This window comes from Elaeis guineensis, chromosome 10, assembly GCF_000442705.2.
Source record: "Elaeis guineensis isolate ETL-2024a chromosome 10, EG11, whole genome shotgun sequence".
NCBI classification, from domain to species: domain Eukaryota; kingdom Viridiplantae; phylum Streptophyta; class Magnoliopsida; order Arecales; family Arecaceae; genus Elaeis; species Elaeis guineensis.
The window spans coordinates 23730562-23791509 of NC_026002.2; the positions used below are offsets into that span (position 1 = coordinate 23730562).

A 60948-nucleotide genomic window follows, 5' to 3' on the forward strand; every position below is an offset into this window, starting at 1 on the left:
TTTATATATAACAAAAATTTGGTTAGTGAAGACTTCTACTTATTATAATTTGTTACATTATTATATATTATATTTTAAAAATAATCATAAAAAAGGGAGAAAAAAATGCACCACATGTATCATATGGGATTAGTATTAATGATGTTGGCATCAATAATTGGAGTTTTTGTACTGAAGCTTCACTACTCATTGCTTAATATGGATAGAAATTTAGCTATTAGGGTCTTTTATTTATCATAATATATTGCTATATCATATTTTAAGAATGATTAGAAAAATCAGAAAAAAAATATATATCCTCGTGCACTTTGCAAGTTATGTATCAGCATAACATGATGCTAAAGAGCATCATTCCACCTTGGCACTTTTCTTTTTTCTCTTTTTTATGTTTTCTGAATTGCCGTTCTTCAAAGAGCAAGTTCCCATGCCTCATTATTCTTACCATTTATCAAAGTCCAAAATATGTCACTTTTGACATAATAATGTCATGAAATTGGAATGGTGATTCTAATAATGGTGCTAGGGGCTTGTAATTCATTGTATAAATTGCCAACAGAATTTAAGTCTGGTAGCCCATGGTACCATTCTACACTGCACTTGTGGTGGAGAAATGTTTGGGTCGAACCCAGACGGTGGGTTTTCTTTCATAAATTTTTTTAAACTATTTGATGCTATCATTGTTCATTGAATAAAAATCTTTTCATTTTTAAAATAAAATATCTATCCAACTATATCAAACATATACTTTGTTATTTAATGAATGATGATTTAAACAAATAATGATCTTCCTTTCATTATGGACTATTAGCTTTCAATTATCACAATGGTTACCATCATTTTATTTCCAAACATCTCCATTTAGGAGTCGAAATTGAAAACAACAATTAATTTTCAACATAACGATTAAGAATAATAAGGTGTCTATTACTTCGAGCAATAATGCACCTGTCTCAACCTTACATGGTTCATATAGATTTCTAAACCATATCAGAAGTTTAGAAAAAAAATGAATCCAAAGCCCAAAAGATCATTAAGATTAGTCAAAAAATAACGCATTTCATTCTTACAATAATGCTAAAAATTATTAGCCATGGGGACCATCAACAGTGGATATTTGTTGCCTTTTAAGGTATTTTTGGTCTGAAATGAGGTCATAGCACTAGACTTTTGGTGCGGAATATCAAGCTATCAATCCAGTTTACAATGTGCCACTTCAGTTTGGCATTACATAGTGATGGACCGGTAATAGTTTTGCCCAAATTTATAGCTTGATGTGCTTGACATTTGGATAAAGAAGCACAGAAGTAGGGGTTGGATGATGGAAGGAGATCTCGTGGGCCACCCGGCTTGTACGACATGCTGACCCACGTGTATCTTATGCTCTTCTGAGGTGCCCATGTCAAAGCTCCATATCTAATGATGCAAGTTTAAGATTTGACATCCAAATTTTAAAATCATTGATGACCATCATTACCACTATAAATTATTGGGTTATTGATAGTTTGGTCGACTGTGACATTAAATTTGCAATGGAAGAATTCAATCCTAAAGCTTATTGAGTTTCGTATGAGTATGATCTAAGTTTAAAGTCAAGAGTAACAAAAAAAGAATCCCAAAGCAGGATGTGGTGTTTTCTCATCCACAAATACCTAGCAAGGTCTATGCTCGACAAGATGACATATTATCAAGCCTTGACCAACGTGATAACACCAAATTGGATAGTTAATGTGACTATGGTGTATGCTTCATAAGATGACACATTATCAGCCTTGACCAATGTAATAACACCAAATTGGATAGTTAATGCGACTACGGTGTCGGCAAGCACAATCACAAGAAAATCCTTTGGCGAAATTGATTTCTCACCAACAACATTGGTGCAATGTTAAAAGAAAATTATATATACCAACTATATGTGTGTGTATGTGGGCCCTAGCCTAAAAAGATAACATATTGTCGAGCTTTTGACCAATGTAATAACACCATACTTGATGGTCAATGTGATTGCAGAGTCGATAAGCACAATCACAAGAAAATCCTTGACGAAATTGGTTTCTTATTAATAACATAATGCAATGCCATGCTAAAAGTCTCTCTCTCTCTTTCTCTCTCTCTATATATATAGGTATGTACGTTGGAACGTATGTAGTTATATATGTATGTATGTATGTATAAGCTGGACTTAGCTATACATATGGACAGTCTAAATAACACTAAACTATATATATATAAATAGTAGATCACATCAACAGCTCAATATAGAGCTGATTGAATATGAGTAGAGATCTGCTCGAACATTAATATGTGTTATTATGATTACGAAAGTTAGCCGAGTAGAGTGAATAACCGCAAAAAGAGTACTTTTTGATATAGAAAGATGTGTGTCCATACGGTGCATGTCTCTTACATATGCAATGTAGTGTTTTTTGAGTTCTACATGTATCTCATATGATAGTAATTTGTGTGCACATGATACATAATTCCTTAAGGAGGGAATGCAATGAGATGGTCCTATGCCCCCTATACTAAAATGTAGGGCCTAACTAAAGATGCAGACTACGGTATACCATTGGCCCATTTTCATCCCTAGTAGACCTATTCGCAAGCTAGATGTCTCAGCCAGCTCAACCTTGAAGTTGAAGCCTTTGGGGAGAGGAGGTGGAGGTGGAGGCGAATGGAGTGTGGGGGAGGGGAGGGGCTTAATAAGCCGAGGCGATCTTGAAAAATAGACCTTGCGGATTAAAGCCACCCTGAGCCTCTTTTTTCTTATGTTGTTTATATCTGATATATTTATATGCTTAATTGACAACCATTATTGATATTTTAATTTAAGAGATAATTTATATGTTGTAGATTATCGATAATATTATTTTATTTATGTTCAGTATTTTTAAAGTGGATGTTTAAGTTTTTTTAAAAAAATTAAAAATTAATGAAAAAATTCAAGGCCAGGCCCAAAATCCAAAGCCCGATTAAGTAGACTGCAGTCTTGGAAGCCGAACCAATCTGGACTTGTTCTAAGTAAATGATGTTGATCTTTGGGCAAATCCTTGTAACACCCCGGCCCATTTGGACCCTGGATCAAGCCCAAAAACCCAAAGCCCATACAAAAAAAAAAAAAAAATAGAACGGGAGTCTTCTTCTCCGATGAATCCCGGACGGAGAAGAGTTCTGAGATCCTTAAAACTCTAGGATCCTCTATAAATAAGACTCCCCTCTCCCTCACGAGCCTCCACCGGCGACCGTTGAGCCCGATTCCTCCCCTTTTCTCCGTGGAAGCCGCAGCAGCCTCTTCTCATGTTCATCGAAAATCGAAGGTCGAAGAGGCCACCGAAGCTCAGGTAAGGCTCCAAATTTTCTTCCTCTCCCTCTTTCCTTTCTCTCCATGGCTTTAGACCCTCACCGACCATCGGGATCGTCGAAAAATCCATGAACAAGGTGAACCCCTGTTTTGCTCTGTTTCGGCCGGACCCTTTCCTCTCTTTTTCGGCCACCGGTGCCGTCGGTTGCGGCGTCTCATCCCTAGGATAGGATCCTCATCCCTTTATCTCTCTTCGCTGAAGGTATTGGCCGCCGGTGATCGGCCAATGACCGGAAAACAAAAGAAAAAGTGGCAGTCCTCTGTTTTTCCGATCTTTTTTTGATTTCTCGCCGGTCGAACCTTGCCGCCGGCCATCCCTTGCTCCACCGTCGCCTCCACCTACTGCCGGACCTCCGACGAAGCCGTCGCCCTCGCCAGAGCCAAGCTGGAGCCCCTTGTCCGTCCTCTGTTTCGGCCCAAGGGAGGCCGTGGGAAGAAAAGAAAAAAAAAAAAAAGAAGAAGAAAGAAGGAAAAGAAAAAGAAAAGAAAAAGAGAAAAAGAAAAATAAAAAGAGAAAGAGAAAAATAAAAATAGAAAAAAAAAGAGAGAAAAATTTTCTCTCTCTCGTCTCCCTCCTTTCTCTTCCTCTTTCCTCTCTCCTCTCTCTATCTTCTCTCTATATTTTCTCTCTCTAAATTCTCTCTCTAGATCTTTCTCTCTTTATAGATTTTATCTCTCTAGTATTTTTCTCTCTCTGATTTCATCACGGATCCTAGGATAAAATTGATATGAAAATATGATGACCTGAGATTGCTTCGAAATTCATGCAGTAGATTAGATTTCGATCCGATCTTTATTCGAAATTGATAACATCAATCATGGTTAATCCATATTGAGTCATCCTGATATGATCTTTGATGATCTCGATCATGATTGCCTCGTTTGAAGGATACAAAAATTTTCTCTCTCCACTTTCTCTCTCTAAAATTTTTTCTCTTCCTGAATTTTCTCTCTCTAGAAGTCTTATGGATCAGTGGAGGATCCAGATACTTAGACAAATCTTAATTTTGGTTAATCCTGAGAGAGGTCCTAGATTTGTGTTATTATGATTGATTATCGGATAATTTTCTCCATATATGATTTTTATATTTGATTAGGGTTATGAAGAGGTGATTGTCTGCATATGATATCGAATGGAATATTTTGTTAAAGAAATTCATAAATCAAAGAAGAACATTGATTTCTGTGCTTGGATCAATCACCGGTAAAGGTAAGAATTTCTGTACATGATCATCATTATATATGTTATTTTATCGTTGGTTTTATCTTATTGATTTTGTATCGTCAAATTTGAGATCGATGAATTTGTTATATCTGAGACACTATTATTTATTTATGTGATTTTGAGCATGAGTATGTTATATCAATACATATGTATCAGTGATTGATGGTATGATTATATGGATATGACATATTTATTACACTGCAAAATTTGAATTGATTAATGAAGTCAAATATTATAATTTCATGAAAATGAAAAGAAAGAGAAATATGGTTTGGACTGGCCTTGTCATGTGGAATAGCCTGCCAGGAGTTTATGCCTGAGACAGCCCCCACAGGTTTATATGTGGAAGAATCTGATCCGAGAAAGATCATGAATGATTTGATCCGAGAAAGATCATAGCCATTTTGATCCGAGAAAGATCATGAATATTTCAATCCGAGGAAGATCACAGAAATTGATCCGAATAAAAGATCGTCGCATGATCCTGGTAGTCCAAAACCAAAGCCAAAAAGAAAAGGATTAAAGACGATGTGATAATAGAAGAAAATAGAAAGATAAGATATGAAACAATCGTTAAATAAAATTGTTTCACTTATTAATACATGATAATGCATCTCTTTTGATAAAACAGATAATCTATAAATGTTTACAGTATTCTGGACAGTGAACATCGACTTTTATGTGTTATTGCTTATCTTTATTTTTAGATTATATTATTATATTGGTGTGATATGGAAATTCTTACTGGACTGTAAAGCTCACATCCCTTTATCTTTCTTTTCTTCTCAGAGTTACAAAATGTTCATGGTTGGCTATGGTATGGATTTGTGAGTAAACGGATGCATAGATAGAGTACCGTTGATACCTGATCAGAGGATTGAAGGAATGTTAATTGTAATTATGCAAGTTTTATGAATTATTATTGAAATTAAATATTATGGTTGATAAGGTTGTAATGATTTAATTTGACCTTGTATATTCTTTAGGGTTTGCTCTAAGGAGTGTGCGGCCATCACATATCCGATCTGGATGTTGGGTTTGGGGTGTGACAATCCTAGCCCGAGCAGGCTGAACAGTATCAAGGTGTGATAAAGGCAAGTAAAAGTTGGGTGTCCTTATGCAAGATTCTACACCCTACATCGAGCTGAACTAAAGCCTAAAGCTAGCTTGCATCAATGCGACTGCAAGCTTGGACTTCACATTATCCAAAACCATGAAAGCTAATTTGATATGATTGGACACAGAATTATTGGGAAGAGAATATTATTGACATCTCAATCTGGACAATTTTGATTTGCCTGTTGTGTCGTGAGGTATGATCCACTCAAGGAATACTAAACGCCACGTTTGGTTTCCAAGAATGAAAAATAATCGGAATAAAATAGGAATAGAGAATGTTGAAAATCTGTATCATGATTCCCATTCCACTATTTGGACGTGAAACAAAGGAATGCATAGGAAAAAATCCAATCTAATTTCAATTTAATTAGTTATACGTTAGAATGTAATAAGCCTTACATTAATTAAGAAATTAGTTAATTTTATAACAATGATCAATAATTCTTTTGGTACGCATTCTAAAACCTTTTGCATTTTCCTCGAGTATTATGACATAATATATATAGTTTTTCCTATTTTTCTATTTTTATATTTTCCACTGGATGACTTTATTTTATTTTTATTTTTATTTATTCATATTTTTTAGTTTAGATTTAATATTTTAGTCTCTAAAATTTTATCTTATTTATTTCTATTTCTATTATGATTTTATCTCCATTTTTATTCACATTTTAATTATGAATAAACATATTTTATTTTATTTTTTATTTTAGTTATTTATTTTAATTAACTTTTAGTTTTTGTCTAATACATTCTAATATTTTCTATTTAATATTATTTAATAATTTATTTTAAATGGATATTATTGCTTCTTTAACATGCATTGCATAATCGTATTTGCTAGTATATAAAATATATCGAAAATCTATAAGTAACAATTCATATAATATTAGAACACATGTTACTTCATATTTTTACTATTTTCTAAATTATATTATTCATTCTTATTTTATATGATAATCATTGATAATTAACTCATATAAATATACTTTTTGTTGCTCTTTTACCTTATAGATGTTATTAATAACTTCCTCAGCAAACATACTATTTGTTCTCACTCTCATGGGAATGACCATTTATCCCATGTCACGGTGGCACCATCATTCCTTAAAATGAAGGAATCATGATTCTATTGGAGTTTTTGCTATAGAATGGGTTGGAAGGCAGAATCTCCCATTTCATTTGTGTTCATTCTAGTGAACCAAATGTTGCACAAGAGTAGTGCTTCTCACCATTGACGACCCTGGTCATGATCGAGAATGTGGGTTGTTCACACGAGATCAGATCCAACCAAAGCCCCTAAATAAACCATTTTTCCCAATTACATATTAAGCTCTATTATTGATCTCAATGTGCTACTTATGAACATAACGTGCATCTATTTTATGTTGCACATTGATAAATAGATTGGATGGATTGCTTGCAAATTCTATATCTCATATCATTGATAACTTACAATCATGATTTTGATATTAAAAGAGAATTCTTAAAATTGCAATATTTGTGATATATCTAATGGAAAGGCTAATTGGGCCTAATGCGTTTGAGTGAGCTGTCACTAAAAAATTATGCCTAAATTGTTGACCGATGATTGCCTAGAGCACGGAAAGAAAGTGAGGCCTTTGAATAGAGAAATTATTTTCTATACCACAGACCACATGACCATGTATGCCACCAATCATAATTATTCTTATTCATATAGCAAAGCATCAAAATGTGTACTTGATGAATAGAGCCTATAGGATGAACAGCTTTAATTGGCGGCATGCGTGGCGATGTGGTGCACGCAAGGTTGGGAATAAATTCTCATGGAGTGGGATCCATAATTTTCCTCATCCCTTTGATAGTCAATCGAGGAGGTTTCTCTTTTTTCCTGTTTTTTCCGATTTGGGTTTATGTTGTGCTGTGAATTAGACTACGGTATGTGTGATGCACGTGGATCGAAAAATGGGGAGAAATGTCCTCTCTAGTCACCATGGGGGAAATTTTTTGTGCACCATGGATGGTGTAAAAAATTCAATGTGGAGCACACCATCTTGCTCAATTGGTCTATATAGTCATCATTTTTCAATGCGCATTTAATACCTGCAGCTTTATTTTTTCATTTAAAAATTTGAATGATGAAAATATTTTTATTTTTTAGAAAACTTATGACATCTTATGTCCATATTATGACTTCATGCATCCAGAAAGTCATAATTTTTATCCACAGAATGTCATAATATGCACAAGATGTCATAATTTTTTTCAAAGAACAGGAGAATTTTCATCATTCAAATTTTTTTTAAAAAAAAATAAAGCTACAGGCATTAAATGCACATTAGAAAGTATTTGGACAAAAATGCTCCTTCTATATTATGATATCTTGGACTATATTATGACATCCTGAACCATATTATAACATCCTACATATACGAAGTCATAATTTGACGTAAGATGTTATAATATATACAGGATGTCATAATTTTTTAAGCCATATTATGACATCCTGCGTATAGGAAGTCATAATATGTCATAGGATATCATAATTTTTTTCAAAAGACAGAAATAGTTTCGTCATATAATATTTTTAAACAAAAAAATGGAACTACAAGCATTAAATGCGTATTGAAAAGCGGTGGTTACATGAATCAATCATATAAATTCGTATGCTCCATGAATTTTCTACACCACCAGTGGTGCACAAAGAATTTCTCCTCACCACGGAGAAGGAATTCACCGCCATCACTCTCTGATGTCAAATTTGGTCATCCATTGCACCCAAATTAAGCCCCAACCCACGTTCTTGGACTTAGACTTCTTCTTATGCCAGGGTCAAGTTGATCGACTAAGCATTGTCTTTGGCTTGATCTAGGAGTAGACTTGGGATTTGTCATCCAAAGATGATTTCCCTATTGATCAAATATTTTGTGGTCTTGCAATCGTAGTCTTGTTCCGATGGAATCCAAGTTTTTTCTTTATTTTTTTTCTTGTTTTTGTTTTTTTGCTTATTTATTTTTTAAGGTGGGTGTTTTTAATTGCATGCATGTAGATAACCGTATTGCCAAGATCGATCACAATAACTGCAGGGTGATAAGATAAGGATTAGATTATATATACCTAGTAATGTCAAAACCGAAGGATGGCCAAATCCTTGTCCCTAATCAGAAGCTTGATGGGGAGTAGCTTTATCATTTTGCGAGCATGGCATGATTTGCTATATCTTATGATGGGTCTTAGGATCTAATTTTATAAATTAAAAATAGTTGCTAGACCATAGAAAGTCTGGTATCAAATATTTTTATTATTTAACATATATAAAGCATATACTGCATAATTCAAATAATTGCAAAAACAAAACATTTTAAGACATTTAATCTCCAAAATTTACAACTGCACATATATGATATTTTTAGGTGAGCCTCTCATCTGACTGTCCTCAAGGTTCGCTCCTTAGCCAACTATACGAGTAAGGACAGCCAAATTAGAAAATTAGATTAGTTGAATGCCACCCTCCAATGATTTTACCAACTTATAGAATAATAATCGAGAAGAATATAACGGACCAAAATTACTTGCATAAAAAGATAAGGGCCTATCTAGATGATGTGATCTCAAATGAAAGTTGTAATAAAGGAAGTTAAAAATAAAATACATAATTCTAAACTGAAGTAAGGCAATTTACATGTACAAGTACATCAGTTGTAGGATAATCTGGAGATAGAGTAAGTTATCCCACTACCCACCTATCCCCCAAACTTTCTAGGTGTTATTTTTATTGGCTTTATTTAACGGGCGCCGGGCAGGCGCTTGTTAAGATTACATTTAATGATCAATTTAGAGAGTAATAATTTTCACTATCTCAGTTTACATAATATTTATTACCGATTCTTTTTTTTCCAAATATCAAAATTGCTCATAAAAATTCAGCCAAAATAGTTCAGCCATTTGTGCATGAGTCCCTTTGGATTTGGGAATGGGATTTCTGTGGTATTCAAAAAGTATTGTAGGACGCACACGATAATATTTATCTAAGCTGTTCAAATATTTTTAAAATTTATATATTTTTATTTTTTTAATATTTTAATACACGCGTATAAGCATACATGATGATGTTTATCTAATCTATTCAAATATTTTTAAGATTTATTTATTTTTATTTTTTTAATATTTTAATGCACGTGTGTAAACGTATAAGTTTTAATTATACACAAATGGTTGAACTATTTTTATTGGATTCTCATGGGCAATTTTGTCATTCAAAAAAAAAAAATAGTAATAAATACTAAGTTATGTAAATCGAGATAGCGGTGGCTATTACTCTCTAAATTTATCATTAAATATAATCTTAACAAGCACCATGGTGGCGCTGGTTAAACGGACCGATTTTTATTTTAATCAAAATTACTCATCTCATTAACCTGCACTCACTTCATGGCTTACAAGGGTGAAATAAGTTAAACCTTGTAATAAATGGGAGAGTTATTTCTTCTCTTTTACCTTTTTTTTTTTTTTTACCAATATTTTTTCACCTTTTTATTAATTCCATGACCATAATTTTTCTTTAACCTAGGAATAAGAAAATCTTGAAGGTTTCTGACCCAAACCTAGATATGAAGATCGAATATGGCTTCACGGATTAGGAGATAATTGGATGAGGCTTGTCGTGAAGCCACTTTCGGTGAACGTGGAGGAATGAGGACTCATCAGCCTATGAATGAACTTTTTAAATTAATGAAGTTATTCATCCTCTCGTGCTACCATACGCTATTATGCCATGTGATCTATTTATTTTATAATCTCTTGGAACTATATATCTATGTCTGATTAAATTACTGATGGTCTAAGCTATAGTTCTTCCATAGAGGTGCATGTTGGGGCTAGTAGCACAAGTTCACCTAAATGTAACATGAGATTTGCTTGGCAATTTTGTTGTTAATTAGATTAGTGGATGTGATTAGTTCAATTTTTTTTATAGACTAGTATATAATCTTATATGGTGCATAGAATGCGATTTTTTTCGTTGATGGTGAAATTGAGAATCATGATTTTGATGTCCTGCACGTCCACTATCCTTAGCACCTTTCTCCATTGCTCTGCTAACTGACAGTGGAAGCTTATGTTGCCAACACGTGGCCCATCGAAGAAGATGATGGTGACCAACGGTGCATTTTGAAACATCATTGTGATTTTTTTAAAAATTTTTATGATGCCAAAAGGATAAAAAGATACGGGCTTAGCAACTTTATTTGTAATTTTTATTTTTTCCTGTATAGATAGATGCCCGTTGGGTGACATGCTTATTGAGGTTAGGTGGGTTGGCAAAAGGCACTCCACGTCTCCTCTAAATGGTTCCGCCGGTACAACTATCTAACCCATCTCGTTCTCCGTTCTGGATCTTGAAAGGGTAATCCTGCCTTCGCGCTCTTCTCACCGCACACTATCACAGAAGAAGGGAAGAAGAAGAAGCGTTCTAGAGAAGATAGAAAAAAAAGGACCTCCAAAAATTCTAGAGCCATGGCGGGGCTCCTCCCTCCTTGATCGGCCACGGATCTCTTTGGCGATCCCATTGAGTCTCAGCTGCTCTGATTCAAGGTCGCCTCCTTTCTCTACTCGGATTTCGAGCCAGAGTCCTACATCGCCGACCTCCGCTCCTTCATCTCCCTAGAGAGCCTTGCCATCGAGCTCCGCACCCACCTCGCTGCCCTCAAGGCCAAGCTTGTCGACCTCATCAACTGCGACTATGCCAACTTCATCAGCCTCAGTACCCACCTCGTCGATGTCGGCTCCACCGCATATGCATCCGACAGAGGATCGTTTTCACGAATCTCTTTGGCGATCCCATTGAGTCTCAGCTGCTCTATTTCAAGGCCGCTCGCTTCTTCCGCCCGGACTTCGAGCTAGAGTACTACATCACCGACCCCTGCTCTTTCGTACCCCTAGAGAGCCTCACTATCGAACTCCGTGCCCACCTTGCCATCCTCAAGGCCGAGCTCGTCGACCTCATCAACCGTGACTATGCTAACTTCGTCAGCCTCAGTACCCACCTCGTCAACATCAACTCATCCGATAGAGGATCGCACTCCAGATTTTTTTACTATTTTTCTATAAATCGCGTGGGATTGGGACGACGTGAAAGGGAGCAGAGCAAATGGATGATCGAGGGCAGACACTTGAGGAAGCTCTGTAACGGAGCTACATGTCAAACCTGTATCTCGTAATGGAGCCACATGTCAAATGAAGGCTTCTCTGTTGAGAAGCGAAAAGAAAAGAAAAGGAAAAAATAGATTGGACGTAGAATTGAACTCGATGAAATCATAACCTGACCACAATTGATGCCTATTTTTGCTGTACTAAATAGGAAAAATTTAAATCAATTTTTATATAAAAAGTGTTATTAAAAGAAACACAGAAATAAAGAAAGAACATGTATGAACTAATGATTGATTTGGCCTTTTTGAACCTTGTCCAATTGCTTCCTAAAAGGTTTGAATCATAGCCCCTCAATTGATTTTGCATCTATGTCCTACTTGTAAAACAGTGTTTAAAGGGATCTTGTAATAGTAAATTTTATAACAGATGATCCACATTATCCTCTACTCTTATTGTAAAGGCATTATGCCCAAACAGGAAAAACAATAAATTTTTCGATATAATTTGATTTAGCAGAAATTAATCTAAAAGTTGCAGCCTAGTTGATAAAATTGATTACCTTTTGGATACATCAGAAATGCACAACATAGTCATACTCTATTTTGACCTAACCAATTTTGCTATTTCTCTTGTCCCAATATCCTTTCTACCATCTATTTGCATTCTATCTATTCTACACATACTTTTTCTTTAAGATCTTTTATTTGTTTTTGTCACGGGTCGTGCCACCTCTGCCATAATTTTCGAGACACATCATTGATTACAAAAACATCATTACGACGACGAGCACCATCGAGTTCATCGAAGATGCCACAACAAAGTAATTACATTAGCTTGACAATAACCGGATCTCTGGATCGGACCACAATTGATCTCCAGGTCAACACCCAAGCGCCAATGGAAATGAATTCCACAAGCTTCACAGGCTTTCGGATTGGAATATCACCAATGATTAAGAATAAAATTTACAGACCGTGCTGACACGAAACGAAAGTGGATGGAGCTTTGATTACATGCCAACCTCACCTATTTACCACAAGGGCAATCTGTTGAAATCTTTTGATAAGCTCCCAAAATATGGCCACGTGGACATAACAGACATCCACGACTAATAATTTTCAGGCTCAAGCGTAACAATACAGATTAGGGGACAATAAATTCCAATACCTCCCTAAATAAAAGATAAGAGGAGAATCTTCGAGAGGAAGACACGGGTATGCTTACCTAAACCAAGCCATATTCTCTCTCTTTTTTGTGTTCAAAACTCTGACTGATTTAAGTATTGGAGGATCTTCCGTTAGAGACCCCCACCATCTCCTTCGATACGAGCGGACTTCCCCTTTTGGAGGTCCGTCCATGGATCCTAGCACGGCAGGTCATGCCTCTGTCATCGGCCACATCAACATCCTGAAACCTTGATGCAACTATTTTTTTAATCATCTAAAATCAAGAATTTGTATTTCTTTTTTGATTTTTGCATGTATGCTCTTAAAAATAAAAAGAAAACCCTACACATATAAGCCTTTTACAAAGATCTAATTTTATATTTTGGAAGACTGGTACCTTTCTTCTCAAGGAAGTTAGTTTTCCAGCAATCATATCCAATATTTACTTTGTTTATCCTTCAAACTTTTGGTCTGTGAGCTGACTCATTCTTCTAAACAGCTTTTGTTGAATTCCAGCTAAACTTGATACATGAACAATAGCACTATTGGTGCCAAGGAGTTTAACGAAACTACAATATTTAGGAAGCACAAGTACTGCACTAGGTAGAACCTTCGAGGTAGAACCATCGAAGGAGTGCATCAAAAAGAAAAGGCATAAAAAGACATACCAAACTTGTGCTAATTTTTAGTGTACGTGCACTTGAATAGGAAAAACAAAATTTTAGTATAACCATCTCTTTCTAGATTAATGTTATAGAAATATTTTCTTTTATATATTTATAATTCATATCTCCTTTTTGTTTATATTATGTCATAAGATCTTGTAGTTTACGTATCGCAAAATTTTATTTTGTTTTTTTTTTATATTTGATTTACTTAATCTTTTATCATATTTTGCTCGTGAGCTACTTATACTTTTAAACAATTTTAATTGAATTTTAACAAGACTTAAGACCTCAATGTTGTCACCAAGTAAAACTCAGTAACTGCCAAATCAAAGATCACAAGATATTCACTATCAAGCTTGGACTAGATATGGAAAAGATACGAGAAGAAATATCATAAATATTTCATGATATCTCGCATGGAGTAGACGTGGGCTGTTTAGAAATTTTTTGGAATGATGAGGATAGGGGTATGCAAATATATGAATATTATAGTAAATAAATTTAAAAATTAAAAAAAATCTCAAAAAGTATATCATTTTTTTTAAAAAAATCTTGAGGTCTTAGGATAATTACGTAATCCCCCACCCAATATTTCAAAAATATACGCATAACTTTTTAATCAAATATAAAAATTTTAAATTTTAAAAATAAAAAATATCAAAATAATAAAAATATTTTAAAATTTAAATAGATTAGATAATGATGATGTTAGTAAAATTATTAGTTTATTTAATAAAAAAATATTTATAAAAGATTTTATATATATATATAGGGTAAGAGTTAAGTAGTAAGATGTATATTTTTATAATATTGAATAGGAATCTGTAATTAATTTAAATTTTAAAAATGGCCATTGTAGTTTACTTTAAAAATATTATATTTTGAATTTTAAATTAGATTAGAAGAAGTGCTTGGTTCAACGATCCTCTCCCCGGGGGGCCGGAGTTTTTCATGCGAACTGGAAGCGGACAACACGGCTCTCTCTCTTCCCCTCTCTTAAAATTCGCCCGCGCCGATCCGTTTCTTGTCCCATTTCCTTCCGAATTCCCCGATCCCTTTGCTCGTTCCGCTTTTGCCCTTCCTCGGGTTTCTCCACGAATCCACCTTCCCATCGTTTCCTCCTTGGGTTCCGCGATCCATATTTCACCTTCCTTTCTTGTTTACTTGATTTTTTGTATTTTTCTCAGTTCCCCTCTCCTCGATCCTTCGAATCCCTTTCGAGTTAAATCGGGATTTTAGGGGTTTTTTTTTTTCAAAAGGTTCGATTTTTGGCTGGTTTTTATTGGGATTTCTATTGATTCGGTTCGTTGAGTGGATGAAAGATTGGGATGGCGACGGCTCTGAACAAGATCGAGAGGGCGCATCAGATGTATCGAGAAGGGCAGCACGAGGAGGCGCTAGGGCTCTACACTGAGGCCCTGGCTCTGGCCAAGACCAAGGCCCAGAAGATCGCGCTCCACAGCAACCGGGCCGCCTGCTATCTGAAATTGCACGACTTCAAGAAGGTTTTCCAATCATTCTTATTCCCTTTAAAATTTTAAGTAATGGGGATCTTTGTTTACCAATTTGTTTTATTTTCTATTTCTGTTTTCATTTGGGTAAAATTTGTGATCTTGAGGTTTTTGGCAATCCTATGTGGTGCGGAGGTTGTCAGCTGATTAAAATAATATAATATATGCAATAAAAATTCAAACTTTAATCATTTCTGTATTGTCTTGTGATTATATTGTTTATGGAATTAATAAACTCTTTTTTGAACCTTGTTTGAAGGATGTGATAAATAAATATGATGTGGGTGGTGGGTATTCATTGCTTGGAAACTTCCAGAAGTGATCTTTGGATAGAGATGAACAATTGGCGATTTAAAAACATGAACGTGTTCAAAAGATATATATTCAAACTGTCTTTTAGATTAGCGATGCTAACCATCTATTTCTAATCCATGTTGCTTTGCTTGCATATTATACAAAGAAATCATGATGTGGTATTATTAATTATTATACAGAGATATTAATAGTTGAATAAATTGTGCCTTTTGAATCAGTTGATAGTTGCACCAATTACTGTGTTTCCCTGATGTCCTTCAACTGTCGAGGACAGCAGATTCAATGCATGGGTAATTTAAAATCCAGACCATGTAATAAACAAGAAAGTGCACAGTTTTGAACTTTTTGTATGTAAGTTTTGGTTTCATTTATTGAGTTCAGTTATATGTAAATAGACAAATCGTTGAGAGGAGCAGGACCAAATTGTTTGGTCAGCATGGTTTGTGCTGCTCTCAAACACTTCAAGTGGTTCTATATGGACTGGAAAAACCAGCTGGTTTAATTTTCCTTCTGAAAGGTTAGCATGCTTAAACAGTGGCAATATGAAAAATCGTATATGTTAGTGAAAAGAGCTTGAACACGCTGAGTGTATGTGTGCAAGGTAATTGCATCAAAGATGAGAATACTGAGGTGTATGTTAGTTTTAAACCTGGAAAGTATATAATTAGAAATTGGCATTTAAGATGAAGTCTTCAGGAATACACCTTGTCAGAGGTATACTGTTGTGAACTTGATTTAGTGAAATATATATGAGATTGTGTACTGAAATTGGTGCTGCAATACACAAAAAATTCTTTCAAAGTATTCCATTCACCCTTCTTTGTTTCTAACCAGACACCTTAGATGTGACCAAGAAAGATCCATAAGTTGTCACCACTAAAAGGTTTGAAACTTAGTTTACCATGCATGTTTACAATGCATAGAAATTATGCAATTTCTCTTCCCATTTAATTTCTGTGGATATAAACAGGCAGCGTGTTCTTGAAACTATATTGCTTTACAGTTCTATGTTTCTTTAGATACATAACATATTCTTTTTTTTTTTTTCCTTTCTTTTTTTTTTTGGGGGGGGGGTGTGTGTTGGGGTAGATGAGCCCTTTAGTTGTAATTTGTTCTCCATATGTAACTAAATCCAACTCCTACATTCATAGCCATTCAGCATTGTGTATAGATACTAATCAGCTGAAGCACCTCATGTTAGTAGATATGAGTTGGTTCACATGATCAGGTTCTTGCTTTAAATTCTAGATGTTCAAATGCTCTTTTGTATATTCAATTGGGCCAGGCTGTTGTTACACAATTTTGTAGTTCATTTGCATGTAATTTTGACGTACACAATAAAAGAATACTATTGTATTGCAATAACGTGTTGTTATGTGAAATTGCGGTATATTTTTGGTTGTCCAGTCTGTTCATGTATAAAGAATGAATGCAGTGTTGGGGTAGACCTTGCTCTAATTGGATAAATAGCAGTCTGACTGGACATCTGAAATGACAATATATTTCCTCTAAAGCAGAGTTAAATTTATTAGTTTTATTGTATTATATTGGTAATGAAAATTAAGGCTACCCTTAAGGATTGTTGCACCCAAATTTTTGGAGTGGAGGAGCATTGCATTTATGCAGCATTCGTGTCATTCAGTTGGAGTTTGAGACATATCTTGAACAATTTAACATGCAGAAACTTGATTATGTGTTTAAACAACTTGCAATATTGCATTTCTGTTATCATGATGTTTTCTGCTTCTCTGTTAATGGTTGCCTGGTTTCTGCTGAATTTTACTCAAAATGACTGCAAATCTTAGGCAGCAGAAGAATGTACGTCAGTCCTCGAGCTAGATCACCAGCACACGGGGGCATTGATGTTACGTGCACAAACATTGGTTACTCTTAAGGACTACCAATCAGCACTGTTTGATGTCAACCGTCTGATGGAGCTAAATCCATCATCAGATGTGTACCAGAACCTGCAATCTCGACTAAGAACACAATTGGTAAGTTTCTTTCCTTCTTACTATTCTTGTATGTATATTTTGCTTATTTTGTGCATGCAATGACGCTAAAGAACATATCAGCTTTTATTTGGATGACAAAATAGATAATTTTATTGGTAGTTAGGAATTTAACGTGTCTGTAGTAAAAAGAGCCTTATTCCAACATAATTTATACTGAAAGTTGAACGAAAAATATCAAAGGTCACAAGGAAAGAGAATAAATGTCATACATTTTTGTGTTTGTATATCTGTAATTTGGTTTTTGGTTGCATTTCAGGTGTTACATATTCCATTAGTTTACAAGCAGCGTATGCTAGATTCTCCAAAAGGTCTTGCATCAGATCGCTGTGATTTTTGTAATAGATTAACAATATAACATCAAGTACAATGAGTATCTGCTTACTTGCCTGGGAATTGAATTTGGGAAATATTAGAAGAAAGGGAATAAATAAATTTAAACTGGATTTTTATGTGGAAGCTAATGATCTAAGTATTGTTTATAACTGTGTCACTGCATCATGTAAAATTATCCAATTAAACTAATTTGTCTGGCTATCTGTTGAAGAAAAAGGTGTTGCTTTGTGATTATGATCTTTACTCATGATGGTACTTACTCTCTGCAGGATATATTATCTAAGTTGCAACACATCTTCAGTTTCATTATCTCCATAGGCACTGACTCCTGCAGGAGTAGTACTTGTCTCATTAGAAACACAGAACTGATACTGTTTTCTAGTTGTGCATTCTTAAAAATAAATTGCTTCATCTAATTTTATGTTATCTTTTCATATGAAGGAAAGGACTGTTTTTTGCCTTATGAGAGTCTGCCCATGAGGCTGTAAATGGATTGGAATGTCCTAAGATCGGACGAAACCCTGACTCAGTAAGACCTGATTGGACCCAACCTATATGATGAGTTGGTTCAAAATTTAGAACCATTTGTTATCCTATGGGCTTTGTCTTTTTTTTTTTGATCCAACTCCAACCTAACCATAAAAAGAATGATATATGGACCAATATTGATTAGGTGGCCCCATACCCTGATCACACCCGATCTAACCATTTGTTTATTTGTATAAATGTAAATGTTTAGTCGTTTGTTTAATTAGGTGGTCATTGTTCCTAAAATGAGTGATCTTGAGCTAAGATAGCGATAACGTAAAATGGTCTGATAGATTTCCCTGTGATAGTCATAGCCTAGTTTTGATGCATATATTATATCTTGGGTATGTCATGCCCGCTTGAGAATTATATAGAATCTAACTGATTTTTCTTGGTATTTGGATGACACTTCACCCCTTAATACACCACTGAGGCTGGACCATTTGACTGAAGCCCAAAATTATATGGTTTGGTTGGATCTAGATGTTGGAACCATTTCTAAACGATGTTGGATATGAATTTATCTACCAGTCAACCTTAACTTTGTACATTTTTGTGATCTCAGCATGTAATTAAGTGTATATTGCAAATGGTAGACAGATTATTATGTTAATCAAACTAAAATTAACTTTCTGTGTGATACTTGAGGGAGGAGGAAAAGTTAGAATTATATCTATAATCACAAATGTGATTTATGAAGAATCCCTGTGTGTGAAATCAAGTTCATTACCAATGTCAATTTTAATATGCTATCCCATTCTTGTGTTCATTAGGCTTTTGAAAGTTTCCTGGTAAGTATGTGTTATCACTTCACCCTTCGCCTTTGACTGAAAAAGAGAAATGTAGGAAGTGGTAGTTGATTAATAAGCAAGACCTTGTTTGATCTTTTTTTTTAAAAAAAAAAATCTGATTACTTTTATTATTGTTGCTGAAGTCACTAGCCCCGATACCTGAATCTGAGGAAGAGGCACTGTACCTCGAAGAAGATGAAGAATCCCCTCCGAAACGGGATGCAAAAATTGAGCCCCAAAGCAGTAATCCTGAAGTAACTGTAACCCAAACTCCGAACCTTGCGGTTTCGGCTAATCTGCCTTCCAAACCCAAGGGTTGGGAAGCAATCCCAAAACCAAAAGGGCATTCAGGTCTGGACTACTCTCGATGGGACAGGGTGGAAGATGATTCAAGTGAAGAGGAAGATGATGCAGAAGAGCAGCAACCACAGTATCGATTTCGTGTTAGAACTGTTGGCATGCGGACTGTGAAGTGAATAAGCTCTTGGGTAAAGTTTAAAGGTAAATATATGGATATTTGACAAAAGGATTGCCTGAACGTAATCATCCATGGCCCATCTATCTGGTTTGACTACTCATACAAGGAGTCATCCATATGTCCAGAAGTGACTGATAGAGGCTGATGAAGATTTTTGCCAGCTCTAGTCAGTTACAGTTTACATGTCCATGGTTAACTGGCAGCTTGATGGATTGGTCCAGGATGAGCTATACATACCGAATGCATATCACTGCCTTATCATTGTAGAAATATGGGTATGTTGGCTAACTTTCTATGTGAGATTACAAGCTTTGTGACTTAATCCAGCTTCCCAGCTTTTCTAATCTGAACTAACTTTTATCTGTTGAATGCAGGACCCTTTAATTCAATAAGGAGCATTCTGCTTGAAAAACATATTTCTATCAACAATAAACCATAATTCTGCAAGCTGTTCTAGTGCATTAATAGCATGGGAGAGAGCACATTTGTTTCTGGGGATAAAGGAATCTTGTTCACAGGTGTAATATTTTAATTATTTTAGAGATGTCGAGATTGATGTAATTTGAAGAGTAGATTTATGTGTTTAGCCTTCTATTACCCGTCCCTTAACTGACACTAGAGAGTGCTACTTTTTCTGTAATTAATTCAAATATGAAGTTCTGATAATGCTTTCAGCCATGCTTTTCTTCTCTCTCTGTCTTGTTAGAAAGGATGAGTTAGTAACTTCTGTGTAGACACATCCACCGGAGTCCGCGGACATGATATTCCAAAATTGAGCCACAGAAGAGATGGACTCCCATATGACACCTCTTGAGTGGTTGGCAACATGGCACTGCTTTTCTTTTGACTAGCCTTCAAGATGGATTCTCTCGTGCTTTCAGATAGACAATACTCATTTCCGAAATGGTATGTTCTAAAGCTAGGACAATTAGAGGGGGTATTTCTGTGTAAGTTGGGCATCTGATTTCTATTATTGCTTTTAAAATATGCACCCAGTTCTCTCAGGCCTAGAGAGCACTGATAATGAGTTGCTGCAACGAGAATACTGTTCAGTTTCATCCCGAAGTTATGATTATTGTATGATGACGATAAAACCGTTAGAGATGTTCTATTAAAAAATTTGAGTAGGTCGCTGATTTTGCTTTCACTTGATGTTTCTTTTTTACTCTTAATAATTAGCTTTGTTATATACAAGGCATTGATTTCATCAGATAACCAGGATCTAAATTGCAAAACTATGGTAGACTGAAAAGAATTCTTCCTTCAGAACTGATTTGATAGAGTGGGTTCGCTATTGCTGGAAAGGTTCTCATGGAAGAAAGTTTTGCATGTTCCATAAGTGCATGCGCACAGTTAATTCCTTCGCTTTCATTAAAAAACAGTACAAAAATAATAATTAAGAAATAGCATGGAAATAGATAAACTCATTAAAAATGGTTAGAAGGATGATAATAGCAGCTATACTTTGTCGTGAAAGGTTTTTTTTTGGTATCCAAACTCCAAGGATCATCCCTGGTTGTTGGTGAGCCACTGGCGTTTACGGTTCGCTATTGAAAGACCTTCAAAATCCACTAGAGTTACTCTAGAATCCCACTAGCATATAGAGTGCAGCATAAATAGAGGAATACTCAAGAGCATCAATGGAAATTATTTTTTATTGATTTATGGTTTGAACACATAAAAAGATGATGCAGGCTACAGATGTCCGATACTATGGTTTGGCAATCTTGACTATAGTTACATCAGGTTCTGAAGAGTCCAATGACATCATCAAAGTTAAAAGCCCCAAACCTTGGCTAGAAGCTTAACGTTGGAACAGATCTGGCAATATGGTGTTCACGGCAGGTGAGGGTTGCATCTTTCGCGCAAAAGAATGATGTATCTTTTTTTCACAGCACAAACCGTTGGATCATGTCTCGTACAACTTTCAAAGCTGGAAGGAGAAGGTTGGAGGGCTTCGAAAGCAGTGCAAAATGTCATCCAATAGTTAATGTTGCAAAAAAAAAGATCAATCATTCTTTTACGGAAAAGATTTTCTACACCGCAGGCGATGTATACAGAATTTTGCTGTTCGCAATCATAATCAAGAAAGCCTGTTCGCTATTCCAATAGCGCTATACCCACCATCACAAACCAATCGAGCCCAGATCACACCATTAGAAAACAAGTTCTAAACAACTTTCCGCACTCCATAATAATGGTAGAGTTCTTGTATCGAGTTACTTTTGCTCAAGATCTCACGAGTGGTTGGTCATTTTTCTAATATTAATTGTTAAGTCGTCTTGAAAATAAACCACTAAGAGTTGCAAGAACCGGACTAGACACGTAGGTCAGACAATTCAAGGGTGAAGCCTTGCAAACTCTTATGGGTCAAATCAGATCATTGGATCCGAGGTTCCATATATCAGTACCGGACAGCATACCAGTGCCGGTCCGATACGATGTGATTTCGATATTAATACCATACCAACATATGGTACGTCAAAGCATATCGATTCGGTATCAGTACATAATTTTTTTTCGATTTTTTTTTTTTGAAGATTAAAGTTAATAATTGATAAATACAATCACAAAATAATATTATATTGCATATTATTGACGTATTTGGATTCAATTTGGAGTTAAATAGCGGTACAAAGACTCTTGATCCGAAATTTAAAATATATATTTATTTATATTATATTTTAATTATGTCATCTCAAAATTAAAGAAAAAATATATAAAATATGCATTAAAATGTATCTAAATATTTAAGTACAAAGCACAATAACTGATATACGAACTTCAAGATGTACTCTGCATTTAATTTCTTGTCGAGTGTCTATGATACTCGTAGATGTCTGGATCATTAATATAGTCTGGAGAGATATTGATCCAACCTTCTAGCCAAGCTGCACTGTACTATCGAAATTCATCCCATAAGACATCCTCTCTGAATTGTAAGATATCTCAGACCTCTCACTAAAACTCTGGCTCTGAAAAGTATCCTCGAGATGATGGTACGGCTGTGGAGAAGCCCATCCAAATATGCCAATAGCAAAATCTGATCCGTAAGATACTCCAAACTATATAAGGTAGTAACCACTAGAAGACGATGCCTCGGATGCACCATATGCATATGGATCATAAGGTGGCTGCGGATAATAGGATCCATAATGCAAGGATGATGCAGATACATCTATGGATCCTACTCCACGTGCAAGATCATCTGCAGCTACATCATGTGCTGGACGACCTCTAGAAGCCCATCATCTATATGAAATCGGCTCCCCATTATCTCTACCGATTTGTCCACCATGATCCCTATCCTGTGTGACATATGTAAACTGAGACTCACCGGTGAATCGAATATTATCCTGTGGCTGTGTCTCATAAACAGTGGTCTCCTATCCTCCAGTTTTTTTCTGATCATCAGATCCAAAGATCTATCACATATAATTAAATCATACCAAAATTATAAGATTTTGACATGATTTTCTCTTATTTTTATTTTACCTCATTTTTATTCTATTTCTAACAATAAAAATAAAAAAAATATTTACTAACAAAATAACAGATTATCTTACTTCCGACCAAAGATCAGCCTCTTCTCAAATCACTCTTCCAATTTTATGAAATTTTACCTTCTTTTTCTAATTTTTTGGAGGTCTCAACGAAACCGTTGAGATCAAGGTTGCCCACGGCCATGGGTGTTCTCTGAGAACTCTCGGAGAACACCGAAGGTAATAAGTACCAGGCCCTCCCCTCCCTCTCCCCATATGAAGTGGGCCATGCCCATTTCTCTCCCTCCTCTCCGCCCCCCACCATGTGAAAAGGCCCCCATCTTCCCCCCCTCCCCCACGTGAAATGGTCTTCCGGGCAGTACGGTTCGGTTCATCCCGAACCGGCGACGAATCAAGCTATACCATCCGATTCCGGGCGGTATGGGTCCGAACCGCATCGAACCAGACGGTTCGGGGTCGTTTTCCGAAAAATAGATCCGAATCGGACCGGTAAGGGACCGGTCCAGCTCGGTACGTTCCGTACCGGATGGTTCGATCTGATACGGCAAACCCTGATTGGATCCATCTATAGAAAAAAAAATTATTGATTAGATCAAGTCCACTGTAAGCTGATGAACTATACCAAAGCACCATGCACAAAAATAGATAAAAAATATATACATATGCCTTTGCAGTGGGTCTGATCTAACTAAAAATTTCGTGAATTGTCTTCACCGAATGTCAGCTGGATCTATTGGATTGGATTAGGTATGTATCCTAAGACGTGATATTATTGTTACCCGACCTGACCCATTGCCACCTCCAAATGGTAGTTCCTCTTGCTGAAAGAGGGGGAAAAAACTCTTAGCCTCAAGCTCTCCCTGTTTATTATTATCCTTTTCTATTTATAGCAAGAGACATGCGCGGGACCAATCTGGTTCTATTTATTCCAACCCGAGCTGCAAAGGTTGGCGTGTGATGGTAAGAACAAATTGGCTCAAATGGATTTATGGGTTTTCAAAACAATGGCACATACCATGCTGGCGGGAAACCAACGCACCACACTACGTTTAAAACCTTGCTTTGCTTTAGCATGCAGTCCTTGATGAGCAGACAAAACTTGTCAAGATGATTGCAGCATCATTAGCATTTTACCTCATTACCATTATGTGGTTTATGTATTTTGTTATCGCATTGTTGGTGTTTGGTCTATGTATCGTAATGAATTATGTAAACATGTTGCTTTGGTCATGTACTTCACACAAATTATACATGAAGGCATAGATTGTTCATGGAAATATACTAGCTTGCTATTTCCAAAATCTTTCTAATTCTCGCAATATGCTACGAATATTTAAAAAAAATGATTGTGAAGGGGTCTACTCTTTTCGACCTACTTATAAATGTGTCATATATTAGGTGATGGTCTTTCAACTAGATTAGATTTTCGCCCATTTATATTTTTAATGCTCAATAAAAATTGCCATAATTTAATTATTCTCAAATTATATTACAATGGCCTTGCATGCCATACTTGTATTGGGTATATTTTTGATGGCAGTACATGTAACATACTTCTAGGACACGTGTTTGCATGCCATACATGCATTGGATACATTTTTGATAGCAGTAGATATAAGGTACTTCTAGGACATTTGTTAGATGCTTATTTCAAGTATTCTGTTTTTCAAAATCTAGAAAGAGCAGGATACTTCCAAATTCTTAAGGTACGTCCCTGATATCTTTAGCTGTGAGAAGCGGCGTTTCTTTACTTCTATTTTTCTAGTGAATGTTGGCCATTCAACGATGGATGATTTGGTTTTGAAGTTTATGATGTTTATATGATTTCATGAAATATATATTATGGTTTATTTATTTGAATATTGACTCAATGATGGAGTTTGCAGATGTTAATGTAAAGATGGACTACATTATTTTAATAAAATTATATATATATATATAGAGAGAGAGAGAGAGAGCGAGGGGGGGTTAGAATCAAGTCGATCGAATTTAGACTCAGATACAATCATATTAAAACTTTATAACAGAAGTCCTATATTAATGATCCAAATCATTAAATATGATCTACTATATTAATGATCCAAGTCGTTAAATATAATCTACTATCTCAAAATTGCTTGCACAAAAAAAATCATATAATTTGGAAACCTCTGACATATGCATCAAGTAATCAAAAATTGAACAGCCTAAATAAAATTGAATTAGATATACTTTTTGATCATTTGAGACATAGGCTAGGGATCTTCAAATCATATGATTTTTGATGTGCAAGTAGTTTTGAGATAGTAGATTACATCCAATGACTTGGATCATCGATGTAGGACCTTCATTATCCAATTTCAATCTAATCAAATCTGAGCCCAATTTCGATCGACCTTATCCAAATCTGCACCACACACACACACACACACACACACACACACACACACACACACACACACATATATATATATATATATATATATATATATATATATATATATATATATATATATATATATATATATATATATATATATATACATACTCTAATAATGATTTAAAATTGTTTGTATATCCTTGTAAATTTACTACTTGCATGTATATGTTTACAAGCACCGTAGCAAATTTACTATCTATGTATACTCTTATAAATTATTTCATTTTGCATGTCTATCATTATTGAGTTAAAGCCATACATGCAAAAGGTAATTTATAAACAGGTACATGCAAATATAAATAATTTATAAGGATACACATTCAAGCGATAAATTTGTGGGGATATTCACATAATTTTATACATTCATAAAGATATGCTTACAAAAAAAGTCATGAATAGAAGTGTATATGTAAATAATAAACATGCAAAGATATTCACACAATTTTAGATATTTATAAAGGTATATGTATAGAAAATCCTTTTAATACTATATGTATATAGACATATTAAATCTTAGCAGTATCATACCCGTATCATGTCATACTTATATTTCTTATTTGTATCCATAAATCATAGGTCTCACTAGGCCCTTCATGCACCTAACCATGTACTCCCGGAGGCCTAACAGGCCCCTCCCTTTCTATTTCTTAGTCTTTGATATAGAAAATCAGCATTCTGCCTGTGTTTTGATGTTGTTTTGATTCTCCCAGGCCGTAACATGGAATTTGAATATTCCTATACATAAATCTGTTAAAAGCTAATTGACCATGGATGCATCCGAGACTTCCCTACTGACTCGAACAATCTGAAAGCCTCTACAAATTCAAACCGGCTAAAAAAATAAAAAAAAAATAGAAAAATAAAACATTCTTGACTCGTTAACATAGAATCTGTTTGGCATTACTTTTAATTCTTTTTCTGAAACATAAAATCCATAAAAACAAGATAAAATATATATTTGATATTATTATCTTATTTTTTTATTTTTTAAATTATTTTACTATTTCTAAAAAATATAAAAAAAATTTAAAATTTTTAAAATAAAAAGCTCATGCTTTTGCCACCACATTCAACATCACCTCCACCATCACTCCATTATCACCTCCATCATTGTTGTCTTTACCACCATCACCACCATAGTTATCACCATCATCATAATTATTCTTATCGCCACCACCACCACCTTCACCGTACCATCACTACCGCCACCACCATCAAATTATCAATGACTCATCATCACCGCTACAATCTCTCATCATCTCATTATCATGCTTATATTTTAAAAATAATTGATTGTGTAAAATATATTTATATTTTTAAAAACTTAGAGATCAAATAGACATATTCTTTTTTAATTTCTAAAAATAAGAAAAATTAAAATAATGCGAAAGGACATTTTAGTTTTCTGTCTTTTTCCGTCCTTTAATCAAGCTAGGAGATAGAGAACCATTACTATAACTTAGATAAAAGCTCACTTTCACCAGTTTACTCTCTACAGGGGGATAAGAAAATGACACAATAAGGTGAATCTGTGGAGGGGGAAAGTTCCAGCAACACGCTATTTGCATCAGAGTGATATTGCGTTATTGTACTCCCAACACCATTTAAGGTAGTTCATTGACCTGCAACGTTTAAACGAGCAGCATCTCCTGAAGCTCTCTGTATGGAAGATTCCATTGTCAGATGGCCTGAGACAAGCCTATCAACAAAGCAGATGAAATACGGAAGAACTTAAACCTTTTAAATCAAATAGCAAAGAAACCTTCTCCAGTATTTCTTTTCAAGTTTCAGTACAAATACAAATGCATTCATTCAGTAAAGTGATGATAGCTTTGACATAAGACAGAGAAAATAATAAAAGCAAAGATGATACAAGTTAACAAAGCAACTCATATACCCTAATACCTGTCACCTTGCTAAAAGCAAACTTATCCCCCCTTGACAGTAATCAACACCCCCTAAAACAACGGAATACACACGCCCAAAAATAAAAAAGGAAACAAAAAAGCACATTCACTGACTAGATGACATAATTCTGCCTTCTAATTATGCTAGTAATCATTCAATCTCTTCACACAACACACCTTCATATTCCAGCACCAATCCAGTTGAAGATTATCCATTGTTTGCTCGGTTCAAGCGCATGACGAAGTGTGGTATAACTCAAGCTGGCAAAGAGAGCATATTCAGTGTAACATAAGGAGAATGTGTGATTGCTTCAAACAGTAAGATGAGTATGTATATACCTTTAATGGCCATCTTAGTCCATGATCAGTGCAAATGCATGTTTTACGTGTGATATTGTCATGCTAAAGTGGCCCTTTTGCCCTTTGCATCCCTTGACTGGAGGACAAAAAACAAGTCAATAGCAGCAGCAACAACAACAATTAAATGGTAACTCGAAAAAGTATGCTTGTATAAGCTGATGTGCTCTAGAACTGTTGAACTTGGCGGATGCAACCATATGAATGCTACATCTGTAGCACCATAGGATCAATATTATGCAAGTAAATGTGTGGGTTTCCTCATTTCGATGTTAAGGGCTTGATTGTGCATCTGAAATCATACACTTGTGCAAGCATCAATGCAACAATGAGTATTTAGAAAAAGTTAGATGAACTAGTCTGCAATTATTGGGAACTCTTAATTCATTCTCAAACTTTCTGGACTCACAAATAATGTGGTTTTTTTTCGAATATTTCACAAAATATTTGGAGACTTCTCTTAACCTATTGAGTTAAATTAGATGCTACTAAAATATCTCCCCTTAATCTACCTTTTCTAAGTTTACTTTGGAATCTCTAGCATATTAACTGACCCCAAATATTTGAGACAATGCTCAGTGGTTATGGTAATCAAGGATTCAAATCCTAGTGAGATGTCTGGTGGGACATTGAGACAGGGCACCATCCCAAGTGTCGGGACAAAGACCGTCTCATCATCGTCCCAACATCTTATTAGGCATGTACCAAGACATTTCCTATCCCAAGCATCAAGGCAGGAAAGGTGCACATCCCATTCCACAGTAACACCGGGACATCTCCAACCCACTGGCTTTGAATCATCAAAGGTAATTTCTGGGAGATACTTTATTATGTCAACAATGAACTTCTGATATTGGGAAAATAATCCCAAATTTGTCTACAGTGGAGAGAGATTTAACAGGCAGTATGGAGCTAAAAAATGTTTCTATAGCTGTTTATTTGAGCAAGCATGTTATGTAGATGGAGATTAGAAGAGGGACCTGTGCAGAAACAGACTTCTTTGACTCCAAGAATTGACTGTAAATACCATAAAGCCGGCGCTTCTCAGCTTCTGAAACTGAAGGTCGGGCCTTTGAAGCCACAGATTTCAAAAGTTCATCAGTGATAACAGGCATTCTTCCTGGTTCACCCCTATCTCCACTATCTAGAAGCTCATGAACCGACACAAGCTGTGCATCTGACAGAAGGGCTTGGAGGTCAGCACCACTAAATCCTTCAGTCATACAAGCTATAGTTTCCAGGTTAACATTGCTTGCCAAAGGAAGCTAAGCCAACAAATAAATGGATAAAACGTCAGTATTTCCCAAGAGGAAAATAACAGAGAAAATTCATTTCTTTTAAAAAAAAGGGTGGAGCGAAAGAAAAACAAGAATTAGTATATGATTTCCATCACTTAGATAGGCAATGAAATTCTGTGACCACCTGCCAACACAAATTTTTCGATGGAATTACAATTCAATTTACAGTAATTTTTTCAAGATTTAATATGCCAAGGCTCGTCTATGAAATGCCAAATAGGTACTAATAAACTAATAAAGTGCTTAAAACCCAAGAGAGAATTAGTCCAGTGGAAACTATCCCTATGTAGCGGAATATAGGAGGATCGATGACAAAGAGAGGGTGTGGCAGGCAGAGTGACAATTTGACTACATACAAAACATTAAATCATGAATTGAATATTTAACAATTGACTGGCAGTGATAGGATGACAAGCCATCCAAAACAGAGATCCTCACAATTGATTGTCACCTACAGTACACATGCTTAGAAACAAAAAGTTATGTTCTCTTGGAGGATGATAACCTACGGATCAAGTGAGTGGAAACAAAGAGTTTAACAGCTTGTCATGAATGTTTTGATGTGATTTGAGCATCAAAATCGAATCAATTAAAAATATATACATATTTCAAGACGTTTCAATCATGATCTATGGTGTGGATCTCCAATTTGAATGGCCCATCATTGATTTTTAAAATATAGTGTCTCGTGTTATGAGAGAGAGAGAGAGGGGAAGAAGATAGAGAGTGAGTGGCCAGCACCACATCTTCTATTATCTTGTCAGAGCCTGATTGTACAAGTATTTCCTCGCATCCAATAGATATGTCAATCTGTTAGGGCCACTGAGCCACCGGTTCCACACCAATCCAAATCTTAGAGCCATTTTAAATTTTAATCAAGGGTTGAAATAATGATTGTACCATGGTAGGATACATCCCAAAAAGAGATGTATCAAGGGCACATTAAGAAGACCCATATCACGCATTAGACATATTATTGATACCATGATTAGATACATTGGCATAATGTACCCTACCAAGAAGTAATTGTTATGCCCCTATACTGCAGTATTTCAAACCTTGATTTCAATTGCAGTAACCAGTTCTACTATCTCAGGATCGTGTTCAATTTTTTCCTGAAGCAACATAGCAGAGTGTCCTTCAAAAACATCAGAAACCCGGTCAATATCTTATTAACACAAGTCTTACATCTCTCAGGTGTTATGATTTCGTCTATCCACTGATACAAGCACCTGGGAGATCAATTAAATGCTGTGGTTGGACAAGAATATCCCAAGCATCAAATACCAATTAAAGTAACTTGGCCACATTTTCAAGGGAAAGTATGGGTTGAATGCTTCAAGTATGTTGGAAATGATTCCAGCAAAGACAACCTGAAAGTCATGATAACCAACATGCCCCCATGTATTAGGATTCTATTAGTCAAAGCCAATGCTAAGGAACAAATGTTGCAAAAAAAATATGTTCTTACATATGTTTAAGTGGAGAGTTATGCTGTTTAGATCAGATCTGATCTAGAGAGACAAAATAAATAGAAAAAAAATGAGCAACCAAGGAATATGCAGATACAAGATTGCACAATTGACAGTATTATGAGGGAGGTTGTGGGTATTCTTTTCTGTATTCTTCAAGAATCTGTGAAAGGTCTGAATCCAGTTCTGATATATAGCAGAGCAAACGGGAAGTGAGGTAGTTCTCTTGTAAAAGTAAGCATAACCGAAAAAGAGAGAGAGATGGAAGAGAAGAAAAGAACAACCTGGGTCATGGTGCAAGGACGTTAGAGAAGAAAGGTTAAAGAAAAAAAATGAGTCAAGGAAGAGGCCTGAAGAAAGAGAAGTGCTAGATGGCGCAGAGGAATAATTAGGAGAACATTATTCAAAATCAGATTTTCTTTTCTGCTTTCATCTCTCCAAATATGGCCTGGCTAAGCTACAAATAGGAGACTTCTCTCCTGAACTTCTGCCCAGAAAACCTACAAAATCACCTAACTAGCAACCAATACAGAAGGTCCCAGATGTCATTCCTAAAGAACTAAATATGCTTGGGAACCGAAATCCATAGACCAGGCACGTATCATTTGACTGGGACATGGGCAGTTTGGGAACCTCCACATAAATTCAGTTACACATACTCTGTAGCAAAACATGTGACTAAATGAATAGAACAAAAAATGACACCAAGGATAATAACTGTATCTTGCATGGTCATAAAAAATTTTAGTCTGGAAAGCCAAAAGCATATGTATTTATCATTGAAATTGGCAAAACTGAATACTGGATTTTAGCATAAAGCACGGGGAACAGAAAAACACGAACCTTTTTTGAAAGAACTGAAAGAATATCTAGCCTCTCATGCCATGTTGGAAAATCACAAAAAAGAAGACGATCTAGCCTTCCAGGTCGCAGGAGTGCAGCATCAAGTAGATCTGGCCGACTGGATTGTTATAATTAAAAAAAAAAAAAACATAAATTTCAAATTTAAGCATGAAGAACACAACTAGCATTAGAGTGGAAGAAATGAGAAGTAACCAAATGATCCTATTAAACAAATCCAAATCAATATTATCCAAGAAACCAAAAACATATATGCAATCAGATACTCTCACTAATCTATATCATGCCTACTACCAGGAAAATTTACAGAAGTGGTTTCCATGCATACGACCACAATCAGAATATATCGTCATCTTTCTTTATGAGTTTATGTAATGAATTGCACCAAAACCACTTGCTCATAAAATAAGCCTCAAGAATCTAAGTATCTAACGGGCATCAGTATAAATCCCTGGAAATTATAAAGCCAACTGTACAAACCATCAGCAGAATATTGTTTAACACTGGCATGAGCAATAAACGGACTTTTATCTACTTAATGTGGCATTTAGTGCCAAATAATGAAGGTTAACTATTTTTTATAACTTCCGCTGTATTATTGTAAGACAATGCTAAGAAGGACTCAGCAACAGAAATGCTAAGGACAAGACAAGAAGCATAAACACGTACAGTGTAGCAGAAGCTTGCAATGCGACATGTAATCTCAAGTTAATCACTAATAATAAGTTAAGGTCAACTTGCTAAGGCAGTCCAAGAACTATTTACACATAATGCAACAGAAACTACATCAAAGTCATTAATCTTATGTTTATAACCTGAGGAATACAACTCAAATTATGTCTTATTTTGATGTTCCCAGTATTGAAGAACTAGGCAACGAGACTACTATAAATTACTATGATGAGCAATAATATTGTTATGGTACTGTCGCATGAAATATTCACAGCATTGCAGCAGTGACAGACCACAAATTGTTGTGTTCTTTTTGGTATCTTGTGTTACAATTGATTACTAGGATTTATCTAGTTAAACATCAAGATATGATGTTTTTAGGGTTCTATAGGTCAGTTAGAAGCTCCAACCAACTCTCTGAAACTAATTGGTTATATGATGATATAGATTGAAAGAAGAACCGAGTTTGAATATATTTTCTTTCTTTATTTCTTTTTTGTTTTCACTGACTACTTTCTCTTTATTGTTCTTCCAATTTTTTTCATTTTCACTAACTACTCTCTCTTTATTGTTCTCCAATTTTCTTTCTTCATTCTTATTCTCTATTGTTTAATTTCTACAGTTGATATGTAAACTTATATTTAGTTATAGGGCACAGATCCTCGACAGTGAGGAAAAAAGTGCCACAGAGGGTGGTGCATTCACTGATGCATGCCACCTCACCTATTTCTGATCGGATGGCTTTTCAAACTGTGAAACCTGATGACAAGCGATTGTGAAAGAAAACAGAACCTCACCTATTTCTGATCAGACAGCTTTTAAAACCACAGAACCTGATGACAAGTGATGGTAAAAGAAAACGGAATGGTTTCCATTCTTTCGGAATTTTTTTAGGAAAAACTCCTCACCTCGTCACTTTCCACATCGTTCTATTCCCTCTTCCTATCCCATTCCCAAATCCATTTATCTTGGAGAAACCATTGATGGAGGGGAAGGTAAGAGAGGGAGAGAGCTCAGACCTTCTTTCTTAGATCGTCTATGGTAAGGGAACTCAGACTCCACGAGGTAGAGGCAATGGGAAGAAGGGTGTTATGATGAGGACGGAGGGGAGGGGGAAAGCCAGAGAGAGAGAGAGAGAGAGAGAGAGAATTCAAAACTTCTTTCTCAAATCAGGAGAGGCGATGGACTCGAAGGGGGAGCGATGACGGGGAGAGGCGATGGACTCGAAGGGGGAGAAGTGATGGGGAGAAGGGCATTATGATGGAGAGAAAGCCGTTATGAAGCTGAGAGGGGTTTTATGAGAGCCATCTGATCAGACATAGGTGAGGTGGCATGCATCAACAAATGCATCACCCTCTATGGTGCTTTTTTCTGCACTGCAGAGGATCCACGCCCTTAATTATTTTTGGAATGGTAATTGACTAAGGAATTATCCGATCATAGGATACATGTTAAGTTGAAGGAAAAATTTTATAGGACAACCATATGGCTAGCTATACTCTATGGTGCATAATATTGGGCAGTTAGAAAATCACATGTGCACAACATCAATTTGGCCGAAATAAGAACGTTGAAATGCATGAATGGTGATACAAGAAAAGATAGAATAAGAAATGAAGTCTTTCATAAAAAAGTGAGACAGCACTAACTGAGGATAAATTGAGAGAAGAATGACTTGAATGGTTGGGAAATATACAATGCAGGCTGAAAGATGCACTAGAATGAAGGAATAGTTTGATACATATAGAAGGAAAGAGAGGTAGAGATAGACCGAAAATCATATAGGATGAAGTACCAAGGAATCAATAGCTCAACATCTCTCAGAAAGCATGGCCCTAAACTAAGTGGAATTGAGAAAAATGATTCATGTAGCTGCCCCCAACTAGCTTGGGATTAAGCTTAGTTGAGTTGAGTTGGAATGGTACTCAACAATATTTTGCATTACTTTGAGCCCGTAAGACATTTAGAGTCTCACCATCATTAAGCTTACAGCCCCTTTATCCTCGTTTCCACTCTTTGTTTTCACCACATTTTCTCAAAATCTGTGCTTGATCACACATATTTGCACACATAACATAATTTTCAAATCACAAATTCTATAGAAAACCTTCCATAAGCCTTTTCACTATCCATAGAACCCTACTGCTTCATTCCTATTACCAGTTACCAACCCCAAATACTTCAGGAAAGAAACTTGTTTTCTCCCTAGACTTGTCATCGATTCCAATCTCTCCAAATTTCTGCTACTGGATGGTAAGCTTCACAAAAGCCTAAATAACTTCACACAAACACATCCCTAACCCCTAAGATTCATCATGCACAAGAAGGTGATAATTAGGGGGGAATAATTAGGATGACTTGAATTAACCATTATTATTTAAAAATTTCCTTCTATGCATATGGAACACTAAAAGGCTTATCCTTCTCCTGCAGAATACACAAACGTATGGATATCTAGTGCTTGTTTAAGTAAAATATTCTGATGTCATCCCGTGAACCATCTTCCAACACATTACTCACAGGTATATGTCAAAGAACCCAAAATAGCTCTATTTTCTTAAGGCTGAATATATCTGGTCAGCTTCAAGCCACTTCACTAAACAAATTAAGCCCTTAACCCAAAAACCAAATCACCAAGTGTAAGCTTCATGTTTCAATACTCCTGCTGGGCTGGGACTGTATTGACCAAATATAAATACTTAACCTTATATGTAGGGGATTAACACTGTATGAAGAAGAGAGAAGCTGTAGTTACTAAAACAAAAGAGAATGCAAATTGAACAGTGGATGATGGACTACTACACTGCAAACCTTATACCAGTCACAAACAATTCTTTTATGACAGAGGTGTCAAGTAAAGTCTTTAGGTTCATAATGAGGTGACGCATAAACCTTAAAAGCATAAGGTGCAGTCTCATGTTCTTTATTAAAATATTTACAAATCTAAGAATTATCATACCAAAGAAGCAGGGTAAAGAACAGAAGTGTTGTGTTAGACTTGGTTGGAGGCTTTGATAAAGATAGGACATTGCAACAATACATGACCAATTGTGCATTCAACAGTCAGTGTATAATAGCATGTCCACCATACTTACATCTAGACATTTAAGTCAACATGCAACAATGTCACAAGACAATAAAAATGATCCATCCCCACCTTCCAACTGGCTAAGAAGATAATCAAACCCAGACATATGTCTCACCTTGTATGGTCTAAGCTAGGCCTGTCGATGGGTCAGCTAATGACCTGACCTGACCCACGACCCGAGCCAGCAACTACTGAACCAAAGTGCAATTCCTGCCCAACTACCAGTACAGTGCGAGACCTAGTGAGCCATGGTCCAAGTTGGGTAAGCTTCTGATACAAGCCAACCCAATCAAGTACACCTGACATAGGCCTTGGACACACAAATTTGTTTTCCTCTCCTCCCCAACCTCCATCTGTAATCCATGGCAATATTATCTAACGACCTCCAATGTTCTCATCTCTGTGTTACTGCATCCCACTCCAACAACCTCCACCATCACAGCCCTGCCACCAATTTCCATTGCCAGTGACCACCACCTCCCTCCCTCTGGCTGCCACTCCTTGTTCTTCTTCAGTCAGCAAGAGAAGGTATTCCACCACATTGCTCCACCTTAATACTACTGCAATGTCTTTTATATCTATTACTTAAATGCATTGCAATTTGGATAGGTTAGGAGTTGGATGCAATGAACTGAGTGGACAAAGGATATGGTCAAGTGATTCTCTCCCTCTTTATTTTCTTCTTAAAATTTGCCGGCGGTGTTGATGGATTTCATGATTTTTTTTGGTCTTCTGCTCTCATACAAGCTGTTAGTCAAACAGGTGGTTTTGGTACCACAACATGGATTGGATTTTTTTTCCTTTCTTTTATAAAAGTTTTGGGCATAAGGCAATGAGTTCTGTTAGTATCAGGGCCAGTGATAGTCCAGAAAAAAGCTTTTTTATTGTCAAAAAATTAAATTGTTTCCATTTCTGATGTGAATCAATACTCCCAAGGTTTTTCTGTTGCATCAGATATCTGAAGAGAACTGTTGGTCTATGAAGAGACTTTTGCAGATTGAACTTGATTTGATATAGGTTCATTGATTTTCTTGGTTTTTCCAGTAAGATGTGATCATGTGATATGAGTACAAACCTGTTGACCCTACATTATTTAGACTATGGTTCTTAGTGGGTGGTTGATATCGGTGTCTTGCTTCAATGAGATGCAGGAAAAGGTTTTTAGAATGCTCATTCAACATATAACTTGTTCATTATGGTTAGAGTTTCAGCATAGCTTGATTCTTTTTTCTTAAATGCTTTTAATATATCCAGTGACTGAGAAAAGGGCAGTTTGTAGAAAACATGCATGCAATTAGTGGATCAAAGAGTGGAGATTTTTATATAGGCAATTGCTTTTGAAGCTGTTGTCAGTTTACTGATATGAGGGATTGCAGAATCTCTAATAGCATCTTGCATGAGAACTTGTGTTTGTTGCTTTGATGAGTTCACCTTGTGTTTGTTGCTTTTGTGATGAGAGGAAATGGTATATCATCCAGTATGTTAATTGGTAGAGCATGTAACTATAGTTTTGTAACTATAATTGGTAGATTATGAAACTATGTCAATATACTATAGCCAAGTCCATGATTTCATGTGTACTTATTACATGCACATGCAAGATGCCTTCTATTCTTAGTGAATCATATTAGTTTATCTTTTCTCAGTGTCTTGCTTCATTGACTGTCTAAGCCTACTCAGACATCAGATGGTATCCTAGATATGAGGAAGAAAGTACACTTCCAAAGAGAAGAATATTAAGATCTAAAGTGTGGGAAAAATTTAAGAAAATTAGCATGCTTGATGGAACAATAAATGCTAAATATATCTTGGGCAAAAAGCATTTGGCATGAGGAGGTAGGGCTCGAATTAGTCATCTGAAAGGTCACACGGAAAATCATTGTTTAAAGAGGAAGGACAACAGAAAGGGCAGCAAGTAGGCATGAGTAGAGGGACACCTTAAGTTCAAAATTTTAAGTTTGATTGAGAAAGAAGTAGAAAAGTTTTGGCTAGAATGTTTATTAAACATAATTATTCTTTAAACATGGTAGAACATGAATTTTTGAGATTTATTGCAATGGCCTTCAGCCTAATTTTAAACTTGTGTCAGAAACACCTTGAGATCCAATACCATGGAGGTATATGAAAAGAAGATGATTCTTCACAATTAATTAGAACAGCTTGAATCTAGAATAATACTAACTACAGACATGGACATCAGATCATCAAAATATAGCATATTTATCTCTGTAGCCCATTTTATTAATGATGACAGAAAATTGAAGAAAAAAGATTTTGGTTTTTGGAAATATTTCATATCCTCATGATGCAGTTGGTACTAGAATGGAATATAGATAAGAAATTGCTTGTCATAGTGGGAGACAACGTATCAAAAATGATGCTATGCTAAGGAAATCTGGAAATTGGTTGATTGCTATATCCTTGTTACCTTTGCATGGGGAGTTATTCCATGTACACTGCAGTGCACATATTCTTAACCTGATTGTGCAGGATGGCCCAAAACAGATAGGAGGCTGTGATAAGATCAAAGATAGTGTGGGATTTCTAAAAAAGATCTCTTGGAAAGTAAATATTTGAACTTGCTGTCAGTCAGTTAAAGTTGAAGGGTAAAACAAAAGTGCCTATGGATGTACAAACTTGGTGGGACTCCACCCTTTTGATGCTCGAGACTGCTTTATCATTAAAGGACAATGTTTTTAAAATCAGACCAGACAGTGAACCGGCAACCTATCCAGTTCCCAAGTTGACTGGATGGACTGGTCCAACTGCTGATGTCAGCAAGACACCATTATATGTCATAATTATATTTTTATTTTTCAAAAAAAGAAAATAAAATAATTTCAGGGGAAAAAAAGAAAAATTACCAAAAGTAATGAAAAAATAGCAAAGATAAAAAATAAAAATTTTATCTCTCCTGGAGTTTAAGAAAAAGGAACTAGACCCTTTTATATCTACTATAAGAAAAAAAAGGTGGAAAAAAAAAGGAAAAGATAACAAAAGATAACTTATATCTACTACTTAGTACTCATGGAGTTGAGTATTCAAAGTTAGGCTCCAGAGTGAAGCCTTTAGAACCTTTTTCTTTCATAATAATTACATTGGTTGTGGGACCCATGCTCATATGCATGCGTACAATCAAAGCCAAAAGCTTCCATTTTTTCTTATAGAAGAAAGCGTTAAGAGAACAAGTCCTATGGGACAAATTGTCTTTGAAATCCCATTTTACATCTCATGATCAGAGTCCAAACTCCTAACCAAGGTTGTAAATTCCGTGGGACGGAGCTATCCCGATTTTTCTATGGAATAGGATGCACCGCCATCCTAACCCATCCCAACACTTGGGACAGAGGATGTCCCAAGGCGTCCCGACATATGGGATGGTACCCCATCCCAACACATGGGATGGGGCCGTGGGACGTCCCGCTAAAACCTAAATCCTTGCTTCAAATAGCCTCTTCGGCTTCAAATTGATCATTAGACATTTGTAGAGAGGCTTTTACACATACATATGCTGATAATAACTTCATGTGCATTTTATAATTTCATGTGCCTTTCATGTATTAATATATAATGGAAAAGGCATTCATATGTTGAAGCCACAGCTCAACATATAAGATCTCTTTCCTCTTGCTTTAGCATTTACGCATGTCTTTTTTTGCAAATATTTGCCAAGACATCTGCTTGCTAAAACAAAGGCTATTTATTATAAGTGAAAGAGATGAGAAATAGGTGTCCCCAAGAAATAAGAAAAAATAGATGTATGTGCCGAATCATCTCGGTTATTGATTGGTTCCAACTGGAAGTGGTGAAGAAACTTAGTAATAAAAATTACTAAACTTTGTTTTTTGTTGTTTGAGTCCTACTGGAAGAGGAGTCCAGAGCCAAGGTTTGTTGTTTTGGTATCAAACCCCATACTAATACTATCCTATTACAATGTCAGTACGCAGTATGCTACAGTGAAATTCGATGTACCAAGTCTTGGTACAATACAATATACCAATTCAATGTTAGTATGGTATGGTACCAACTAGTATGGCAAACCTTGTCCAGGCTATATAAAACCAAGCCTCCTCTCCACGTTCTATTTCTCTGAGGCATCTTCTTCACCTTAGTTCTTTCATACACAAACTTCTCCATTATCTTGCCTTTGGTGACAGGCTCACAGATCAATTCCTTTCTCCGGCTCATGGAGAGCATGGGGCTGGACGCAGCCTCCAGGGGCTCCAACTTCATCTTCTCTCTATTGTAAACCCACGCAGGCCTCAGCCTTACTGCTGTTAGATGCAAAGGTGAGACACTAGATCAAATTCTCTCCTTTGCATTTGAAAAAAGCCAAATCCATTAGAACCAATCCAGACCGGTGATCTGACCTGTTCATCTGGTTCTCCCAGGTTTGACTGAGTTTTGGCCATTTTTAAAATGCCCCTTAAACCAGAATGGATAGGTGAACTGCCCGGTCCAGTCCAGTTTTAAAAACATTGTTGAAGGAAGCATTTTCCCATTTGGCTGAAATTCATAAAATTATAAATATAACTCATCCAAAGGGGAGTGGGATGTGGCAATTGTTATATGTAATTGCTTAAAAATTATTTTATCAAGCAACTCACCACTTTTCTGGAACTAGTTTTTCTAGATCAGATGTGTTTGTTCCAGATATTTGTAACATTCATATTCATTTGAATGAGTGGGAAGAAAGAGAATATTCATCTTCAAGTATGGTTGCCTCCTTGAGATTGAATCTCCAAAAAGCAAAAGCATTTTAGTTGAATTATTTTCTACCAAGAATACAAATAGTTGAGTTTGTTTCTTACCTTAGCTGTTAATGGTATTTGTCAAATTTACTAGATGCTGAGGAATCTTCAACAGAGATACTGTGAAGCACTTCCTTAGTGTCCCTCATTCTTGAATAGGTACATTCGCAGTTCTTTTTAAATGATTAATTCTGAAATTTGACTAAGGCATAAAAGTTTTGCAAGTTTGCTTTTCCTATGCTAAGGATGTTAACTTGTTGGAGAGAGTTATATGGATATGTCATGTGGATAGAGTTACAAATTTGACTGATTTTGATATGAAGCTGTGAGTGAACTAGTGCATTTTGTTGCCTTATGACTTTGTCTGTGTGTCTGTTGGACTAGAGTGTTTTTGGCCTTTCGGCATTGTGGATTCCTATTGGCTTTTACTAGTTGGTTTTTCTATTGACTGCTAGTTTTTGGATATTAAGAATGTTTGTGGTTTCATAACTTGTTGATTGGCTGCCATTCCATTCCATATCGGATTTGAAAATCTGAAAAGTAGTGAATGCAAATCTCTATTCTGCTCAATGATGGATCACCATTGAGCTTGTTCTATCTATTCTTAATTCAACATCTCTCATCTCAAATTCTTTTGGCTACCTGTTCTTAATTTTATTTGTTGTGCATTACTGACTGAATGTTTTTTTTGAGCTTTTATATAAGGAGAAGGGAAAATAGAGCCAACTTGAGACTGACCAAGAGAAGATAGGGAAGGAGACATCAGCCCGCGCAGGGGAAGAAGAGTCATTATCCATTAAGATAGATGCAGATATTTTACTTCCTGCATGTTTCCTCATCCCTTTACATTTGCTGAAGTTTTAATTATGGACCACTAAAATTGTTCAGTTGTGCTTTTCATTGGGATTTTCCTTGATATTTGCTGAATTAGTGTCTGCTTCTAAAATTTCTTATCAGGTTCTTATGGAGTTAAGATATGGTTCCTTTTCGTTCCATGATTGAGAGTGCTTTCAGATATTATCTTTTATAATTTCTAGAAACGCTAGCTATCTGGAGCTTAAAATTTTTATTTAATTACTCATGTTTGTAGGAAATGAAAAGAGAAAGACACTCGAGCTGGAAAAATGACAAATATTTACTTATTTATAGGAATATCAAAGAATCCCACCGTCAAACATGCCTTCTTCAGGATATGGCATGAAAATAATAGAAAGCTCCCTTTGTAAAGAAGATCAGTTTGTATTATCCACAGACTGGAAAATACAGCTATTGTAATTCCAAAACCATTATGCTTGGTTTCAACTATTTGTGTTTATTGCATCTAGAGACACAGAAATGAGAAGTTACAGTCCCATAGCTGCCAAAGGCCGGAGCCCTTTAATGACGAGATCATTCTTAAGGACTCACTTTCTTAGAATTTAAATTAAAAAAAAAAACCTTTTTGATGCATTTCAAGACATGCAAATCCATCAAATTCCTCAAACTCAGTCCTCCACAACAAAAGATGCATTAAATAGATCACGGGCAGAGTTTGTGTTTTGGAAATATGACTCAGCAGACGACACAAAGTATCATCATGCAAATTCAGAGCCTCAACTAAGATATATTATAAATAAAAGCTTCAGAAAAGATTTTGAACTGGGTATGTGCCAAACAGATTGCTTAAAGAAGTTAAAATAAAATCATCATGCATGTCCATGAACCCAAATTAAGATGCATAGATGTAAGCTTTGTTTCTGACTTCTGGCATGCTTTTCAGCAAACTCAATTAGAAGTAAACAGTAGAATGATGCAAGGTTTTTCACTTCATAGGTTATATAATGCAGTTGTACTTCCTGAAATCTCAGCAAAATTTTCATTATGATTCTTTAAAAGATTAACTTCATGGAGTATATAACTATATGCTTGGCATAACAATTATAAAGAAGACTGACCTAGTTGCAGCAAATACAAACACCCCGGTCAAGGCTTCCACCCCATCTAACTCAGTCAGCAGCTGCAGATGATTATGCAAATAAAGCCCATTAGTGGATAAACATGAGCATGATCACTAGGTAATATTTCTTCAATTTAAGATTTGTAGGATATGCTTTGCACTAATTAAAAACTTAAACAAAGAACAAGGAATTAATTCAAGAAAAAAAATCAACAACTTGACAATAACCTGATTGACAACACGATCAGTAACTCCAGTATTATCATGCCCTCTCTTTGGTGCAATCGAGTCAAACTCATCAAAGAAAAGAAGGCAAGGTGCTGCAGCAGCAGCCTTTGAGAATAGATCGCGAACCTGGAGGAGCAAGTTAAAATCTTTAATTATCACAATGAAGATGAATAAATTATGAGATTTACAGGTTATCATTGTTAAAGTCTAATCCAAAAGCTTAAGCCAGTCATTGGATAGGCCCATGAGGATATGAGACCAACTAGACTTCCTAACATATCCAATGTGGGACCACTCCTCCACAACTAAACAACAACTCAAAATTAAAGGAAAAAATACAGGTTCAAAATGAGGACAGAGATGAAGAACCCTTTCAGATGGCATGAATATGTGCGACAAATACCTAACAAGAACCCAAATGGGAAAAAAAACTCAGACATGAATTCAAAGATAAAGAAAAAGGATAGAAAAACTAACATGATAAGGATGGAAGTCATAGGTTGTGGCATGTAATTTCTATGCAAATAATGTTTTAGATGCAAATTCCATTCTTATTCTTTTAAGAGGAAGTAGTTATCTTACAGCTTGCTCAGATGCACCTATATATTTGTTCAGCAGCTCAGGCCCCTTGACAGATATAAATCTTAAAGAACAAGCAGCTGCTGCAGCTCCAACAATATGGGTTTTTCCACAACCTGGAGGTCCATATAAGAGAACATTTGATCTCAACCTCAGAGGTGACTGGGCAAAGATACCAGGAAACTTTGATGGTAATTCCACCATCTGTCATTGCAAGAGATGAAAAATATATTTAATAGAAGTAAAAATAGATATTGCATCATGCACGAGCAAAAATAAGGAGAATAGCCAATGGATAAGACAATTCAAGGCATCCAGCTGTCAAGTAACATTGAAGAACCTGATGCCCAGTGCAACCATATAGTTAGGACAAAGCATTTGTAAAGATAAACAATATCAGTTTCTACCGTCAACAGCACATGGATAACTTAGACCATAAGTAGGGTGTCACAGGAGAATTTAGAAAATCTTAAATCATAAGTTCAAGACAAAGATCTAAAGACCTTTAGAGTCAATGCACATTAATATATGCAAAAAAAAGTGATTAATTTCATTGTTTGGAATAAAAAATAATAAAATCAATTGGAATCGAAAATTTGCTAGGACTGATAATTACTACTGTCACCACAAAATTTCTGAATACTCCATCAAAACATGCTTCTACAAATTATGTTTAAACTATTGAAAATTCAACATTAGACGGCAATGCCTGAATTATAGAACTAAATTAATTTGAGATATTTACTGGTTTCAGAATTCAAAGTAGCCTCAGTTCAATATCGACTTAGTAGAATTGTTGCTGGGACTGTTCGATCGTTGACAACTACTTGCACACAAGAGCTTTCTTCTGATCTTTATGTTTTCTCTAGCCATTTTGTGTCCCTAACCAGAACTCTTCTTTTATCTCATGTACACAAAGGATCTGGTTTAAGGGTCAAATTTCACCCCTCAAAAGGAACCTAAAGAGAGGAGAGTAACTTTAAACCCTCCCACTCCCAAAATGGAGAGGGAAAAAAAAAAAACAGACAGGTTGGGCGAACATCATCACCAAAAATAAAGGCTGAATCCTTTCTTTTGGCCTGATGCACAAGAAAATCCTGCAATCCCACCATGTGGTCCTCAGACCTGTTTTCACTCCATGTCTTTAAAGCTGCACATAATCCACTCATTATGCATTTATTTCTTCATAATATTGCAGTACTTTAGCAGTCATTCATTAAGTTGAAAGAGAACATTTTTAGTTCTTTCAATTGCTAATTAATAGCCGTGTGATGACATTTGGTTTTTTGAGTATGTTCCTATTAAATTTCTATCTTTTTTAAAACTTGATAACCATAACCATCCAGCCTTATCCCAAATATATTACCTAAGGCGATCCTTCTTCACAATCATACCGTATGGTAATTGTGAGACTTTGTTCAGCACATTGGACAAAGCATCATTACAATTTTTGTCATGAATCTTGATGCAATTATGTATTTTGCTTTTAATAAGTCAAATCAGCTAATCACTATTAAGTAAATAATTGATAAGCTCTTTTAGCCAACTCCTTGTTCAAGAAACAAGTGCAGTTTATGTTGCAATCTTGGCATGGTACTTATGGTGTAAGAACACCCTAACTTATTGCCAGAAGATAAACTTTATATAGAAAAGGGGCATCACCGAAGGTCAAATTTTGGTTGTTCTGGCTTTAGACTCACCTTTCTTCATATTCTTGATGCTTAGATATGATTAGTTTTAAACCAAGACTCTTGAAACTAAGACAATAAATTTGATTATAAACTAATTTGAGTGCCTTCCACAGAATGAGATACCACCCTAACAAAAACACACCTTTCTTTTTGGTTACTTAATACTATCTTTATCACTTCTCTTAGTGCTTAACAGAAACATGATTATTTAATTAATAAGAGTTTAGCCATTTACCTCATTTATCAGAAGAATAATGCTTCGCATTCCTCTTACATGCTGTAATCCCAAATGTGAGCTTAACAGCATGTCACACAACTCATAAACTAGACTTTACATATCCAAATAATTCATCCAGCTATAGTAGTAGTTGACAAGTATGGTGTAATAAACACAAAGTTTCTTAAAAAGGAAAACTCCTGCAAGCATTGTTGTTCATCAGCTACCATTTTTCTACATTTGTAAGGTACAAATCCAATAGATGCAAAGCAATGGTCAATAACTTTCAGTACCTTGCTCACTCCTTAATTGCATCCATTACCACTTCCATTTCCATTTTCTGGAATATCAGAAATTTATTATTCTTACATTTCCTTCTCTTATTCCATTATGAGACAAGTTCGCATTGTTAAAAGATATATTCTTTTAAATGGTGCAATTATTGTTCAGGATACTAAAAAATCACCAATTTTTTCTAAGGAGGACCAGCAAACAGATTGATGAGGGCAAATGCAGAAAACAAGCAACGACTCAACACAAGGTGAAAGGAGAGAATCAGAAATGTGCAGCTGCAACCTAAAGAACAAAAATAATAAAAGAAAATATAAAGAAGACTATAAGTTCCTGTCTTATGAAAAAGAGAACACCTTTTCTAGCTACAAAAGTAATTGAACTTGACATCTGTGCCAACACCATTCATTGCACTACTGAAACAGTAGGCTTCATGTTGTTAATGCTCCAAGATTTCTTGCCCTTCTCTCTTCATTTCCCCAGAAAAACCCAACCCAGCAGATGCACATTAACAGAAGCAAGAAAGAGCATGTCGTAGACTTTAATACACCATGAAGTGAAAGAGATGCATGTTGTAGAAACAATTATGGTGTTGTCTCATTGTTCGCAACACAAAGAAATCATTTCTTCTTATAAAAGGTGTCTCTTCTTTCTAAATTCTCCCTGACAGGATTATTTTCTACTAATCCAATCTTATGCTTGATCTTAGTGTTGCACAGGGTTTCATATCCATGCAAAATTGATTCTTAGAAACTGATATATCCAGTTCACAAATGATTCAATGCAAACTCTTAAAAATTAACATGTTCCCAAATGTCAGGAAGTACTTGATTTCTTTGATGTCAGTATTTCCAAATGCAAGAGACCCACTTATTTTCATAAATGAAAATTAATCAGATACTTAAGCTTGTAAATATCAAAAGCGCTTATGAAATGATCTCATTTCATCATAAAAAAGTTGCATTACATAATCTTTAAAAGTTTTCAAGTGCATGGTTCCTGATGATTCATCTAGTTACATGGTGACTCCTCCACCTACAACTTTTTCAATAACATGAAGAAGAATGACAAGTAGAGAGATCACATAAGCGTTGAATTAAGAAGAAAATATGAACAGAACAGAACACCAAGCTACTTATAGCAAGTTAGCAACAATCATCCATTATCAACCTTGTAATGTTGCCAATATAAAATAGTCCCACCAAGTACAAGTGATTGTATGTATATAAAATAGTCCCACCAAGTACATGTGTGCGTGTGCGCGCACGCGCATGCGTGTGTGTCTGTCTGTATTTGTGTCTGTATGTCTGTTTGTGTGGGTATGTGCGTGCGTGTCTGTATGTGTGGGTGTGTGTGTATGCATGTCTGTATGTATGTACATAAAATAGTCCCACCAAGTACAAGTGATTGTATGTATGTATTGTTCATTTTCGTACTGATTTAAAATTCTTATTTCCTACTGTATAACCAAAATAGCATAAAACACCAACAACTGCAGTTTGAACAAAAGAAACATGAAGAGAACAAACATTGACTAAAACTTTAGAATATTTCATTTCTAGTGACCACTCAGGTTTCTCTATACACAGAATTTGCTGCTTCAGTTACTGCATTACCAAAAAGATTAAGCAGATGCATTCAGATACATGAACAGTAATAACATATAAAGCAATAATTAACAGACTGATCTGTTCCACCTCCGAAGGCTAAATATTGTCAAACCTTGTAAAAGAAAAAAAAAATACAGGACAAGATGTAGAGACCTCTTGAATGGCATTCCGAATGTCAGAAAGCCCACCAACATCCTCCCACCCACTGCGCCCACCTTCAGAAGCAGCTTTTGTAAGACCACGCATTGCAACTGGAACGAAATCATGCATTGCTTGTGAAAAATCTTCCTTCACCAAAATAGGCTTCCCATGTACTTGATCAACATGAGATGACAAAAAACGACTGACAGCAACATGCACAGCCCTATCAACCAAAATTTCCTGCATAAATAAATCAAGGTTTTAGCACCAAGTTGTACCATACTATATTAGAGGAAAAAATTCAATATCCAGCAATCACTGACATGATATGCAAATCCCATATCTCACAGATTTGTTTCAACCTAGGTAAGGTTTCTGTCATAAGGCTGATGGACAAATGGATGGTTCCAGACTGTCGTAGGAAGCCATCAATAAGTGGTACACAGCCCTAAAACTAACTTCAACTGATACCATTAAAATTGGGCTGTTGAGATGTCATGCATCTATATCTTCCTGTAAAAGACAGGCAGCCATTTCCCCATTGGGCAGCCCTTATTTGTGACATCCACGAAATATTACCTGCTCTCATTGTCGTACAACAATGAAGATCACCATTTCTTATTCAACAAGGTAATGTTAAAAAGGTAAAGCAGAACACAGGCTGAAAGAGGAACCATAGGTATAAGTAACACCATAAACACATGCAAGTTCCAAAAATACTGAGCAATCAGCACTTATTTAGACATTTCAAATCATTAATTACTATTGTTTACTAGATGAAGTGGTGCATCAAATACAAATCTCACAGGGTGGACACATCAGAATATGCTGCCTAAATAAATTTTCTACTCTTTGTTGATGATTAATGTTTAAGAAAATGTTTTGATATTATGAAACATTTGAAATTGCACCAACACCCACTGAAATTAGGAAGACCACAAGCATGTGAATGATTTGGAGACAAGCAAAAAAATTATGAGAGACATGTACCAAGTCATATGCATCATATCCATCACATTTGGAAGCTACTTCAGCAAGTATATCCTCAGAACATTGTAAAGCACGTTTTCGAATTTCATGTTTCAACATTGCTTCACGTTCAGAGACAGCAGGAGCAGGAAGTTGAACATGGAAATCAAATCTCCCTGACAAATGAAATTTCGATACACGAGCATTACAGATTAATAAAAAAAGCTATTTTCACGAAAAACATGAAGTTCTCAAGAGATACTGACTAGTGCATGAATCTAAAGCAGAAACCATTTCTGCACATAAATAAAAGAAAAGAGGCAAAAAAAAAAAATTCACCTGAAGAACTCAGAGACTGAGGTAAATTCCCGAGAGCCTGCACAGCAGCCATAAATGCAATAGGGCCATACCCACAAGAGCTCTGACTCTTCTCCTACACAGGATACACAAGGACAAACAAATAAATAGATTACTAAAACCAATACCGATATGCACATGCAGACATAAAAATGTATATTGATAGGAGCTGATTTTTGAACTGAAAAAAACAACATAAAACTGTTGGCTCTTTCAGACAATTTAAAAGAACAAGCGTACCACATATTCATCCATAATATCCGTTAAATATTTGACTAAAGCACTGGTAGAATTGGACAGCTGAGATCCCTCAGATTCGGAAGAAAATGAGACTATACTGTCTAGATCATCAAAAATAATGACAGAAGGTGAATGGATGAGAGCTTCAGATATGTAGCCTGTGATTGCTTGTCGAATTGTCTGACTCTTCTCAACAGCAAGTTTTGAACAGCTTATAAAAATTCTACATGTGAAAAGCCTTCATCAGGACAATAGCGATAAAAAAAAATGTATCTTCCTCCAGTTCTCTCATCATAAAAGAAATCAGATGGGACTGAAACCTGATAGTCTCAGCCTCACCCAGCAAATATAAAATAAATCACACAAAAAAAAAAGAAAAAAAACAAGAAGTAAATAGTTTGAAAGCAGTATTTAAATCCATACATGTGGGCTAAGACTTCTTCATTTTCTTCAAGATGCTTCGCAACAGCCCTCATTAGTGTAGTTTTTCCAGAACCCTGAGATATCAAAAATGCATAAGTTGGATGAGTCACATTCACAATTCCCAGATGAAGGACCAATAAAAAATAAACATTGGACTCCAAGTGCATGATAACATATTCATAAGTTGTGATCACTTTTAGGTAGTGCATAAATTCCCCAAATGCACTCATTAAAATAAGAAGAGTAATTATCAACCACCTGATTGGTCTAAGCAAGTAATTTTATGCAAATTTTTTCATTCTTAAACAAAATTGAGCATGCTTATGTATGCTAAGATAACATATATTTAACTGCCAAACAGTACGACAATTAATTTAGTTGAATAAGCAAGCCCACTAACAGATGGATAAACTAGCAAAATCTTCAAATTCATTCAAATGATAAAATTACAAGCAAGGAAAGGATTACCATACCGAACCACTTGGTTCCGTCAGTATCATACCATAGCAACCACAAACCGGGATGTTTATGTTCTTGGTACAGGATTTTGCTCAAACCACGGCAAATCAAACCTTCAGTGCAGATAGACTATCATGACCTTGGGTGGGAACAATACCAACCCTAGAGACAAGTCCCAGGGCGCAACTACGAACGTGACCCAAATGTGTCTAAGAGATATCAACAATCAACTTGGAATTCTAGTTCCAATTTAATTATAAGTACTTTACATTTTCAATGTTGTACTTAGTTAATTTAACATTATTATATAGTTACACAGTTTCTTAAACATGTAACATAAAAGATTAAAGTATATTACATTTAAACATAAAAAACAAAAATAACAAAACTCTATTTTCCACTCAAACTAAATAAAGGAAGCTTAAAAGCCTTTAAAATAAAAACATAAAAAATATATTTTCAGTATACCACTGGTATGTTGTGGTACCATTACTACCGTATGGTACCACACCTATACACTAAGGTACACAGTTCGATATCAAGACTGCAAACTTTGATTATGTGTGATTGTTAACTTCTTCAAAATTTGAGATCCAGAATAAACAAAAAGCCTTCAACATATGCCTTAAAAAGTTAATCATCCGAATGAACTCCAAGCAAGGACGAAATATGCCTATCCGTAACCTTGGATTATCATATTGACCAACTCTAATCAAGTTTGGCATTTTGTCCCTTCATGTTAATATTATCCTCATGCATCCACTTCTATAATAAGGCAACTCTAATCAAGTTTGGCATTTTGTCCCTTCATGTTAATATTATCCTCATGCATCCACTTCTATAATAAGGCAGAAATCAACCGAACAGCTCCAACAGCTTACATTGTTTACTTAAGTTGGCAAATACATAAGAGGCAGTCTTTAAGATTATGACTATCACTAGTGTCTATTAGATAAAGTTTAAAGAGTACTGCCACACAAGATTTGCAGATGACATGTACATCTTCGTTAATTTTAGGTTACTGTATTTGAGCCAATAATTTATAGCTTGAATTGAAAAAGAATGATGCAATACAATCATGAAGAGCATATAGCATCACGAAAAAATTTTAGGCTTAATTAGATTTGGGGATTATGGATAGAAAAGAAATATTTAAGAGAAAATTTTAAACCAGGGAATATAAAAAATTGAAAAAAGAAAAAAAATGAAGGGCATAAATTCTTACAGAAGGTCCATATATAAGCACATGTCCTGGGAGAGGAAGATCGAAACTGCTTAACAACTTACTGGAAGATGGAGACAAAAGCACAAATAGACCTGCAAAGAAATCCATGAAAAATAAGGAATTCATAATACTAAGACATTGTTATGCTACATAAATTTATTAAAAGAAATTAAATATCACTAAAGTAAATAAGGCAAAATGAAAATGCCTACGCTTAATAACATCAGAAATAGCTGTCTCCATCCAGCTTAAAGAAGACAGAGTCAGATTGAAGTTTCTGTTGAAGCTACTCTCGGCAACAGAATCAAGGGATACAGGGTCACCCAATTCCAACTTTCCAAGTGCCAGTTCTAAGTCATCTAGATCATTACCATTCTTTTGGGTATCAAAGACAAGCTCATAGCTATTCTGTAGGTCACGATTCGAAGATTCCTCAGAAGTAATTGTCAACAAATACAGGAGCTCAAGTCCAGCTTCTCCCATGCCACTTTCCTTTTCTGATATACCATCCCTTTTCTTGGTTCTTAATTTATGATCCATCACTTCAAAGTGAAGCAAAGTTTCGTTTGCCAAAACTACTGAAGTGACATCCAGATTACCAGTCTGTGAGGCAATTGCCTTGAGCTGTCCAACAAGCCATGACTTGATAAGAAAATTCTTAACAACTGCCATGCGATATTTAGAAACACCATCATCATCTCCATGTACAAGAGTTTCATGAGACAGAGAATTAAGGAGGTCTTCATGATTTGACCAGTCTTTCATATTTCCATCGAGGAACAATCCTGCAGGTGAAGGCAAATTTTTGCGACCAAGATGTGTGTAGCCTTCATGATGCTCAAGTCCATTGTTACCATTAGGCTTATTCTTTCTCACTAACTTAAACCGACAAGGAGATAGTGTCATCAAAGCAGTACCCTTCTTCAGACCAATGCAGTATTTCATTATATAAACCCCTGCAAGAGAAAGCAGACTCTTCAGTACAGCATTGCAACAAATAAAAGGCAGAACTAACACTAACTTGTAAGATGATTGAAGAACTCAGTGATCCAAATTAATTTTATCTATACCCCGATCACTGCGAAGTATTGCAGGTTCACTATGCTGACTAAAATAAAATAAGAAAAACGGAGACAAACCTAAGCATGAAAAGAGGATAACAAAGAGCTTTATAAAAAAAAAACTAGTCCTAAAGATCACAAAGGATTCCAGAAGCACTGTTGCAAAAGACATTATTCAGTTCTGCAAGATAAATGGTGTATATTACAACCTATTTTAGAACAAGAACTCAAGAAAATAGCATTTTTAAAAAAAAGTGGTGCTGTAATCAATTCTAGCAAGATCTGCTGTACCACCTCGTATTGATAGTACTGCACTCTATAAGGTACCAGTACAATAACAAGATTTGGTTGGTATATGAGCTGAACTAGTTCCAAACTGAGCAAAACCATCCCGTACCACCCAGTTTTGGGTGGTACCATAGCTGGGAGTGAGTACAAAGTCTTGGATGCCTATCTCAGTGTGGGATATGTACCACACCATACTGAGGGTACCATACTAAAACAATAACATACCAGTATGCGTCTCAGTGCTGGTTTTGTGCACCTTGAATTCTAGAATTATATCAAAGTATATTGATACATTTCAATAGAGCATATGAGACTGATACATTTCATAATGCAGGGAAATTAATAAAATAAGCAAACAAGATAGAACACCCTTCTCTCACATTCCATCGTCAATGACTTTAAAATTGACCAGGCTGGTCTCTTTCTGAACAAAACATGAATCTTCTGATTTACTTAGCTCTCTAGCTCAGCTATGTATTCTATGTTTGGGACATTCTCATATCTCTACTGAGCCTACACTTGTTTTTTCTGCTTGAATGAAAAAAGACAATGAAACTGATAAAAAGACCATTAGACCTAACCAATGGCATTTTTTGCCAAAATATAAAAATATAAAAATATATACTGAAACTGATATAAGACCAAAATATAAAAATAACAAATAGAACAACTGAAAGACAAACTATCACCCTGCACACCACAGCAAAAATCAATTCAAAAATGACAGGAAAATAAAGAATAGTACAACAATTCTTCTGGGTGGTATAACAGCTTAACTGAATTTAAGCTTATGACTCAGAAAGCATGTGACAAGTGCTAAAATTGAAGCATGAAACATCCATTTAATTTTTCCAGCTACCACAATAATTAAGTTGCTCGACATGCAAAATAGAAGTAGAAGCACTTCTACTTCATATTGTTTCACAATGATAGTAGTATTGAAAACTTTGCAATCACTTCAGTCAATTAATAGAGTGTTATTAACAATTAATATTGCTACAAAATACAAGGGTTTTAAAACATAGAAAATTAACATCACATAATAGATTTAACTTTACATACTTACATGAATGTATGCCTGCTCCTATAAAAAGACGAAGAGACTGAGGAAGCATAACATGTCCTTTGGCTACTGAGTCTGAAAATAAGATACGAACAACCGTATGTCTTACTGCCTCCTTACTAGGTCTTAAAACCCCATTATTTCGATCTGTACCAGGAGAATTACTTCCTCTTCTCTCGATATCTTTTCCATTCTGCATGATTTCATTTGGTGCTAATCTAGGAAAAATAGTTATTAACTGAAGATTATCAAATGAAAACTTTGAAGCTGTTTCTGGATGTATAAAAACAACCGACGTCAATAGTACCCCCAGTTCAACATCTCCAAATCCAAATCTATGTACATGTCTTTTGTCTGCAGCTTGTACGCGTAGTAGTGCCTTCATCATAAGTTGCTCGTTCACTGAACTTTGCTTCTGGACATCCTGATTAGCATCTATCGCTTTTTTACGCTTCTTTGGGGTAACAGCAACCTCAGTTCCTGGCATGAGTTGAACTAAGAAACACCCAAAAGCAAATCAGAGCAACATTAACTCAAAAAAAATCAAAAATGCAAGCCAATAACTGATATCTTAGCAGAAATTTCAACACAGGCAATGTACATGTGAGATTTTAGAAGATCAAGCAACAATAATCAACAGAAAGGACACTGAAAATAGAACTTACCAAGACACAGAGAAAATACAAAGAAAGACTAACAGCATTAATAGAAAAGGGTAAGGATTTAGAAGAGAGGGGGCTCAAACTCTAGCAAGCAGAGAAACTTAATACATGTCAAAACCAACAGCAAGAAGGTCAATGTTAATTCATGAAATTAGGGAAAAGCACCAGCAAGAGGGAGATGAATCAAATCCATACATACAAGAATTCAGTTGACTCTCATAAAATGACATATTTAGCAACACAACATCCATTTTGTGCAAAAGACAGTCAGCTTAGTCTCTATAACATGGTCTACCAACCAAAGCACCTCAAGCAGTGTCCATTGATGATTCCTTTCCCAGTGTTCAGCCTCAACTAGCAAAGAGGAACTACTTTGTGCATCATGAACAATTAAGGCAAAGGTGTGTATTCTTGGCTGCAAATAATCACATTTGATAACTAACATAAAACTAGAGTCCTAACATACTTGTCCTTTGTTGGCACCCTCTTAAGTTACCAAAAGAAGAGATAAGGATGTGAAATAAGTGGATGCAAATGGGTTCTAACTCGATAGGAAACTCCGATACATCATTGCTTGCTCCTGATGGCCTTTGTCTCTGACTCTTGCCCTCAGACCATGACTTGCACCTACTGACTTGTACTAGAAAGGCAAGCGATGGAGAAAGAAAAGGGCATACATGAAGTTTTTATTTTCTTTCGCATACATGAAGTTTTTATTTTCTTTCTTTCTCCCAAAGCTTCAGGAGGAGTCACTTGGACCAAAGGTTGATGGGTTTGATATGCCCAGGATTTCTGTTGATGCTTGTCATGAGCTCAACATGGAATGTGAAAATGATAATGAGTGCAGTACTTGAATCGATTGTTCAATCAGTGTTAGGACTTTTTTGGCCCAAGGGATGTCGCAGGGAAACTTTCAGATATGTCTGAGACCCAATGGCTTTACAAGAATTTATATGCAACTTCTCTTACTTTCAATAGAAGCAAAGAATTTGAAAAACTTCCATTATGTTCCAGCCAAGCTACTTAAGTGGGTCATAGTTGGCAGTGTCTCTGGCAGTAGGCATATTTGTGAGGAGGCATTTGATATTTGATGGTGCTATACTGGTGCTTTAGCAAATTGACATAATCAGAAAGTTGTGATGATGGAACATTAGTGTCACATACTGCCAATTGTGCATGATGTTCAGATGGTTCTTTCCTGTCGGATGGAGGATATGGCTAAGGGGTGGACATGTTCAGCTAACTTGAAGGCAATCAATAGCTTTCCAAAAAAAAAGTAATGCAGAGGACAAAGCATTAACACAGTTCTATGCAAAAATTTTAGTTAAATTTTGTGTGCCATGTTCTGTTCAAGCCCTCATCCATTATTAAAGCATGCAGATGTGTCTTCAGAAGCAAAAGGATTTCAGAAGGGGAAGCAGATCCTTGATTGTGCTTTCATTTTGCATCAATGCATTAAGTTGAGAAAAGTATGAAAAGGCAAAGTTCTATACTTCTATTGAAGGTGGATTTGAAGAAGGCACATTGCAACTTGCAAGGCTGAAAGAAGATGCAGATATATTATGATGAGGGTGAATGTGAGGATAATCTGGAGACTAAAAAATCTTTGAGAATCTTCAGACAGGGATCTCAATGCTGATGAATAGTCCTTGCAAAGCTGAAACACGATGCAGATAGTATTACACTCGAGGAATGCTGAATCGTGCTGAACCAGCCGATTCAAGGCATGCTGAACCGGACTGGTCAATTACCAGCACAGTTCATCATATAAAATCGGTTCATCCCCCACTGACTAATTCGATAGCTAGAATCCCCCATTGAGTATTCAAAGGCTAAAATCCCTCCTTGATCGCAGCTTTAACTCTCACCCTCAATGCCTAAACCTTAATTTGCATCTTTGGCACTAATGACAATGCCGAAAGATGCCACTGCAGCTGCCAACAAGGTTCCTGAAGCCCCAGGTAAGTCTCCCTTTCTCTCTCCCTTTCTTCTTCTTTCTATCTCAACAACGACCTCTCTCTCTCCCCTCCCCCCCCCCTCCCTCCCTCTTCCTATCTATCTCTCTTTTCCTCCCTCCTTTCTCTCCCCCTCCCTCCCTCTCCCCCAAGTCTCCCTTTCTCTCTCCCTTTCTTCTTCTTTCTATCTCAACAACGACCTCTCTCTCTCCCCTCCCCCCCCCCCTCCCTCCCTCTTCCTATCTATCGCTCTTTTCCTCCCTCCTTTCTCTCCCCCTCCCTCCCTCTCCCCCTCTCTCCCTCCCTGTCCTATGTGCAACAGGGCAGAAAGGGAACAAAGCATGGAAACTCCTTTGTTTTATTTGCAAATTTCAAATTGAAGCATTGAAATTGCCTCGGAGCAACTTGGTACGGACCGTACCATCTGAACCAGTCATCAACCAATACACCCTCTGGTACCGGTTCGGCAAACCCTGATGATTATGAGTTTGAATGTGAGGATAATCTGAGGACTCAAAAACTTTTGAGAATCTTCAACAAGCATCTTCGTGCATATGAATAGTCCCAATATTCTCATCCATCCTGAAAAACAATGCAGTAGTTAATTTAAACCCTTCTTATCAAGGTCCACAAGCTCAATACCAGGTACTGTACCAGTTTGGTACAGTACATTTAGTATGGTATAATTGGTACAGTACAATCAGTATGGTACCATACTATATGCACCTTATACCAAAACAGCCCTTTAAACATTTTTCTCACTTTTTTTTATGGTATAGGTTGGTACACCTCAGACCTGGGTATGCCTCAATACGCCCCAGTATAAGGTGGTATAGGGCCCGTAGCCCTGTACCAATCCGAACTTGAGTTTTGTATGGTTCCCACCTGGTACAGTATGGTACACCCCATACCAAGCGGTATGGGTGGTACGGCAGACCATGCTTCTAATCATTTACATTAGTTACCATAACATTAATATTGAGTAAAATGTTTGCATCTTTGGCTAAATAAGATGGAAAAGAAGATTGCAAATAGCAGCATCAAACCCTTAATCAACAATAGTTATGTCACTGACATACAAATCAATAAGCTCTTCATGTCACGATTAATATATAAGTCAAAACTAAAACATCAATGTATCATTCATATCCCCATATAAGGGTCTTTCAGAACATAATTAGATTCCTCTTACCTACCGATTTCTTAGGAGAAGTTGAGACAACAAGAAACTCCACAACAATATGCCCATGCAACCACAAAGGAAATTTCATCCCCTCATAGACAATACCGACCTGTATTTAATAATAAAGCACATTGTCATATTTCTCAAAAAAAATGTTACCATGAAATTGAAGCAAACTGCAACATATAAATAGATAAAACACAATAAGTGGTAAAATTGAGTTATACAAAGAATAGAAATATGGCTGCCACTTTAGCATTCATTTGTTAAAGGCTAGTTATGTGTGGATGGAGATTAGGAGATGGTTGGTTTTTTGGGTGTTTTATGCTTCCCACAAAATCCATGGTTATATGGTTAAAAAAAAACCATCTCCAAATTAAGTAAGACAAAAGAACAACATAATATGATGCATTACCAACAGCCATGAATGTGATAATATCCACCATGTCTTAATGGTCATTCTACTAAGTTTGTTAATCTTCAAATTATAGTGTCAATAAGGAGACAATTGTTAAAAGAAGGAAAAAATAGTTAACTATGCTTAAAATTTCCATAACAACAAACTTCATTTTACACTAAGATATGCGCTTAATATGTAATAAGGTCATTCTATATAGACCTGATCCTGACAGAAAGTTTCACTATCTTTTGCTAAAACTTAAAACTAAGTATTGAAGAACCTATATGAACTGCAAAATTGAAACTCAAACTGTACCTCTGCCTTGGTAGCTAAATAAAATTTTAATTGTCAACACGTAATGTCAAGGAAATTGACACTTTTTATTAGCATGGGTTCTATATAGAGAAGACTGACCTTGTAATGTATTAAATGAATATTGCAGTGTGCATGAAGTGTTATGGGCATCTTAAGAATAGAGAACCAGTTTGTTCAAACATTGTTAGTGAACCAGGATAGACAAGCTCACTTGGTCATTTGTGTATCTCAACACTTTAAGAGCTCAAAACTAAAACATATCTTTATATTCAGTTGAAAATATTGGTAATCTAGAATTCATTGTATGAGTAGGTCTACAAAAAAAATGATGTAGAAACTCTGATACCATATGCATAGGTTGCTAAATTCGCTCTTCTAACCTGAAGACTTTATGTCCTACAATAGCTGCATCATACTGGCATATGTAGTTACAATCATTAAAATTAAAAAATCTCCATGAGCTCATCAGGAAATGGTATTACAACCTGACTGGGCAGCATTCTTTCCTATGGTCATCAGTTCCATACAATGTCGTTGTATCTGGAAGAGACTTAAAGGAAACACTAGAGTCAAATAGAGTGAGGCAAGGAGAAAGGTTGTAAGAAGAATCTTGCAACTTTGATTTATTAGCTTGAGGATAGCTGGATTATTTTTTTTCTTATCAAAAGTAACTAGGATGAAACTCCTCTTAGGGTATTTATTTAGAAAAATCTGAAACTTAATATCTCCATTTGAGACTCCATGGTCAAACTTGCTTCTTCCTATTAATGATATTCAATCTTGGAAGCTCCTCGGCCTTCATTCTTGGTAAGTCAAGTTAGAAGAGTTCACCTAAAATAATTGAGTGTTTTCTCTCTGGTTTCCATGCATCACACACAAAGATGTGCACATACAAACACAAATTCATTCACGCACATTCACTCATACACGCATATATACATTGTAAATGTTAACATACGTACATATGTATACATATATTTTGTTTTAGACTTTTTCATGTTATTCGGAGAATTAGATGCCCTAAAAAAAAAAAAATAGCAGCTCTACAAGTTTATTAATGTGCTAATACGTAGCATCACATCTATGAACAGAGAATTAATCTTGCTGTCTAAAAAGTTCATAATAACACATGCACATACATTCATTTGTTCATTTATTCATACATACAAATACACATACACAAATATGTATGTATGTATATACATATATGCATGCATGCATCTACACGTTTTGCTTTTATCATTTAGACTTGCACGCTATTCAAAGAACTAGCTAACAAAGCAAACTAACAGGTCTACAATATTGTTTAAGTGCCAGTTTGTAACATCACATCTATGAAAAAAAAATTGAATCTTCATGTCCTATAAATTAATAATAACAGAAAAAAAACAGAGAACTTTTGTTTTCATTAAGTAGAATGATGAGTGAATTCTAATTTCAAGCAACAACGAAGTTGCGCATGGAAAAAGATGTGTCATACAAGACGAAGAAATTTTTAAAAAGCCATACTTAATCAAGTTGTTGCCAGCGTGAAAATCTTGATTTCCATATTAGTGGCTTAAAAATCCTCTGACCCTCAAGATAATACTAATCTCTAAGCTGATATAATTTTCAGAAGTTTGAAAAGATAAAAAGCTACAAGATTTTAAATGCCTTTCCAATAAGAATAGATAAGGAACTGACTTGATTTCAATACCAGAAATTTGGTTGCAAATTCCGTCCTCGCCACAACCAGAAAAAAAATTATGTTTTACTAAGAAATTTTTTGGAAAGTAAGGCATGGTTTTTCAGAACGTACCATACTTAACTGCTGGATTGCTTCTACATGAGGCAATCACCAAGTATAGCTATTTAACAGAGAACAATACTGGTATATTAGTTAGGAAAACTCTTTCAAACAGCTGCATTAATCTAAGTGCCATTGTGGCACATACATGCCTAAGTATATAATTACAAGTAACAACAGATACGATTGTAGCTTGACATACAAATAAGACAATAATATAGCAAAACGTCGTGTACCTGTTTCAAGATAGCCTCTTCAGCGAGCTCTGAGTTAAGCTCCAAAATTTCCCAGTCATCCTCAGTGTTAGGCTCTACAGTAACAAAAGCAGCTTTTGCTGGATTAGCAACTGCTTTTACTTGTACTTTGGTGCCATCAGGCAAAGAAATAGACTCTGCCAATTGTTGAGCAACCTGGGAAAAAAATTTAACTTCGTAAAAGCTATGCAATTAGAAACAGGGGTCCACACATTCTTGCCTTTCAAGTTATTAAAATACAACTGTTTGCAGCTAGACCAAGGGACATTTCTCACACATGCTAACTTGGAAGAAACAATGCGTAACTAAGAAACCTTTAACAAAGGCTCCAAGAAGAAAAACAACGTGCAACATCATCAAGCATTTTATGCATTTATGTGGGAAAACTTCACAGGCTGATGAATAAATAAGCAAATCCATATCCTGAACATTTCATCTGAGAAATTGGTCGCTTATAGTCATAAAGAATAAGAATTCAAGAGGAAATGAAGAACAGAAAAGAAAATGACTCGTTAAAAGAAGCCAATTGAGAATTAAAAAAAATCCTTTTTTCCATTAAAAAACAAATGAATTTTACGCACTAAATTGAAAAAGGAACTCACATGCAAACAACTTGACTAAATTCTTTTTTTGCCTATATGAAGCAATAAAGATACTCATGAAGCAAAAATTTCAAATAGAAAGCACTTTGAAATCATACAAATGCAGTAAGAATTGCTGATAAAAGTTCCAAATCTTGCAGGAAGCTACAGAAAATTTCACATTCGAACTACAGTGCCACAGGGAAACCACTTCCTTTGTGAAACCCAATCGGAATTAACCACAAAAATTTCATTTTCCATGAATCAAAACAAAATAACTCACGAAAAGGACAGTCAATACCTCGATTGCTGATGACTTAGAAGCGGAGCCGGACCAAGCCACGTTCCAGTGATCTCCGGAGCGAGATCGGAGCTCGAGCGCGAGGAACGAAGGGAGGAAGCCTCCTCTGGTGGATTCGAGTGTATGGATGAAAGGGAGAGGAAGAGAGACGAAGCAGCTCTCGATCCGCCCCACCACCCTCACCTCGAGCTCCATCGAATCCCCTCGCTTTCTCTCACGTTGGCCCCAAAAGTACAACCTTCTATAGCTTCGGGGGTGGAGAGAGGTGACCTTGGGAAGGGAACCGTCTTTGTGATTTCCGAACGCAGGGAGCGCGGATAGAGTCGAGGCTGCAGAGAACTCCCCTTCGCCAAGTCACGGTGGAGATCGGAGCTTTCTTTGGGGGATCAGGGGAAGTTTTAGCCGTCTGATGCTGTCCAGTGTCTTTTGATCGACGTTGACCAATCTTTGTTTAATTTACAGGTTTGTTTGGTTGGAGGACGGGGGATCTTGTATTACGGAGACTCCAATAATTTTTAAATGTTATTTATCTGAAAAAATAATTATAAAAAAAAAAATTTATAATGTTTAGTTGATAAAAAATTATCATACTTGGTTGAAAATAATTTTATATAAAAATATTATTAAATTTTCCATAATATTGTTAAATAAATATTTCAAGTATTGAATTTTTTTTAAGCAAATTATGACCCACATACTTAGAGAGGGTCAATATGAGCAATTTTGAATATTCATACTTTAAATAAATAAATAAATATTACTA

At 35.8% G+C, this 60948-nt stretch overlaps 2 protein-coding genes across 6 annotated transcripts; one reads left to right on the forward strand and one right to left on the reverse strand.

The window, feature by feature from the left end:
• Positions 1-14853: 14853 nt before the first annotated feature.
• Positions 14854-20155, forward strand: LOC105059844 (uncharacterized). The gene is made up of 4 exons (XM_010943303.3): positions 14854-15176; positions 17303-17491; positions 19308-19917; positions 20017-20155. Exons 1-3 carry the CDS (start codon positions 15000-15002, stop codon positions 19638-19640), a joined length of 699 nt encoding a protein of 232 aa, XP_010941605.1. The 5' UTR covers positions 14854-14999; the 3' UTR covers positions 19641-19917; positions 20017-20155.
• Positions 20156-27005: 6850 nt separating this feature from the next.
• On the reverse strand, positions 27006-60538 carry LOC105059845 (peroxisomal ATPase PEX1). 5 transcript variants are annotated; one of them, XM_029260387.2, is made up of 19 exons: positions 60186-60527; positions 59286-59459; positions 56558-56657; positions 52752-53243; positions 50549-51292; positions 50337-50428; positions 48653-48726; positions 48230-48452; positions 47972-48065; positions 47654-47808; positions 46676-46903; positions 42717-42917; positions 42135-42260; positions 41905-41966; positions 31442-31559; positions 28809-29093; positions 27811-27907; positions 27649-27732; positions 27006-27223 (listed from the first exon to the last, which is right to left on the reverse strand). In XM_029260387.2, the coding sequence occupies exons 1-17, from the start codon at positions 60378-60380 to the stop codon at positions 27869-27871; spliced, it is 3402 nt and encodes a 1133-aa protein (XP_029116220.1). In that variant the 5' UTR covers positions 60381-60527; the 3' UTR covers positions 27006-27223; positions 27649-27732; positions 27811-27868. The 5 variants fall into 5 exon arrangements, with proteins under 5 accessions (XP_029116220.1, XP_029116221.1, XP_010941607.1 ...); XM_029260388.2 differs by having other exon boundaries at positions 27126-27263; XM_010943305.3 differs by lacking the exon at positions 27006-27223 and having other exon boundaries at positions 27435-27732; positions 60186-60538.
• Between the last annotated feature and the right edge of the window lie 410 nt (positions 60539-60948).

Excerpts from the sequence above, each read along its gene's own strand:
- LOC105059844 (XM_010943303.3), top strand. The coding sequence starts at position 15,000 with ATGGCGACGGCTCTGAACAAGATCGAGAGGGCGCATCAGATGTATCGA. Across the intron at positions 15,177-17,302 it reads AATTGCACGACTTCAAGAAG|GCAGCAGAAGAATGTACGTC; the intron begins GTTTTCCAATCA and ends TGCAAATCTTAG. Across the intron at positions 17,492-19,307 it reads CTCGACTAAGAACACAATTG|TCACTAGCCCCGATACCTGA; the intron begins GTAAGTTTCTTT and ends TTGTTGCTGAAG.
- LOC105059845 (XM_029260387.2), bottom strand. The coding sequence starts at position 60,380 with ATGGAGCTCGAGGTGAGGGTGGTGGGGCGGATCGAGAGCTGCTTCGTC. Across the intron at positions 50,429-50,548 it reads TATTTCTGATGTTATTAAGC|GTCTATTTGTGCTTTTGTCT; the intron begins GTAGGCATTTTC and ends ATTTCTTTGCAG. Across the intron at positions 41,967-42,134 it reads CTGATCGTGTTGTCAATCAG|CTGCTGACTGAGTTAGATGG; the intron begins GTTATTGTCAAG and ends AATCATCTGCAG.